This window comes from Pithys albifrons, chromosome 1 (assembly GCF_047495875.1).
Source record: "Pithys albifrons albifrons isolate INPA30051 chromosome 1, PitAlb_v1, whole genome shotgun sequence".
Taxonomy (NCBI): Eukaryota; Metazoa; Chordata; class Aves; order Passeriformes; family Thamnophilidae; genus Pithys; species Pithys albifrons.
The window spans coordinates 62,820,462-62,892,550 of NC_092458.1; the positions used below are offsets into that span (position 1 = coordinate 62,820,462).

Genomic DNA, 72,089 nt, shown 5'->3' on the forward strand with positions numbered 1-72,089 from the left:
CAGGGCTTTGCAATGTGGGTAAACCCTTCAAGCCTGCGCAATGGATTTTTTAGGTGAGGCACAGCGTGCGCAGAACTGGCCCCACCCTTTACTCCTAAGGTTCATCTGCCACGGCCTAGCGAGCTTGGACGGTGACAGCGAATACCTCAGGACATAGGTTTGGTTAGAGTATCCTTCTCTTAGATGGATGGCCTTACAGGGCTAAACAAGCTCCATCTGCCCGGGTTTGGGGTTGGAGTTGTGCTTCTCCTAGGATGGTTGCCAGACGGCTAGCGAGCCCATCCTGCCCGTGGACACACTTTGTCTGACCCTTCAGCTGAGACCTGTCTGGCATGGGAGACCCTACCAGCGGCACAAACCACCTCCAGCATAGCTCTCAACTTCATGAGGGCACGCAAGCTTCTCCCCCGCGACAAGGGGGTGTCCCCGGAGAAGAGTTTAAATAACTAAATTTATCACAAAGACCAAGCCACTCAGCCACTGAAAAACAACAGAAAAAACAACACTTGGTATCACTGGGCCTATACATTAGTTTTCAGTTTGACATACTGGCTAGATGGTGTGAGCCACAAAAATCAGACAAAAAAGAAGTTCCCTTTCATGTTCCCAGGGAAATTCATTTATGGTGAAGTGAAACCAACATGCTGCAGACATCAAGAGCATTACATGTTTACTAATGGATGCAGTACGAGCCGCACTGCTTTCTAACTCTGCACTTTCTATTTTGCATGTTTAATCTTCTGCGTAGCTTTCCACACACCCCGACCCCCTCAAGAAGAAACATAGAAAAAACCCTCCAACAAAACAAAACTGATGAAGGGACTGGAGCATAAGTCCTATGGGGAGAGGCTGAGGCAGCTGGGGTTGTTTAGTCTGGAGAAGAGGAGGCTCAGAGGTGACCTCATCACTGTCTAGAACTACCTGAAGGGAAGTTCTAGCCAGGTGGGGATTAGCCTTCTCTCCCAGGCACTCAGCAATAGGACAAGGGGGCACGGGCTCAAGCTCTGCCAGGGGAAATTTAAGTTGGATATCAGAAAAAAATTCCTTCCAGAGAGAGTAATCAGGCATTGGAATGGTCTGCCCAGAGAGGAAGGAGGTGGATTCACCATCCCTGGCATTTTTTAAACTGAGATTGGACATGGCAGAGTGCCATGATCTTGTAAAGGGACTGGAGTTGGACCAAGGGTTGGACTCGATGATCTCGGAGGTCTTTTCCAACCCAATCGATTCTATGATTCTATGAAAAAGCAGGATAAATTGCACAACTGGAATAATATCTGAATGGTACAAGGCTTCCTCGCAGGCTCGCGGAGGCACGGGCGGGCCGGGCCAGCAGGGCCGGTGTCACCGCCCCGCCGAGCGCTGGGTGGGTGACGCCACGGCCGCGGCCCCGCCCGCCCGCCTGACCCGGGAGGCGGTGGAGCAGGCGGGGCTGCCTCGGTTCGGCTCGGCTCGGCTCGGCGGTGGCGGCGGGGCCCGGGTCGGTGAGCACGGCCGCGGGTCGGGCCTTCCCGGGCCGGCGGGGATCCCTGCGGGGGGCGGGGGCGCAGGCCCCGGCTCGGTTGGGGCGGGGCGGGCGCGGGGCTGGAGAGAGGGAGGGAGGGTCGGAGGGTCGGGGACAGGTTGAAGTAGCCATGATGATAAATAATATATTCAGTGTCCCTTTATAGAAGTGAGAGGTTATTTGTCAGGACACTTTGGTTAACTGCTCCTTGTATTTTTTTTTTAAAGGATTCGTTTTAGACAGCTTTTTTGTTGTCTGAATGTGTAGAAATGTTGGCAGTGGCAGGCACGGAGCTAATGAAAAAGTATTAACTAGCAGTCTTATGTAACACTAAATTTTCCATTTTGATCTCGAAATCTTTGTCCACGGAATGGTAAACAATGTTTTTGTGCCTCGGTGCTCTGATAGATGTCAGTGCTGGGCAGAACAGCTCCAAGATGAAGAGAATTATCTGCCCGACTGGTTTTTCACTTTCCCTTTTAGAGAAGTGCCAAGTAGCCTAAAAGCTCTACGTTGAAAGCATATGATGGAGATACAGACCAAGGAGTCGGGAAGGAAGTTCATTTATTTGGACATAAAACAGTGTGAGACAGCAGTAGTACTGAGAGGAGGAAAGTCAGGCATGCTGTCTGGGTGGTTGTAAGTGCTGGGATAGCAGCCTGAGAAGAAGTGTAGGTCGACATGTCAGAGGATGGGAGTTTACTGAAGTACTTGGTAATTTTGAGAGTAGGAATTACTCTCTTAATCGGACTGTCTTTGTTGTCTGGTCTGTGATACCATCTAGCCCTAGGTGCTTAAAAGCAAGCTAGCTGTAGGCCACCACTTATTGAAAAATTTGAGGGCTTCTTTAAACAATTTAAACGAACTAAAAGCATAAAAAGGTAAACTTAGGAGCTAATACCTGGCTTGTAATAATTTAAATTCTGCATGACATTTGTTCTAATTCAGTTTGTTTTTTAAATTCTTGAATGTTACTAATGCTTTCTGAATTGCTTCTTCCCTGTAGAAATAAGGCTTAAAGAATTCTGCCTACATGGTAGTTCTCCTTAATCAGTAGTGAATAGAAAACAGTTCATAAATAGGAAGAGCTCTTGGATTAAGGATGGTGTGGGGATTTCTGTTTGTTTTGCATTTTCCTCCCCTATACCTCCCACATTTCAAAAGTAGTGAGCTGTAAAGGGTGTCTTACCTCTGTCAGTCAGGGTTTAATCCTCTTAACAAGCCTTAGGCTTCATGATTACCTTCTGGCACTTTTTAATGAAGTGGTTTTGCTGCTCCAGAGGAGGGGTGGTTAGCCAGATAGTTGAGATGGTAGCTTGCTGTATCAAACTCAAGTTTCCCTGTTGCACTGTGTCCTCCCTCGGTCAAGACATTTAAAACCACAGAGTATATCTGGACTGATAAAAGAAAAAGGCCTGTGGAATGAGCTCAAGCACTGGACTATCTGTGATTATCTACAGTGCGCGTTAGCTCTTTTCTTAGCTCAGTTTTGGACCTGATTTCTCCAAAACAAGTTCCTTTAAATCTTATTTAGCACTAAGTAGTACAGATCTGGGCTGGTCCGAGCTGGCCACAGGACCAAAAGTTGGCTTGTTGTGCACTCATATGCACTTTGGCATTCGTTACAGCTTTAAAACAGAGGAAATGAGACTCTGCATTGTACAGAAATGGATTATAGATGAATATTAAAACATGCAGGACACTTAAAATACTATATTAAGATCATACACTGAAAATAATAATGACTGAGGATATTCCTTCTGTATGGTCAGATTGCTACTTCAGTGTTCTGTTTCAAAAAATATTTATTCTTGTCTTGTGAGGGAGCAATTAGGTAAGCTAGTTTTATACCATCCATTACTTTTATTAGTTTTAATAAGTTACTGAGAATGAGTAACTTAAAATCTACTGTGAATTTCTTCCTCCATTTCCCAGTGCTTTGCCACCCAAATGCATAATTTGGTAGTAACTACACTGCGCATATACTGCAAATTTGGGATGTTTCAGAGACAATCAGAGACAAGTTGCAACAATCTCACTTTCCAAGTTGCTGAGCGCCAGCTTTTGTATCTCTGCCCCACACTAGTGCTGTGCAGACACTGATCATGCTGACACCTCCGTTTTCTTACAGACCTTTTCTGTTGTTAATAAAGACTGAGCTTCAGCAAGAACAATGCTGCTGACCATATGACAAGTGTACAGTGAATAGTAAATTAATTATTAAGCTGAAATACAGCAATGACTTCAGGATTTGACCTGATGTCTCTTTTTGCTATTTACTAACAATCACTAGCAAAAGACTTACTTGAAATCTGTAAAGTATGTTTGTTTTAGCCTCGCCCAGAAAAATCAAATCAATAAACATGGGGCAAAGTAGACTATGGTACTGGAGTAAATTGTTTACAAATGAATTGTTTACTTGGAGACTTAAGAAAGGTCTTTATGCAGGATTGAGTATACAGGCACTAAAAATCTCAAAACACTAAATTTTGCTTATAAAGAAGTAAACTGTGATGACAGAATAAACTTGCCTTTCTCAGTTTTCTAAACATTTTCTGTATTTGGAAACCTACAGTTCTCAAATCAGAGGTCTTTGCTGTTAAATTGTTTTTCACCGTTATATGCTTCTTAAAAGGAAAAGTGGGTTTTTCACTAGTAAATACAAGTTTTGACATAATATCCTGTGACCACTAAGGGGTTTTTTACTAGCAAATAATTCAGTTATGCATATCTAAATGGTTTATATGTAGATCATAGAATATATTACATGGTTAAGTATCAACTTTTGTGTAAGGACCCAAGTATATTCACAAACTTGTAAGAGTTCTTTCTGATTACTTTCATTGTACTTGTTTGCTGTTGTGCTAGCAGGTCAGAAGGATGCTTATAAATTTTAAACTTGGTATCAGTGGTGGTTATTAAATATACACTTATGCCAGTGTGTAAATCAAAGATGCTGAGCCTGTTGGCAGTAAGTGACTGCAGTCAAACAGAAGAATCTCCTACAGCCCAAGATTCATCTTTCTGATACATGGTGGGGAGTGGGCAGTGAGCCTGGTGACTTGAGTCACTGCTGATGTGCTGCACGTGGGTTGCCTTCTCAGGCCATCCCTGCCATATTCCTAGCTGTGTTTGTCTCTTGTTGGACTGAAACCACACATCTTGTCTTTTGCGTGAAATTGGGTTCTGTCACATCATAAAACAGATGAGTTCCAGATTATTTGGCACTTCTGTCGTGTGACTGCAGATGCATCAGTCATGTAAGTGCTGCCTGCATTTTGGTTATAAAGGGTATGGGAGGAGAGCCCAGCATTCCATCTTTTCCTCTTTAAAATGTCTTCATGTCCTGCACTTCCTAAGTTTGTCTGGTTTTTGTTGGAGTAGAGGAAGGGTATTTTCCAGATTATATATATATATTTTTTTTTTACTTTGTTGATAGTTAGACTAAAGCACGAAGAGACATTAAATAAATGTAGGTAATATTTCAGGATTTTATCAAAAGTTTGGATTTCAATAATTCTTTTTTTCTTTACTGATTTTCTTTTCATCCATTGTATTTGTAGAGACTAATCCAATCTCTTAGCCTTTGTTGTATTGGCTTAGTAAGCCAAATCTACGTCTCTGTAAGAAAAAGAGATTGATTCATCAGGAAAAATCAGCTACCTTCTGAACACCTCTTCCTGTTCTGATGCAGCTTTCCTGAGTGTGGCTCAGTGTTGTGTGAGTTCTCACCAGTGCTGTGCACAGGGGTGTTAGTGCTTCTCTATATGTAATGGAAGTGTTTTTATTTTTGCACTTGGATTTTACTTACCCCCATGTTTTCTTCAGCTTGATATCATTGTGATTGACAGATGTCTCCTTTCTTTTATCCATCTAACAGCAGAGAATCATGGTTTTGCTTGAAAATATATGCTCTTTAATTTTCATATACTATCCCATTTTTGTTGTCCACAATCATTATTCTCTTCTAGTATAACTGCGTGATTTTTCTGAACTGGCAGTGCCTCTCATGGCTGCCAGAAAAAAACCAAATTGCTGAAATTTTTTTACATTGTATGTTGTAAGCACTGTATCAGTCCAAGAATGATTTGTATTTTCTACATTTGGCCAAGATTGACATTTTGCATGCCATTAAAACAATGATTCTACAGATTTTAGAATTCAAGTAAACCTACTGGAATTTTTCCTGCTCTTCAGTTGTTGAAATACATGAGGCAGTTAGAGGAATACATTCCAAAATAGAGCTAGAACCTGCAACCTTTTGTACATATTGGTGCTTCCAATTTTTGTCACCTTGGTAGCAAGCAGTGTAAAAAACCAATTGTCTTTCCTCACTCTATAAGCACTGTAAAGGAAGTAAGTAATTCCCTGTTTTCATTTTGTAAAGCACAACTTTAACTCTTCAAAGTATTTCCCAGTTCTGTGTGTTGATGTTAGCTGAAGTTGATCAAGATTTGTTTAAATCTGTTCAGTGCTTTCTCTTAAATTATTCAAATAGAAATGTACTTGTTTGTAAGTTCAGCCTTTATTTAAATAGACAAAATGTTAATTGAATTTTTAACACCTTAGAGATGTTTTTGGAAAAGCTAGATTTTTAAAGTTATTTGTTTACTCCTCTGTTTGCTACTGATCTTTAAGATGAAGAATTTAATATGGGGCATGTTGATGTTCTTCTGATGTTTAACTTTTAAGAAATAAATGTCTGTGATGTAACTAGATTTGATGGTTGTAGATACCTTGCTGTCTTGGAATCATGTCAATCTGAATGTTATTAGCAGATAACCATAACATACCAGACACTGTTCCAAGCGACTGGATAGATTTCTGCTAACACATGCAATATAGTCATCATTAAGAACACATTTTATTCTAAGGTAAACATTGTTTGGCTTCATCTGTGATTTTTTTTATTGAATTTTATTCCATTTTGCAGTAATGGAACAACTGCAGGATCCAATTATGCAAGAAAATGCAAATATTAAAGCTATTAATGAAGAGTACAGGAAGGCTTTTATTTTTATCAATAAAGGACTGAATACAGATGAACTGGGTCAGAAGGAAGAGGCAACAAGCTACTACAAACAAGGGCTTGACCACTTGCTCCGAGGAATTAGCATTCCATCAGAGGGTCCTACGTGTGTAGGGTCCCAGTGGGAGTCTGCCAGGCAAATGCAGCAGAAGATGAGGGAGACCCTGCAAAACGTTCGTGCTCGACTGGGCAGTCTGGAGCAAAACACCCCACCTGTACAAGCAAGTCCTGCTACGATGGATGCCTCTGCTGGGGTGCCTAAGTTATACCCATCCATTCCTTCCAAAGAAAAGCCCGAAAGACCCCCTGTCCCTAATTCTCTGTTTGTACCAAGTCAGCCATCTGCAGCAGATGGAAGTGTTGCAGCTGTGAGCCGAGGGCAAATTCCAGCTATGAGTCCATCATCTGGAAAACCTCTCTGTCTGCCAAACGAAGCACCTCCTGCCTATACTCCTCAAGCTACCAATGGCCATTTTACTGTGTCTTATGGCACAGACTCTGGAGAGTTTTCTTCTGTAGGTGAGGACTATTACAACAAGTGTACTCAGCCACCTCCCCTGGAAAACCTGGGAGTGGATGCAGATGAGCTGATTTTGATTCCCCAAGGAGTACAGATATTTTTTGTGACACCTGATGGGCAGGTTAGTGCTCCTTCATATCCTGGATATCTACGCATTGTGAAGTTCTTGGATACAGATAGTGAAGCAGCTCAGAGTCGTCCACCTGCTTTTCTTCAGGTAACAGGAAAATAATTTTCTCCTTTATTTAAAATTTCAAGAGCTGTTGTAAAACTCTTAATAGGCAATCTTCTTAAGTTCTTGTTCTTCTGAGCCTAAATATCTTTGTGATGAGGGATATTATAGGTGTTGCAGAAGTAGTTTTCTGCAAGTATACACTTGTATGACTTTCTGTGCAAAGTACCTCTCTCTTCCCAAGGTTGCCTAGTGCTGAGTCTTCAGACGAATCCCACTCTCTAAAGGAGTTGACTGAACATGTCTTACCATTTCATAAAATTAACTTTGTTACATGTTCTAGAACAAATACTGTGTTTCTGGTCTGGATTCTGACTTCAGATCTCCTTGTTGTTGCTAAAATTGGCTGTTGCAAGTCTCATAGAGAAAAACTGCTTCCTGGTTTTGGGTCTGCTGGTTCAGCTCTGCCTGTGTTAGCAGTCTTCAACAGTAGGCCAGCAACAGCCATATGTTCTGTTTATCCTATCATATAAACCTGTTCTGAGATCTACAGAATGGGACAGGCACTGTAAATCCTGACTTGTTTGGCAGTTCTTTTCATCAACTTCTACATCTGGGCCTCAAGACTAGACCTCAGTTAAGGGGGTACCAGCCTGAATTACAGTCCTGTTAAAATTAATATTTTCTCTATATTAGACTGTCAGAACTAATCAAGAGTTACATTTCAAGAGTAATATGGGTTGTGGATTTTTGGGATTGATTTTCTTTTTTTTTCCAAGATGGCACATTTTTCATCATAGAATCATAAAACAGTTTGGGTTGGAAGCTGCCTTAAAGATTATCTAATTCCAATCCTCCTGCCATCAGCAGGGAACCTTCCAACAGAAAAGTCAAGTTTGTGGTCCTTATCAGTATGTTCTGCTTGTCTTTCTTTTTAAAAGCATCCTTTAATTGCTTTATGTACTGGTCTTTTCCAGGTTTGTGACTGGTTGTATCCTCTAATGTGCAACCAGTCTCCTGTTCTGTGCTGCAATACTGGAGTCTACATGTTCCCTGACACAATGTCCCAGATCCCAGGGTCCTACGTGGGAGTAGTGCTGTCTTCAGAACTGCCAGCAGCTGACAGAGAGCTCTTTGAGGATCTGTTAAAACAGATGTCTGACCTTCGAATCCAGGTTAATTTCTGGGCTGCCTGTTTATACCAACAATGAAAGGTGTAAATCATCAATATATTCTCACATTTACATTTAGTTGTGTAAAAGTGCAAATTTTTGTGTCTTGCTTGGTAAGCTGACCACTGAGAAAGAGATAAAGTAGACAAGGTTAGGCAACTTCGTAGTGAAACTGTAGGCCCTGTGAGATGGGAGGACAGGATTTTTAAATACTAACTTGTAAGCACAGAGCAGAATTGGAGACCATTTTGAATATTTTCTCTTTTTTCCAAAAAAGAACATAAAACCCAAAATAAAATTTTGGGTTCAGGAGGAAGCAGGTTTTCCCCTGTGTGGGCACACACACATGCATGCAAGTTTGGATAATACCTGTTCTTGGAATATGGTGCCCAAATATATTTACAGTTCAAAAATGTCAAGCTGTCTCAAAGGCCTGTGAAAATAGCATGTACCAAAAAATCTGCCTTCAAATGGGATCTCAAAATAGATAAATCTGGTGTCTGATTGCAGTAAGATATTGACAGGTGGGTAAAACAGGAAAAAACCCCTGCAGTCTAACAAAAATGCAGTGTAAGATACAGTGACTGGAAGGACGGTGGAAAATGTTACTGTAAGAGCACTAGAGCCTCATTTCAGGAAGAGTGGTCATTCATAGCTACTTAAAAGCTCATAGCAAGATTATATGTTTTCATGAAAGAGTTTTGTTGAATGACCAAGGGTTCAATGCAGTTTGGAGCATGCCGTGAGGGCGGAGTTCTGTTACAGTATAAATCCTGTAATTTTCCCTGTGTAATAGTAGTTCAAATTTGGTATCTCATTAGTTCCTTTTTGTCCTAAAACTCCGTGTTTTTGTTAATGTTCCCTGATATGATGTCGCAGGTGCCAGGATCCCATGAGAGAGTAGGGTTATCTTCAGAGCTCCCAGCAACTGTGAGAGTGCCTTTTGAAGATAAATTTAAACAGATGTCTGGCCACAAAGTCCAGGTAAATGCCAGGACAGTGATTCCAAAATTTTAAAATAAAAAAAAAAAATTGATTGTCACTGAAATACATCTTAGAACTGCTGATTTGATTGATAGCAGCAGTGTATGCTGTGTTCTGCGGCTGGTTGGGGTTTGGTTTTTTTTTGTTAAGAGCTGATTCAGTTACTACAGGATCAGGCTACCACATTTTTCAAATCAGCTTATTTCAGGAGTTTTAAAAACTGATATAGCACAAATATTTCAAGCCTAGTCTGATGGCCATTTAATGTGTCTGTTTTATAGGGTACTCATGAGGATCTAGTTGGCAACTATATTTAATATAATTATAGTGCTGAGTCACCTGTCTTATTTGAGAATCCATTTCTGCTTCTTAGTATAGTCCTTAGGAGTCTTATTTTTCTGTATAATGGCCCAAACTGTGGTATAACTAAATTACATCTCTGTGCTGGTTTAAAGGTAAACCAGCAGGAGAAATGAACCCAACACAAAAGAGATTATAAGTCAGAGTTACAATTTAATAAAATGTTATAATAAATGCAATGATACAAAGAGAAATTGGTTTTAACCCACAAACCCCACAAGTATAACCCAGCACCCTGGGGCACAAACAGAATGGTGTTCATTAGCCCCTGTGCTGAGCCCCACGTGGTTCCTCTGAGTCCAAAGTCAAAGGAAGTGAGAAACCTGTTGGTGCAGATGATGGTCACAGTCTGGTCGAATGGTGGTTGCAGTCCTTTCGAGGTTCTGCTTCTCCTCTGGATCCAATGAGTGGTCCCTGAAGTCTCCAAAGCCCAAGATTATATACTCTCAGGTTCAGGTGGTAATGCCCAATACTTCCCTCAGGGCGGAGAGTTCCACAATGGGTGATCCAACTCTGTGATTCATGGGGTATTTTTGGAATAGTTGATGGCCCATTAGCAGACATGACCCCTCAGGCTGGGTGTGAAGGTGCTAACGACTCTCAGAGGGGAGTTACCACAGCTCGTATCTCACAGGCTTCTTTAACACCCAGCTTGCAGCCCAAGGGGTCAGGTGTGCCCTGGGCAGCTGCTGCAAATGGTCCATTGTCAACAATTTGTGAGAGATTACACAGAAAGCGTAGAATACACAGCTTTGGTCATACCCACACAGTGATAAACTGGTCCCGCCTGCTGAACTAGGACAATCTGGAACATAGTTTGCATATTTTAAATGTTTTTTTCATTTGTTTGTTTTTTGCCCATAGCTGTTTTTTGAGGTAATTTGGTCACATGCTGAAGACATTTCTTGAACACGAGATTTCACACTGCTGTCAAGCAGTAATTGTGAAATAGTACATGTCAGTAATAAGGTGTTAACCTTCTGGGTAGCAAACTTCTAAGTTTTAATCCACTCTTTTCTGTTAATGTTGGTTTGGGTTTTTTTTTACTGCAGCAGACAGCTGTGTGCAATACCCTGCTTTTATGTTCAATAAATGTTTCAGGGGAATTTCAGAATTCCATGTAATAGCAAACACTGTTTTATATTGTGTATTCTGTTCTGCCTATGGGTTTAATCTATAAATGCTTTCATTTATACTTGTATAAACTGAACAAAACCATTTTCCTTTCTATCTATCATTAACTAGTAGTTAGTGTTTTGGGGTTCATTTACTTTACATTGGAAAAGTTCTAAAAATAGAATCCTAACAACAACCTAGATCTATTACAATTGTTTTGCTTTCTGTAATTAAAGTTTAATTATATGTTTTCTGTGAGCTGTGTAAAGTGGTATTACACTTTTTAGAAACACTAAGTGGCCTATGGTGGTGGTTGCTGTGTTTGAATGATGAACGTCTACTGTGTTTGACATGAAATCACACAGAACCTGTCCACCCGGCTTTAAATAGGGAGCAGTATCATCCACAGCATGGTGTGTTCCTTGGCTGTGCCATTCTACAAATGCATCAACAGCACACAGCATGAATAATCTCTTTTATTGTTTAATTTGGGAGGAAAGAATAAGGAACAAAAGAACCAGAACAGCTGCATTGCTTTAGTGCAGCTGGATTCTCTGACCAAAGACTGTAGTTTCTATGCTGAATAACAAGGGAGTTGACTTCTCTCTGAGAAGACAAAAATGGGCAAGTCTCTTAATCTCTTTTGCTAGTGAACTTGTACTGTAAGTTTTCCCTACTTAGCTATTTGTGTTGACAAGCAAATCTTTTCATTTTAGCTGGATGAAGAAAGTGTAGGAGGAATGCTGACTTGTCTGATTCGCTTTTTTGGATGTGTAGCATTTCTATGCAAAGTAATTGTCTTGAATTTCCCTTGAATTTCTGCACACATGCCCAAGGCATGAACAACATTAGTATTATTTGATAATGGATGTGTATGATCTAAACCAGAAATCCTGCTCATGTGCTGCAAAATCGATTCTCAGATGCTTGCTTTCACTTTCAGCCTTCAGAAGCCTCTAGTGGTGCAGTGAACTTGCCTCAGATGGTACACATCCAACCACAACCTGAAGGAGCAGAAAATCAGAAAGAGTTGCCAGAATGGAGTGAGAAGGTTGCCCATGGCATCTTGTCAGGTACTGTTGTAATGAGAAGACTGTGTTGAATATAAACTTCTGTCAGTGATGTTTAGACAGTATTTTCACCTAAATGCACATGTGTTGGTAGAAGCTGAGTGGTCAGAAGTAGTTGTTCACTAGTTCCATGATGCCTTGATGAGCTTTATAAAAACAGTGCAGAATACAAATCCATTGCCAACAGTCTTGTTCATTGCAGTTGAGTTTGTCTCCTTATTTGACTCTTAGGATATCACCCCCTGTGACTCAGACAACTACGACAGAACAATTTTACCCCTGTATGAGCAGTTACATTACAGTAGGCATCGATTGTGATTTCTGCAGATGAACATGGGATTTTTCCTCTGAGAACCTTTGAAATATAATAATGACCAACAGCTGATTGTAGTAAATGAGCCTGCAAGGAGGGTTAGAGGGTTTGGTTGCATGTTTTCATGAGTGTTAATAGGATTGAGATGTGCAGTCCTATCACTTCTGACCCAGCTGGGGCTTGTATATATATTAATAAACTGAGTATCTCTGTTAAGCTGACATTTGCATGAGGGCTGGCTGTATGAAACTTAAATAAAATTAATTAAAACAGCAGTGGTGTAGGAGCATAAATTACTGTAGGAATTCATGCTGGCCTATTCAGGGAAGAGTATAATTGCAGACTACATAATCAGGACTGTTTCTAAAGTCAGTGTCGCAGAGATAGAGAAGGGATAGCTGTAGGAATCATAGTCTGTAAAATTGTACATTCTAAGAAAAGCAATTTTTGCCTTGTAGGTGCATCTTGGGTGAGCTGGGGCCTAATGAAAGGAGCAGAATATACTGGTAAAGCGATTCACAAAGGAGCTTCTAAACTGCGGGAACACATGCAACCAGAAGAAAAGCCTGTGGAAGTCAACCCAACTGTAGCAAAGGGACTTCATGTAGCAAAACAGGCTACTGGAGGAGCTGTGAAAGTCAGCCAATTCTTAGGTACATATTTCCATCTCAAAATACATGTAATTTTGCCTGAAATAATAAATACTTTGTAAAATTAGAGCTCGTTTCTCTAGCCTAGAGAAGGAGGAACTGCCCTGATGAAATCCAGACATCAGTAGTTTGTGCCTTATCTCCTGCAAGATACATGCTTAAGGACTAGGATTTAATACTTGGCCTTGGGACATCTTTTTCTTTCCTAAAAGAATAGTCTGTATAGTCTTTAAGTCTGACATGCTTTTGAAAGTTTCAGGCAGTTAATTTGAACAGTGTCTCTCTCAAGTTGATGTATTTTAAAAGCTCTGCTGTCACTGTGTGTATTTTTAAACACACACACCTGAAACAAGTCTATTTGACTATATATTCATTTCCAGATAGAAATGGCCTGGTATTCAGAGGTACTTGGCAGCCCTAACAGCATTCAGTAACTTCATTTTGTTATTTATTTGCATAAAATGTTTATATTTACTCCTAGTGACTCATCCAAGTTTAAAAGCAAATTGTGCTGGTTGTTATAAAACTAATTTGAAGAGTTGGAATGATTGTAAGAAAGACTTCTACAGAAGACAAGTCAGGAAAGCAACAGCTTGTTCCCTATCTGCAAGTTGGGGATAACAAAACAGTGGAATCAGTTTCTTGAAATTTGAAGTGTGAGATGTGTATATATTTCTTTTAAAGCACTTTTTAGCCATAAGACCAACCTTACTTGTTAGGATATAGAGCTGTGCGGAGTCTGAAAAAGAAAGTGGGTTTGTAACAGTTGGGTACTTAAATGTGGATTAAAGTCTGTCTTTCAAATAAACACATTTAAATTAAGCAATACTTAAAACTTCAGTGAAGCTTTCTTCCATTTAGAAGTAAAGATTTATAAAGAAAGGTCTTTTGAATTCTTACTAAATAATCTGCATGCTATTGTTTTATGGCAGTTGAGGGTGTGTGTTCTATAGCAAGTTGTGTTGGAAAGGAGCTGGCTCCACACGTGAAGAAGCATGGCAGCAAATTAGTTCCAGAATCTCTTAAGAAAGATAAAGATGGCAAATCCACTTTTGATGGTGCTCTGGTTGTAGCAGCAAGTGGAGTTCAAGGTAATAAAAATTCCTTATACTTGTTTAAATTGCATTATTTTCAGTGCTATGAACTCAAATAAGCTGATTGTTTTTACAGGGTTTGCAACAGTGTGGCAAGGTTTAGAAAGTGCGGCCAAGTGCATTGCTAAAAGTGTTTCAACTGAGACTGTAAAAACTGTCAAATACAAGTAAGTTATGCTTTTATTGATTTTTATCTTCTACAGTACAGTACATTGTCTTTATGTTTGAATAATGAAAAAAAGAGCTTATGAAAACGCAGGGAAACTAACTGAAGTATAATTTGCTATAATTATGTAGCACATTATAAGGTGTTAAGTGCACAGTAATGAGATCTCCTGTAAGCAAAAATAGGAAATGAGTGATTGTGTGGAGTATTTTTTTATCTCTCTTGTAGAATTGTAGAATTATTACAGCTTCAGGCCATGTTACAAATAACATTCAGATTTTTACCTTCATGCTACAGTAGAATGGCATTATGAAAAAGGTTGCTGGTTTAAACCTCTCAGGTCTAATCCTGATTTTATGCAAACTTAGCTAAAGTTAAGAAAAATGAAAGAACTTCATCTATCAGCAGATCTGACTAAAGTGAGGAGGTATAAAAAAGGAAAATTATCTAAGGAAATCTAAGGGATAAATAGCAATAATAGAAGAGCTGTAATTTGCACAATATAGATATTCTTAGAAAAAGAGTGGGGGAAGAGGACGGTAACATTTGGGATTAAGACAATGTTTCTAAGTCAATGGAAAGATGAAAGTTAAGTGCATGTACTGGAAAATTCTGTGGAGAATAAGGAAATATATTGAAATACCTGTGAAAGATAGAAAATGCACCCCAAAAAAAGATGCAGTAGGTTTAAGAGAAAGTGAAGAGTAAACAAAAGCCTGTAGGTTAAATGGAATGGGTGATAATCATAGCAAATTGATATCAAAAAGGATCACCGAAAGTACATACAGGCTTCTAGCAGAAGGTAACAAGGTAGACATCAGCATACAGTATTAAGCAGATTGGCATTCAGGGTTGTGTTGTGATGCATTTCAAATAGGAGGCCAGATAGCAAAGTTCTAGTCAGTGGTGCTTTATTGCTAATATTTGTTTTCAGAAGGAATTTCAGGAGGTATTGTACTGGTACTCTTTTCACATAAATTCAAATTAATACTTTTGTTCTAGATAGAAAATACGGACATCAACAGACAACAGATACAGTGGAAAACAATAAGTAATTAAATGTTGCAGCTAAGTGCAATAGAGTTGAAAACTATATAATTTCTTTAAAATCTATCTTTATAATTGTATTAAAATTCACATAATCTCCCTTTTGGAAGCCGGGTTTTTTGTCAGTGACAATGATTTCTGCCATTCCAAATAACAGTGAATGAGCTGAATTCTCCTTAACACAAAAAATCCCAAAACAAAGCTGAAAGAGCACCATCACAGTGTCTCTGAATCAAAAAATTTGGCAATACCTTTGGAATTATAAAGGGATGCTCATCATTTCCATGTTGATCAGAACTGAGGGAAAGCATGGCTTCAGAAGTAATATTTCAAGTCTCATGCTACTGTCTTTTTACAAACAATTTAAATAAATGCATTGTATACCTCTGCACAACTTTTTTTCTTAAGAAAAAAAGCTAAATATTATGCAATTGAGACAGGCAAACTAAAAAATTACTTAGCAAACATTAAGAAATTGTTAGTTTTACTGTATTGGATAAGCTACAGTCTTACTTTAAATGAGGTTACCTATTTTACTGGATTATGATGTTCCTGAGGAGAAAATAAGTAATCAAATTGACAAATACTGCACTTTGCTGTTAGATTAGTTCTGTGATCTGCAAATCTGATGTTGGTGATTCAAGGCTGTTGCTCTATCAGACAATGAAACCAAAAAAACCCCTACTAACTCTTTTTAATCTGTTTCATTGTTGGTTCCCGCCATATGCTCTGGTTGCTGTACTGATGCTACAAATTTTAGGTTTCTTTGATATTCTGTCCTTCTCTCCAGCCTTATTTCGAGGTCCCAAAAGACTCTCTGGTCATAACAAGCATAATGAAAAAGTAACTGCTGACTGCTGGGATTCTGATGCAGCCAGGAATACTTCCCTTTGGGTTGGTTTATCTGATTTGCAGTGCTCTCTGGGGAAATGTCTGGCTGCCCGAACAGCTGGAGTTACTGCTCTCACTAGATTCTTGTCCTCCTTCAGTATGCTCTCTCTATACAGTTGTATTTATTAAGTAGTTAATTGAGACTGATGATTTCCCCCTTAAGCATAAAGAAGCTGCACCCACATCCCATGGGAGAGACAGAGGTTTTTATATCTTTGTAATTTTCATCAGATCCTCAAGATAGCTCTGTTGAGCCTTTTGAGGTCTTGTATGATGCAGTACTCCAGGTGGGGTCTCGCCAGAGTAGCTGAGTAGAAAGGCAGGATCGCCTTCCTCAACCTGCTGACCACACTGCTTTTGATGCAGCCCAGGGTATGGTTGGCTTTCTCTATAGAGGGTATAGGAATATTACCTAAGAACTTAAGTGAAAAAGGACTTAGGGGTTATTGCACTTCTCTCCCTTTCCCCTTCTTATGGTTCTATAGATAAGTCTTCTACTCTCCAAAACTAGAGAGAAAAGAGGGGAAAAAGACTGACAGGTTTCTTGAGGAAAAAGGGCAGAAAAATATTGGTGTTTATTTAAAGAGTAATCCGTATGATAGAGGAGCAGCCTTTATTGAAATTGCTTTGTAATTTCTAATTTTATTCTTTAGATATTCAAGCTCTGTGATTATTATTTATTCTCGGTAATGCCTAAATTTATGCTTCCAAAAGAATTCCAGTGAAGATTAAATTTCTAAGTATACAAATCCACAAAACTGCTCTTTCTGTAGGTACGGAGAGGACGCTGGCCATGCTACGGACAACGCTATGAATTCTGCAATCAATGTTGGTGTGACAGCATTTAACATTGACAATATTGGTATCAAAGCTGTTGTAAAGAGAACTGCAAAGGAAACCGGCCATGCTGTGCTAGATGAATATAAAGTATTGGATAATGAGAAGAAGGGTAAAAAATGAAAGCAATTAAATATTTCTCAAAGCCTTACTTTAGAGATGAAATTTCCTGTTTAAAAGTAACTATGTTGCTCATCTGCAATTTAACATAAATCACACTGTACTTTTCAAGCAACTGCTACTTAATTTGACATGAAAATGTAAAAAGAGAGCATTTGTAGAAAGAAAAATGAAAGTTGTCAACTCCTTGTTCTATATTGAATGAGGGTTTTAAACAACTGGGTCAGGGCTTTAGGCAACTGGAAGATTGTGAGTTTGCACTTCCCATACTTGCCTCTGTAAGCACTTTTTCAAAATAATACTAATAGATTAATATAGTAATGCTATTGTGAATATTTTTGTAATACTTTATAAAGAAGGTGGTCATACCGAAAAAGTAAGATTACTAATTCTGGAACAAGTAGAAAATTAGTTTTGGTTTTATAGTGATCCTTAAGAGTTAGTTTTACTAACCCAGCCTTGTGTTATTTAATATGCATTACTAAAATAAGCATTGTGTTTTCATTGGTTTATAGAAATTTCTTTTCAGCTACCAAACAGCTAATCTTATCCAAAATTTGTGCTAGGAGAAATGAAAGATGAACCTCAGGTAACTAGGTAGTTAATCCCTTTGAAACTTTGTTTTCTCTCCCATCCAGCATATAAGTAAACCAAAGACATCATGCATTTCTTTTAAAAGAGAGTATTTACTGCTCTAGAAAAATTTATTTTCCAGTTGATTCTATAAGAAATATACAAAGCTTCTTTGAAATTCAGATTTTTATGTAGAGAGGATAAGTATGTTTTTACATAAATTATTTTTCTGTGAAAATATTCTATAGAGGGCACTCGGAACTTCTATGCATTCTGTATTTTTCAGCCAATCCAGAAAGATTCAGATTATATATCACAGCCTCCTAATGGAAGACAGTATTTTTTTGAACAAGTAGTTCTAACAGTCAGCATGCATCTTTATTCCATTAAATTCATAGTTGCAGAAGGGTATGAAGCCTTTAAAAAGAGTACAAAGACAAACCCTGTTAATGAAGAGTGGCATGCACAAGAGTAGATGCTACTGTATGGATTTGTCGTCCTGTTTGTAGCACAGTGTAAAATAACTCAGTATGTCAAGTCCTTGAGATGCTTTGGCACCACTGCTTATTTAACAGTTCACCATTGAACTTTAAAGCTGCTGCACATTCTAATACTGACTGGACCTGCAACAAAGAGAACACCATCAATTTATCTCTATTTCATGCAAATGGAGAAAGTAACTATAAATAGTTGTTAGCAAGTGATATTTGTATCAGATTTGAGAAAAATACAGTAACAACTTATGTCTATTAAAATGGTAATAGGTGCACATTTTGTCGTAGCTACTGTAGGTGTGTGCTTAGGGTGAGAAATGTGAAACCAAGGATCTAACCACTTGAAGTCTAACTTTGATTTATGGAAATAAAGATGAAATTAAACTTGGTTAATCTCTGCTTGACCTTTTTATGATAGGAAGTTACTGTACAGGTCAATGAGTGGAAAGACTGAGACTTCTGAAGTAATAAAAGAACAGTATGGGGGTATGTCTACAACAGAAACTGTAATGATGCCTATCCCATTTTACAGTTAGTGATACATCCATGATCTTCCCTTTTGCATTGTTCCAAAGTTTAGTTAATTCTCACAGCTGAATATGATGCTGCTGAACTTCCCTTGCTTCAACTACTTTGGCCCAGGGTAACAAATCCATGGGCTTCTCCCCACTTCCTCTACCTGATACAAGAATCTTCTCACACTTACTGCCTTATCTCAGCTTTTGATTTTACACACTACTTTTAATGACTTTTAAGTCATTGTAAGCTACTGCTGTCTTTCGCATTTTCATAATTCTGTAGGTATAAATCACTGTTTTTACCTCAAGTCTAAACTAATTGAATAAATTTCTCAAGATTCTAAGAGTGGGTTGGTCAGTTTGTTTAATGCTGGTTTAAAACCGACTCTGAACAGCCTTGTTTCTTAGTGTTCCCTGACAGAATCTGTAATCCTTTAAAAAGAATTGGTAAAAGCACCTTCCAGTGAACTCTCTTCCACTAAAACATGCTGATCAGTTATAGAATGATGTTGGAAGGGACCCTAGAGATATGTAATCCACTCTCCTCCTAGAAACAGGTCCAGCTGGAACACAGTATTCTGCCAATTCTGCCCACTTTTTGATTATCCCCGACGATGGAGACATTATGGCCCCTTTAGGTGACCTTTGCACAGCTTGATTATGGTAAAGGTAAATATTTTCCCCACTAAGCCAAAAATTTTCATAAACATTCAGGTGCATAATGAACACTGGAGGAAAGTCTGGCTTCTAAGTCTTCCTGACACCTTGCTCTTAAATAGCTTCTGACAGCAGTAATATCTCCTTATGCCTTCTCTTCTCCAGACCGAACATAGGCTATATGTGCCAGTCCCTGACCTAAGGCAGCGCTTAGGAGTCCCAGGCTAAGCACTCCAGCATGTGGTCCCACAAGTGCTGAGCAGAGTGGAAGGACCACCTCTCCAGGCTTTTGGCCAAGCCCTTGCTAAGGCAGCCCAGGCTTGGCCTTGTTTGCTGCAAGGCATTGCTGGCTCATGGCCACTTGTTCACCGGAGATGCCTGTGTATTTTCTTACGAAGATGCATTGTAGATACTGCCTCCAGCTTGGACTCATCCATGGGATTTTCCTATCCCAAGTACTAGGCTTTGCATTTGGCTTTTGTTGAATTTCATTAGGATCCTTTCAGCAGCCTGTTCATCCAGGCTGTACACCCTGCCCCCCAGCATACTAACTGGTCCTCTCAATTCATCATTATCAGCAAACTTGCTAAGAGGGTACTCAGTCTTCCAGGCTGTTAATGAGGTATTAAGGGTATTGGCTCAGTATTGATCCCAGAGTCAAGCAGTCATACTGGTGATCACCACACTTCAAGCCTGATGGCCCAGCCAATTTTCCACCAGTCATTTTCCAGTTATCCAATCTACAACTGACCAATTTGGCTGTAAATATATTGTGGAAGACTGTATCAGAGTCCTTGGTAAAGCCAAAATGCACAACATCCACAAGTTTCCCCTTGCCCACGCAGCCAGTCATCATACATACATTAGTTACTGGTGCTACAGAAATAACTACTTCTTTGTAAAAATTAATTTATGTCATAATCCAAATACTTGTCTTCAGCAACTGGTCTACCTTGCTTTTAAGCAGCTCTTATTGCCCTCATGTAATCTGAAGTTACATATTGGAGTATAAAATTCTGTTTTGAAAACACATTTTGTTGTGACCAAGTTTCCTACCTTCTCCTACTAAAAATTTTAATCTCAAAAAAACCATTAAAACCCTTAAAACAATGAAAATACCTTTATAGGTAGCCATATGTCTAATTTTAACAGATTTATTTGGAATAAAGAAATGGAGGAAAATTCTCATGTGTTGCACGTGTCACTATGTTACTGCTATGCTTGTTAAAAATGTTGAAGGTTTGAAGTTTAACACACTTAAACAAGACCTTAGTTCACAAGCAACTTTTGCTTTTCTCACACTGTAGTTCCCAAACCATCAGGCGAAGCATCTAGTTAGACCTGCTGTCCTGTGCCAACCCAACCCGTGTGGTCAGGGCTCATCCTTATGCGTCCAGTGACCTAGTTCCTGAGAGCTTACCTAGTTAAGACACCTCGTAATCTCTGGGTTGAGGCTGAGACCTGAAAGTATCCTGGGCAGGAGGTCAAATAAGTCTCCTGGGGCAGAGAGAGTACACTGTAGCTGAGAAACAGCTCTCAGTTTGCCTGTATCCTCTGTTCTCAGACTTCCTTGTGATTCCAGGGTTCTTTCTGAGCTCTCTGAATGTGCCCTCCTGTGGAGAACAATTCATCAGGCTGGTTAAATTAATCTTGAGGCAGTTGTTCACAAAAACTGGTAACAAGAAAAATGCTGCTAAGATTCAATACGCTGAGTTAGTTACGAATGCTAATGTAGGTCCAAGTCAATACTTAAATTATTGGTTTGGTATGAAATGTGATGTCAATATGAATCTTAAAAAGGTAGCACAGTAAAACATGAAGGCAAATGAGCAGCTAAATTTAAATGCAGTTACAGTGCAGAACTCTTCTAAATTTGTTTCTTGATTACATTATTTCAGAAATCTTGAATTCAATCCACACCTCAAGTGATAATTCACTGATTAGCAGATAGCGTCAGGTATAACTTGAGACTCAAAAATTATCTTCTACTCTTAATATATATTAGACAAGTGAAATTAAAATTACTTTTTCTTCTTAGAATCAAGCTTCCCACTCAGCATCCTACTGTTCTACTCCAAGATATTAGATTTTGCTGGATTAGTGCCTCGCTGTTGCAGTATCGGGTGGTCCCGTGGTGTAATGGTGAGCACTCCCAGACCCTGGATCACAAGGTCATGAATTCGAGTCTCAGTGGAGACCGTACCAGGCAGTTCAATGCCTCCCTGCCATTCCATCCCGTCAGATCTCGGATGCTCAGCAGGGTCAGCCCTGGTTAGTACCGGGTGCTGTGACAGTCCCAAGGACTTCCCTGTCACTGTCCAAGCTCGCTCGGCCGTGGCAGATGGACCTCAGGACTTAAACGGTGGGGCCAGTTCTGCGCACGCTGTGCCTCACCTAAAAAATCCACTGTGCAGGCTGGAAGGGCACACCCACGTGAGGAGAGCCCTGCCCAAATCTGCGTTCGCGAAGTTTGGCCATATATACATACATCAGTGAGGTGTTCTATTGGCCCATTCCTGTGTCACACACTACCACCTTAGAATTACATTTCACATTTCAGGACTAGCCTTTGGATGGCAGTACTGATTTATGCTATGTTAAAATAATGGTGGTACATAACCCATGTTTTAAATTTTGAAAGCGGTGACTCTGTTAGCCAACAAGAAGGCTTTTGCATTTGGCTTGCTGCTCATGCAACAGACTTGAACTGAGAAACTACACCCTTTGTTTTTTCATAGTATACCAGTACGGGAAAATTACAGTCAATCTCATTCCTGAGAAAATGGAGAGTTCCTCTAATGAGCACTAGATCCCATGATGTCGATCTAAGAGTGTACTAACCACTCCCAGTTTCACTCTGTCCCTTGCATCCTCTGGTACCATTTCAGTTCACCAACCAAGAGAAACTGCAAACATTAAACATTTTCCTTGATGTAAGTTTTCAAGGCTTCAGGAGCTGTAGTGGCTCATAGGAGAGTCACAGAATTGTCAACAGCTGGCACTGAAGCAGGCAGGAGAAGGTGGCAGGGAGAACTTGACAGAGGTGATGCCACTCTTGCAGCATTAAGCTGCTAGATAAACTCAGCCCACCCCATAATGCTTTACCTTGAGAATGCCGTGAACTGATCTGAAATTACTTGTTTGAAAAATGAAAGATCAAATATTTTTAAGCATGAATCCACACCAAGGTAAGAGAATTAAAATATTTGCCATTTTATACTGACTAACTCTGTGGACTTGATCAGTGTTAAGGCCCGATTATTCTAAGCGTACATATTTGTCTTACATTAGGGTCCTACAAACAAGTTTGTGCACTCTGTAATTGGGCCAAAACTGTACTGTTTTCCCTGATGCCTAAGGATTTTAGTGTGTATTTTGTAGATTTTTGGAATTATATAGATTGTATGGATCTTCCTGGGTTGCTCACATATAGGTGGTGTTTAGAAGTCACTAAAACATTTCACACATTCCAGAGCTTTGCCAAGGACATGGTGTTTTGAAGAAGCACCTGCAAGACAGCTTGAAGACAAAACAGAAGAGAGAAGGCCCAGGGCCCTTGGAGAGGCTCCAAGGGGTAGTTCTGAGCTTTCTGTGGGTGGGCACCAGGGGAAATGGGAACCATGGCTGGTTATAGATATCATATATGCTAATTACTGGAAGTTAAAAAACTGTAACATCCCTGAACATGCGTGCACATACTTCGGTGTGTACCTAGAAGCTTCTAAATAAAGGCTACTTATCTATCTCCACTAATGTTGTTTTGAGAGTGCTTGCAGGATTTTAGGCATCACCCCAATCAACTTCAGTCGGGTGTTTCACTGGACAGAGGGCAGAAGAAAGATACTGAGGTGCTGGAGTGGGTCCAGAGAAGAGCAACAAGGTTAGTGAAGGGGCTTTAGCACAAGTCCTATAAGAAAAGGCTGAGGGAGCTGGGATTGTTTAGCCTGGAGAAAAGGAGGCTCAGGGGAGACCTTATCACTCTACAACTACCTGAAAGGATGTTGTAGCTGGGTGGGCATTGCTCTCTTCTCTCAGGCAATCAGCAGTAGAACAAGAGGGCACAGGCTTAACCTCTGAGGTTTAGGTTGGATATCAGAAAGAAATTCTTTACAGAGACAGCGGTCAGGAATTGGAATGGCCTGCCCAAAGAAGTGGTGGACTCACCATCCCTGGAGGTTTTTAAGATGAGACTGGACGTGGCACTTAGTGCCATGATCTAGTAATCAAAGCGGGGCTGGATCAAGGGTTGGACTTGATCTCAGAGGTCTCTTCCAACCCAGCTGATTCTATGATTCTATGAAAGGCCCGTCAGTCGCGGCGCCGCGGGCAGCGCCCGCCGGGGCCGGACCAGGTGAAGGCGATACCAGCTCTGGTCGCAGCCGGCGCCGTCCCCCCCCTCTCCGCTTTCCCTGGGCAGCGGGAGAGCCACGGCGGCTGCGGAGTGCCAGGCCGGCCGTCGGCACTGCCGCCCTGCCCGGCCCGCCCCCCCGCCGGCCGCTCGCTCGCTCGCTCGCTCGCAGCCGTCGCCCTGCGCAACGCCGGTGGACGCGGGGCCCGCAATGGGGGAAGGCGGCGAGCGGCGGGCGGCGGAGTCCGAGGGCCTGGCGATGGAGCTGGGGCGAGAGAGGCGAAGGAAGTGAGTGCGGGGGCGAGGCCGGGCACGGCAGCGACCCCGGGGCTGTCCCGCAGCTCCGCCCGTGCGGGGCGCCCGCAGCGCCCTGCGGCACAAAGGCGGCGGCGGGCACTGCGGTGCGGGGCAGGAGGCCGGGGCGGGGGTCTGCGCTGGGGCTGTCCCGGGGGCTGCGGAGGGGACAAGGAGCCCGAAGCAGCAGGGTAAGGAATGTCAGCCGAAAAGGAAAATAGGACCAGGTGTGGTTATCCGCAGCAGTCAGCTGAACACTGCACAGCTCGCTCCCCTCACAGTGGGGTGCGGGAATGATTCCGAAGGGCAAAGGTGAGAAAATCTGTGGGTTGAGACAAAGACAACACCACCAATAGCAAAATTAGAAACAAATCCAAGAAAAGCAAATTATGCAAAAACCCCCAGGAACTTGCCACCAGTGGACCGATGCCTTTCCTAAAGGAAGGCAGCCCCAGCAAGGACCACCACCCCAGTTTTTATTTCTGAAGATGACATTATATGGTATGGGATATCCCTTGGGTTGGTTGGAATCAGCTGTCCTGGCTTTCTCCCTTCCCAACTTCTTGTGCTTTCCCAGCCCACTCGCTGGTGGGGTGAGAAGCAGGAATGGCCTTGACACTGTGTAAACACTGCTCAGAAGTAGCTAAAACATCCCTGTGTTATCAGTGCTGTTTCCATCGCAAATCCAAAACATAGTCCCATACCAAAACTTCAAACTGGTCCTGCAGTTGTGAACTTTATAACAGAGTCAAAATGGTTATAGGCACCTTCTGTGTTCAAATGGGCACAAAAAGGAGCTTGGACATGCTTGCACTGACTTGTAGGTAAAAGTCCTTTCACCAAGTCTCCTGACTTAGTAGTGTGTCAATGCAATGTATAATTTATCCTCTGCACACATCAGTTCTTTTACCTGACACACAATCCTGATATTATTGGTGTTCAGGTAAAAAGTAGAATTGTGTTGGCTATGTTTCATTGCTTGGATTTGTGTATATATATATATATATATATATATATATATATATATATATTTAATGAAAACCTGAATTACTTATGTACATTAAATTCTTGCTAATATCCCTGAGCATCTTCTGCAAGACTGTGCCCAAAGTCCAGGTCAAGTTGTGGTGACTTATTTACTGATGAAAGCAAAATACATATTTAATAAAAACCTTTATTGTTATGGCAAGACAGTAAAAGAGTTGTAGCTCCAGGTGGATTCTACGGCTGTGTCCTGTGTATTTTCTCAAACAGACAATACCATCATTGCTGATTTCACAGGAGTTATTTATTCAACCTAATAGCCAGATTTGTTGGACCAGTGGCATGTATAGTCAGTGAATACAGAAACGTTTTTTGGAGGTGTGATTCATCTGACCTAGTTTGCCTGGCTGTTCTAGCACGAGATGACTCACACCCTAGCAGGTGCCAGTTTCTCTCCCTTGGGTATAAAGCAAGCTGAGGATGAGTGGCTTGCAAATAGATGTCTGCATTCCTTCACAGCCATCTCACCCTTGTCATCTTTTTACTGGCTTATTTGATTATTGTGCCATTTAGGCAGTTTGTTAACAGCCCACCTACCACATTGATTTAACAGTCATGAAGAGGAGATTTTTATTTCACAGAGTAAATTGGAGCATCTGTGTCCGTACGGGTTCTGTCCCTAAAGTACCTCCTAATTCTCAACAGTTTTGGATCTAGTACTGTGAAATCTTTCAAAATATTTTCTGATTCTAATGAAAGTCAGCTTAAATCTGACTCTGAATTGTTGTAATCAAGATTCAGTACACGTTTTGATTGGGAAATGCCATGGCAAGTGTTTCAGAAAGAGAGAGAGAGAGAGGAGGCATATAATACTGCAGTATCCTTCACAAAGAGGTCTTAAATACATATATTTATGAATGTCAACTACTTACTAATATTGATGGAATTGTATGCTAATTCAGCTTGAGAGATTTCATTTTCTGTGGCTTTCCTTGCCAGGAAAGCTGCAGCATTTTCCCAGAACTCTGCTGACTGCAAGTGTCACAAGTCCATAGCTTTCAATACTGTATGCACTCTTCCATGCAGTGCCTCTGCACTGTGCAATATTGTTTCTGCTTTGTTCATAGACTCTGAAGGCATCTCTGCATTTTGTCTTCCACAGGACTCACTAAAGATCTGCCATGTTAGAGAGCTGATGCCATAGAATGGATGAGTTGTGCTGAGCTTCTCCTGTAATGTTTCACTGGTTTCTCTCTCTGCTATAGAAAATTGCTTCAGGCAGCCTTTTGCCTGATACATGTACCAGATACCCAGTTCTGGGTAGCAAAATATGCAGGAAAATGGCTTTCTTCCTAAGTGGCTGTCATTGTCAAGTAAAATAACACCTGTACACTGCCTTAAAAAACATAGCATTTTTTTCTCTTTTGTAGTTTCAATCAGAGCCTGCTTATCTGAACTGTGCTTTTTTCCCTCTTTTTCTTCACAAGAGCTTTCTTGTTACACTTATTATGCAAGGATGTAGCTAAGTTCCCCTGATGACTTAAATGTGAGCTTTCAGGATTTATGGGCTTTCTTCTGTGGTGACTATAAATTGAACATTGACATGGAAAGGATTTATAGGCCCTCAATATGTCTGATTATGTTTAACACATGAGGTTGTAGGTAAAATCACAGTGCAGTTCCTCCAAGTACAGACCAAGTCTCTGAGGAGGCAGTCAGCTATACACAGCTCCATTAAATACACACCAACAGATATGTGGCATGACCACCCATTCCTATCACAATCAGAAATAACTCCAGAAATGCAAAAGACTCTAATACATTAAAAAGCTGAAATATTTACTGAGTTGGTCCAAGTGTTGTATTTTTACATCCTTTGTCTCTCAAGGCAGGGACTGTATTTTACAGCATATACACTGACTAAAATAGAAAGGTTTCACCCTAGATGCATTCTGGGTGCTACTGGAGTATTAAATGTTTAATAATAATTAGATTGTTTTTAAAAATTGGTTTCTGTTGCCAAATGGAAATAAGACTTTCTGTCAGTATAGCAATTACATTCTGACACCTGGCAATTGATCAGTTCTGTACATACAGTCATCAGGACAAAATATAATTGGAATTTGGCTTGCAGTTTTGCTAATGGTGCAGAAAGAATAATAAAATCTAATGGAAGAAATATTCTACATAGTATTGGACTAGAAAAGAAATTAAAACTGAAAACCTTGGATTTAAAGAGGTCATTCTTCCTGTGTTATCCTTCTGCATCCATCTGAGCACTTAGTTAAGATTTCCTTGAAAAGGAAAACAACTTCATTTTGATACAGCTCAGCTCTGGCTACAGCTTTAAATGTTTCTAATTTTCAGTGTTATGTCCTTCCAAAACTCCCATTTTAGAACTCACTGACATCATAATTTCCTCTTTTCCACGCTCTGAGAGGTTGACAGGAATCTGCTTTGCAGAAACCTTATCTATTTGTGTTGGAATGGTAGCAGCAATGTAGTAAGATTTTGTCTTTCTTCTTTCTAGCCATCTGCCTCTTTTATTTGGAGGGGGAGCAAAGAGCCAGCAGCAATCAGATTTCCTTTGGTTTTTCTGCATTTAAGCTTTTTGACTCATGTTTCAAGGCTATCTTTGGCTGGGTTTCACCACATCCTTTTTATCTCCAGCAAGAGGTTACCAGTACTGTCATTACTTTTTTTTCCCCCTCTGATTTAATGTTGGTAGGGACAAAAAGAGCAGTGGAGCAAGTAGGGCTTGGAAGACCCAGCTCTCCCTTGCCATATTCAAGATGTCTGTCTTACTGATCTACAGGGTGTCTCTTTCACTGAAACCTTACTTGAATTACCTTAAATTACTCTCCTTCACATTTCTTTGCTATCTCAGATCCTCAGCCCTCCTTATTCCAAGCATACCTCTTCAGTTTCTTATGATTTGTTGGGTTGCTTCTGTGGCTTCCAGTTGAAATCTGACATTTCAAGCTATGAAAAAGAATTGTAACCAACTCAAAGTAAGCACAAGGAGTGCAAGAGGCAAGACTATTTCTCAGTAATCATCTCTGTTATCAAAGCTTTGATTTCTCATAGGCCAGATAATTATTTCTTGAAGTGCATTTCTCATAAACTTTTCAGCTGTCTGGCTGACCTGTATACAAAGTTAATCAATGGGCAAAAGTATTTTTTCCTACAGCATTAGGGTACTCAAAAAAAAGGTGGCTTTAGTTCCTGTATATTTTTTTAACACTCATCTTACTTTAATTACTGGCTTTCATAAAACACAGGCTGTTATGGTTTCATTATGGGTGGAATTTAGAAAATGACTATTAATCATTGAGCAGTGAGTCAAAATGAAGGATTAATTTGGAACTTCAAATAGCACATCTCTTGGGCATATTCCTTTTTTTAAAAAACATAGTAATTGGGCATATTGTTTTAGATGAAAAACTAAGGCCAGTATCTTCTCTACATTTGTTTAGTTTTGATGATCTGCTAGAAAATGATTGTATTTTAGGAAATGTCGATCTTGAGTTTTTATGGAAGTAACTGTATTCACAAAGTAGAAATGCTTCTAATGTTTTTAAGGCACTGTAGTATCCATAGACAAAAATTTATTTTAAAATGGACAAGATAATGTAATTACATAGGAATGATGTCTAGATTCTTCTGAAAATATATTTGATTCTATTTTGTATAATTTCAATAGTAGGACTAATGCAATAGTCAATTTATTACCTTCTTTAAATACCACAGGCAGATGCTTGATATCTCAATATTTGAACTGAGAAACAATGTAACAGAACTGGAAAAAAGACTTAACAGTGTTGAAGATGAAGGTAAGTGAATTATAACAAAGTCGTGCTAATTGGTTAGGAAACAGAGAAAATTAATTCTTTTGGGAAAGCCCTACAGTACAGAGGTTCAAATTTTTATTAGGAAATTTAAGTTTTCCCTTTCCAAACATGACTGTGGTGTTTCAAATGTGAAATTAAGGAATGCTACTTGTGGCCATGTCAACTTTTTCTTTGTTATTAATGAAACTATGAATAACATGAATTCATAGGGTTGGCTTATAGTCTTGAAACAGTAAGCCCAGTGAAAATTTCCCCTGATTTATATTTTAAAGCTCTTTTGTATGCAAAGATCCTCATTATGAGGGTTACTTACTTTCTCAGTCTCCATTTACTTAAAAGAAACAGGATTTTAAAAATGCTTTTACTTAAAATGACATGAAATAATCTGGGAAATATAATAGTAAATCTGTATTTGTTTTTAAGGTAATGAGTGGAAAACCAGATATGAGACACAAGTAGAATTGAACAAACAGCTGGAAAGGCAAATTAGTATTCTTCGAGATAAGGTGGAGCTTATTCATGGAAATCCAGCAGGTAGAAATTTTTATAACTTTTTCAATAGAATGAGTGATTATACGTTGAAATTATATCAATGGGTTACATTTTCTGCTTATTTGTAGATAAATTGTGCCTTGTTCGCACCTTTGATCAAATGCCTGTGGTGAGTACTGTGACATTTAGTTGGCTTAACAACAAATCACAGTGTGATTGAAAAACTTGTATAGTTGTTTTTTCCTGACAAAAAATAGGAGCAACGTGGCCTAGAAGCCAAAGCAATCAGTCCTGCTTATGTTTGTATTCTTTCAGATATGCAGTTGATTATAAATTTATAAAATATAGAATAAAATTCTTAAGTAGGAGCTACATAAGACCTGAATGTTGGGAAGAATCATGTAGCAAAATTTTTAACTGAGTGAGGGTTTTATGATTGAAACTGCAGTAAGGCATGTGAGATGGAGTAGCTGGAGTAGTTCTATAAATAAATGGGAAAACATTAAACCTTGGTCTCAAAATCATGGAATCATTTAGCGTTTGACCATTCTGACAGTAAAAAAAATGTCCTTAGCTGTAACCAAATGGAATTTCACATTTCAGTTTGTGCCCACTGCCTCTTGCCCTCTCACTGGGCACTGCTGAGAAAAGCCTGGCTCCATCTCCTTCATTCCTTTCCATCACATATTTACACACATTGATAAGGAACCCTGGAACTTCTTCCCTGGGCTGGACAGTGGCAGCTCTCTTATCTATCACATGTTCCAGTCTGTTAGTCATCTTCAATACCCCATGCTGGACTTGCTCTAGGAGGTCTGTCTGTCTTGTACTGAGGACTCTAGAACCGCACCCTGCACTTCAGATATGTCTCACTAGTGCTAAGGAGAAGGGATGGATCACCTCCCTTGATGTGCTGGCAACATTCTTCCTCATGCAGCCCAGGCAGCCACTGGCCACCTTTTCAGAAAGAAGCATTGCTCTCTTCTGATCCTGTTGTTCTTCAGGACCATGAGGTCATTCTCTGTCAAGATACTTCCCAGCCAGTCAGCCCCGGCAAATACTGCTGCCTAGGATTATTTCTCCTTCAGGGGCAGGACTTTACATTTCTCACTTCACATGATTCCTCTCTGCCTATTTTTGTGGCCTGTTGATGCCCCTCAAAACAACACCACAATCCTCTGTTGTATCAGTCAGTACTCCCAGCTTTGTATCAGCTGTGATAATATAGATGAATAGTTGCAGTAACATTTTGCATAATATAGCCACAGGAAAATTCCTCACTTTACAGTAAATTTTTGCATCAATGAAGGAAGAATCTGTTTTCATTTTAAAAATTTTATTCTTTAATACACTCATACTTCATGGCCTGTATTTCACCAAAGCATAAAACATTTTTCTGCAATCTTTAGGGTAAAAGACAATAAAAATAGCAGCAAATACTTTGGCCGTTTTGTCTTCTAAAGTGGAAAATGAAGTGAAGATCGGTTTAGATTCAGAACTGTTTTTTTTTCCTTAGTCTGCCATCTGCTGAAATCGTTGACACCTTTTCTGCTTCTTACCCACTTTTAGAAATAGAGAAGGTAGATCAAGATTTGATAGTGCCTTGTAACATAAGCAGGGATAATGAACGTTATGAAGCAGGACTCTTAGGATTTTTATTCCTGTTGCTTATGCTTACAGAAGTATTACCATCTGACTTTTTTTGTGCTTCAGATTCTAAAGTTTAATGAGAGTTTACTGAGTTTAGAGGAGGCTGCATGCTCTATTAGTGGGAATGAATATCTGTTGTATGCATGGTGTGAATAATTAACTGCTTTTTCTCATCTGATCCATGGCTTTCAGTCAGTAAACACATTTGCCAGTTTTAGTGTTGTGCTAAGACCATGATGTTTTCTAGGTAGACAGGACATATTTTATTTCAAACAGCCCATTGAAAAGAACAAAATCTTATCCCATCTCACTTTCCTGTTTCACTGAATTGATTTGAAAGTACAATGGAATTAGAAGAAAAGACTTGAAGGCAGAACATTGATCTAGAAAATTTACAGTGTCAGGCAATGTTATTCCTGTCAGCCTGTAGAGGACAGACTGACATGCATGCTTACAGTATCAGAAGTGTTTATTTCCATCCAATTGCTAGTACTCTCGTAACCAATCCAATTACACCTTGCCAAGCACTCCAAGAGACATTACCAGTGAGATAATCTCCTTTACCAGAAGCTGGGCTGCACCAATCCAGTACATTTCTAATCCCTGCTAAATACAGCATTGCCTCCTCACCAATGAGTTGTGGCTCCAAGAGGTTTGATTACTGTTCCCATGATGGAAACAATGCAAGCACACAACTGAAAGATTCATCCTGCCAGAAGGAGTCTAAAAGACAGCCTGAAGAGTCCTAGGCTTGCTTTGTGAAGCCCGGGGAAATCTGGAGCCTGCATGCCACGGCATGACTTTCTGTTCTGTAGTTTCAAGTACTTCCTTCAGTCTTCCAGCTTAGAGTTAATACATTCTGCTGTTTGCTATCCAGAAAGGAGAGAGCTTAGGGATTTAGTGAAATGTTTCATTTCCCCCTTGTTTTTATTTTTGGAAGATGGAAAGAGCAGAAGAAAATAAATGTTTTTCATGGGCTTTGCTGGTGTTTTGGTTGGTTTTTTTTTTGTTTTTTTTTTTTTTTTTTTACTAAAGCTATCAGAATAGTCAGTATATATTTACAGATACTCTTGGGTAATGCAGACCTGCTTTTTCTTTTTTAATATATTTTTAGGAGATAAAACATTGGTAAAAATACATAGAAAATTTTGTGTTGTTTAAGCATATAGATTTGTTAAAATCCTTGTATTTTTGAGAGTTGTTCAGTGGGCTTGAGGCGGATATTTAGCTTTTTCACAGATGAGAATAAAGAACAGATCTGGTGAGTGAGTAGAAAAACAAACTTTTTAGCCAGTCATCAATATACATTTTCGTTAAGTGAAAATGTAGCGTATATAAAACATGGTGTGTATGTCTGCAATACTCAAAAGTACACTATGATATTCAGCTTTCAACTTGCAGTTGCATATGAATAGGAAAAGATCTCTATATTAAAATATATTTCCTATGTGTGTTGCATATGAAACATTTCTTCACTGAAAGGCTTGTCAAGCACTGGAACACGCTACTCAGGGAAGTGGTTGAGTCACCATCCCTGCAAGTATTTAAAAGATATGACATCTGGGGACATGGTTTAGTGGTGGACTTGGCAGTGCTGGGTTAATGGTTGGACTTGATGATCTTAAAGTGGATTCTATGATTCTGTAAAGCCCTGCAGAAAGATCACTGAGTGATTCTTTCAACAAGATAATATAATTTCCATAATGTGTCAACAGTAGACAGTAGATTTTGTTTTGAGCAACATATTTAGAACATAAAATATAATTTTCAAATATTTTTAACCTGTGTTGCCAATTAACTTATATAGTTAGACTTACTAGAAGGACCTCTAATAATTCTTAACTTACTAAACAATTTCATCTGTATTTAAAAGAGGAGTTATCTCAAAGATACTGAAGAGATTTATCTCACTCAGCTAGTCATTTAAGGTCCTAATATAGTGAATAGAAGTAGAAAAACATATCTTGAGACATATCTATGAGAATCTGTAAATTCAACCCATTTGCAAAGAGGTAGCATAAAATATTTTCTTGATATCCAGCATTACAGGGAAAAAAAATAGTCATCAGGGACCCTGGCAGTCAGCAAGCTATGAAAACCTGAATGAAAGAGAAGAATACAAATGCAAATTCTGGAGTGATGAACAAGGAGGCACAGAGTATTTTCTGTGCTGATAAATTGCAGCAATTGTTGCAGATGGCTTGCACTATTTTTGCTTTAGAATTAGAATTGTACTGATGAGTGATGTCTTGCTATTTAAAAAATCCCTAAAGCATTAAAATATACAGTTATTCTGAAATCCTTATCCTGACATGAGATAATCCTTTCTCTTTTTTTGTTCAAAAAAATCAAGTAGGTGTCATGTAGCAATAAATGCAGAACCAATACCTTGAACACAGAGATTGTTACAGCCAGGGTTCAGAAAATCATTTTTGTGTACTGAGGACAGATTAAAAATAACCTAAACAGTGACAAGCACAAGGGATTTCCAACAGTGAAAACTGTTTAGTCAGTAATTTCCTTTATGTCCCAATGAATAATACAAATGTCATACAGTACTTCAGAAATAATTACAGAAGGAATGCCTTCTCTCTAAAGTATAACATAGTGTGAATTTTACTTGCTTCTTTTAAACACGCTTCTTTCATTTGTTTGCATTTTTTCATTAAATGAGTTTTGGTAAAATACATGCACTCTGCTCAGCATGATTTCCCATATAAGCAGAGAGAAAACTATTCCTTTCTCTCTCACTATTTCCGCAAGAACAAATCCCTAGATAGCGGCTTTAGTATGCAAATACTGAAAAGCATACTGCAAAATCAGTTCAGAAGAGCACACTCCTGATAGCATTGCCTTAGCAACGCTCTTGTTAAGAGTAGCCAAGAAGGAACCCAGCTTTCTGTGATAAATCACCGTTTTCCAGAATGTCCAGCACTACAGATGAGAAATTCTGTCAAGGGCCAGATACTTGCTTTGCAAAGCTGCCTTTCTGGGAGCACAGTGACTACAGAACTGAGACCCTCACACAACCACCTTTGGGGTTTTGCTCTCAGTTTTAAACTGTAACCAGAACATGGGGCAGTGTCACACTGGAGACATATGTGACTGCAGTATGACAGGAAGACATCTAATTTTGGGTTTGTGAAAACATGCAGTGAAGATTTTGTATTTCAGTAGGTGTTGATAATTACCTATAGGGAACATCAGCACTTTATAATGGCATAGGAAATGTTGGCCATTCTAGCAAGTGACTTAAATCAACATTATTGCTCTTCCTGAATTAAGTTATCAGTAGCTGTATGGGAAGAAAAATTTAGGGTGTCCTAGCTTTTCATGAAGGAATTATTTTGGAGAAAGTTCTGTAATCTGGTCTGACTGCCCTAAACTGTATTCTGCCTCCTCACAGACTTCCCCTTCCTACACCTTTCATTTGACCTCAAATAAATACTTAGAATGCCTCCAACAGACCTTTTTGATTTGAATTTTTTCCTTTCCTTGGCATTAGTTGTTCCTCATGGTGGCCTTGCAGGAGACTGTTAAATCACTTTATGTTATGCCCAGAGGCAGAATACACTTTGTGTTTCAAATAAAACAGTCAGGGAAAAATCTTGGAGTCAAATGACTTTCTTATCTACTGTTCTCAAGAATTCCTTAGCAATTGATGGGGACTTTCGGATATCTTCCAGAAAATATGTATGAGGAAGCAATCTCCAGCCTTTTTCAGGCCCCTCAGGAGAGATATTAAGTCAAACATTTCAGAGTTTCTGTCAATCCTTCTGTCAATCTGATACACAACGATAGAGGTCTGCGTTTTAACTTCCTACTGCCCAAGTCAGCAGATAACCTCTGTGAGCAATGCTGAGGAGACCACTGACACAAGGATCTAGGATATCAACGTCCCACACCTACTACTCTGCGTTAAAGTGGTTCCACTCTGGATTTGGTTTGGAATCTAAAGATTATGCTGACCACAAGGGGGCACTTGGCATTTAGGCAAATACACTAAACGTTTCCTCACCTGTCCCGAAGCTCTTACAGGATCTGGTGTATATACATACATCGAGGGCATATTCAGTGTAGAAATACAAATAATTCTTATGCATATTTTTTGAGTTATATATGACTAGTGATTTTATTGATAACAGTTGATAACAATCTAAAATCAATTTCCATTTCAGTAAAACTAAAGATGTATTATTGCTTTTTGCTCTTAATGAGTTTCAAATTATATGTTAAACGATTCAGCTAAATCAGCCAATGAGTGTCAGCTCCTAGTGTTGGGGGGGAGAGAGTTTGTTTTCTAAGCAAAAATCAATTTAATTTAAAATGTCAAGTAGAATGGATTGCAAAGGCTTCATGTGTTGCTTTTTGTTCTACACAACTGACAGATATATTTCTTCTGTTCCAACTTAAGGACAAAAGTTACAGAGGATTAGAGCTGAAGCAAACTGCCATAAGGATCAATAATCTGCATGAGCTGGGCGCTAATGAAAGCAAGTTTGAGCTGCTTGATGATGTCAAGGATTTGTCACCTTGTCTGTTGTGTAATGATTGCTAAAAATTGTTATCTCTGTTGCCACTGATAGCAGGGCAAGGAAAAATCCAGAATGAGAACATCTTATGTGGATGGCGTTAAAATTCAACTGCAGTACATTTCTGTATAATTTCATTTTCTGACAAGTGTTAAGCCAAATATATAACTTCAGTCGAGTGAAAAAGAAATTGTGTGAAATAAAGAACTGGAGACTTGGTGTTCCCTTTGTGAAACTCTGGGCTTGGTCACTACTGGACACAAGATTACTGTATAATTGCTCTGAGAGTGAATCATGCTAAGCCCTGCAAAATTCTATTACATAAAGAAAGTATTCATTTAAAATCTCAGTGTGTCTTTTAACTTACCAGCTTGTTCAGAGTGGTTTGACATGGACAACTTACTGAAAACTAAGGATCTTAAATTCAGGTTAAATGCCTTAGTCAGCTTAAGTTTCATTTTCAGCAATACACTGTCCAGATACTCAAGGCTTAGTAGAAGAACCTATATTTAATCTACTTTTAAAAAAGCCAAACATTTAAGTATTCAATTAAACTACTTCTAAAAAGCTTTTTCAGAATTTATCTTACTGGTTCCTCATGGAGTTTTTTTGCAATTTTTCTCCTTCTGGGGGAGTGCTGCATACCTGGGAAACTCCTTCTGGTTCTCTTGAACTCTCACTAGTCCTTGCTGTGTTTTGAGGCTTTTCTGTGATGTGAGAACTCTGCTACAAGTCTATGTTACTGTATGCTTAAAGCTCTGTTTTCTGTGAGATTTTGCTTTTGTGTTGTTTTACAGTACTAAGCACTAAGTTGCTCATACAACTATGAGCATTGAGAATTGAATTTGTTTTGGCGAGGTTTCTTTCTGCTTGTTTCCCACAGAATTCAGGAAAGGCAAATCCAGCCCTTAATGATTTGGCTGAGCTTGTATGCTGGGCTTCCTCACCTCTTCATTTGTATTGATGTACAGCAGCTAAAGACTTCAGATATGTAAGGACTCGGCTAGTTCTCCAATTACTGCCTTGGAAGTAGAGGTGCTAGGTAACTTACAACTAGTCCTGGCTAAAGTAGACCTCTGTAACTCCTCTGAAGTTTTACTGTTTATAATTTTTAGTATCTGTTTTTGAAATTGCATTTAATAGTGTTTGGGGACTTGTAGAGGTCTTTTAGTTGAGTAGGAACATCTGCATTGCTAGATTCCCATGAGATCTTCAGTATTGCCATATCAATTAGGTACATGGACACAGGAATAGAAGTCCAAAGGCTGAATAAGGTGACCAAGTTTCCTAGGTATTAGCTGGGAGAAAGGCAGTTAGACTGGGATTCACAACAGATTATCTATGAAGATGGAAAACCAATGGGAAGTTGGCAAGAAACACACATGAACTGTGTCTGAAATCCTGCCTCCTTTCCAGAAATAAGCATGACCTTGCAGCTTTTCTCACTTGTTCCTTCTCCCTTCATGTAAATGTTTGCATTTTTGATTGATTAACAGACTGGCTTCAAAAATTACCTCAGCACTAGTTAAGTATGATGGTGGCAAGGGCATTCTTAGGATATGAGATATGAGAACGCAAGCTCTTAGGATAGCAAAGGACTAAAGTGTAACTCAACTAATTTCTTTCTGGGTTAAATTCTAGGCTGTTAGATAGGTCATATGCTTTATTCCTCATGTAACGTGCGTGGAGCATCCTTGCCAGTCTGTGCCCTGTTAGACAGATGACCTCCAGGAAGGTTTTCTTTGAGACTCCATGAAGGCTTTCAGCAGCAAACTAAGCATCTTGATTAAACTTAGGCTTATGGACAACCACAACAGCAACAGCTCAAATGCCTACCTGTTATTTAATAAAACCAAATGTGAGGAATGTAAGACATTGCATAGACTGTTTTACTAGCATTAGAATGTTAAATTCTGCCTGAAGTGTAATTTCAACTCCAGTCCCATTCTGATTTGGGGCTTCACTTCCCAATCTGTAAATTTGGAGTATTTTATAGCTTTCTTATTTCATAGAATTGTAAGTGTAGGTTTATTACAATTTATGAGGTATCCAGATACTGTAGGGATGGAAACTGTGTACTTTTAGTCACGTTATCAACCTATTTCCATCTGCTTGCTCAGCAGAAGCAGTGCAGTGCACCATTTGTTTGCTTGCCTTTGGATAGCATCCATGCTCCACAACTGAATGAATGCCCAGGCATCTGCAGTGGACCAGCTGCACTAGCAGCAAAAAATAGACAGTGCTTCTGAAAAGACTAATAAATAAAAGATCTAAAAGTAGTTTACTTTGTAAGTGAAAGAACTCAAAGAAATTAGATGAGTACTATCACTGAGGAGATACCAAATTGCTCTGTTGTAAGTAACAGCTGTCTTATATAACACTGATGGACAATCTAGTAAGGAAATAAATAGTGGGCTGTGGATTTAGATAGAACAAATCTGTAGAGCAGCGTGAACTTCTGTATTTACTGTATTTAAGGTTACTGTGGTGATACAAAATATGTAGTAGGTGGAACAAGCTATGTTTTATAAAATATGCTGTCACATGATTATAATCTTTAAAGTGCAGTGAGATCAAGAAGTCAGATGAATTTAGTTTCATAGTTGGACAGTGCTGAGGCCTTCTCTATCTGTCTAGTTTAATTCTGTAGAGACACTGATATTGAAATGAAATAACACATGACCCTAGTGGAATTTAGCCAGATCTTCTCTTTAATCTGCAGCTTACTTTTTCTCCTTGAATTGGCCAACATTGCCTGTATTTGACTATAGGAGGCTTCTGTATTAGGACAAAGATTGCATCTGCATCCAAGGTACTTCTGCTTTATTTAGGAAAAAAACATAAACCCCCCCAATTCTTTTCATGTCTTCAATATGCCTCTTACAACAGAATAAAGTTAGTAACAGTTCAGTCATGTGCAAAATGTTCTTCAAAGATACAGCACTTCTGTATCTCCCTTTTTTTATTTTTGAACAGGGGGAGGGGTTATGCTCTCTTGCAACATGTGTTAGAAGTACTGTGCCTTTTGCTATGCTCCTGCAAATCTTGATTTTAATGGAAATTATTCAAAGGGAAATCTCCGTAAAAACCAGAATTTTTTAAATGAAAAATAAAATTTGGAGCCAAGTAAGTAACATTATATAGAAAATTATGGAAAAAAAAGAAAAGATGCAATGATCTGAAAATGCTAGAAAAGATAAGACTGAGGACTTCAAGCAGGCAGATATATTTTTTTACTATTAGCAAGCATTTGTAGACTCTCTGAGAAACAGACCATATAGAGATACTGGCCTTCTGGATCTGAGATTTTCATGCCAAAAAGGGAAAAAAAAATTTCCATGGCAAAAGACAGTGAAAATACTTGGAGAGACATGTTATCTTCCTTTCCATGTTTAGCAGGAAAATCTGGTAAATAAAGGTATGGAAAAGCATTAAGGTCATGAGAAAAAATAACTGATTATTAAGGCAATGGTCAGGGAAGCAGTACAGAAAGTGAAAGGATTCATCTATTCTGACTAAGGAGGTGCTTGTGCTAGAAATGAAAAGAAAAAAATATTCTGAGACAGATACTTATTTTACACAGACAGATGGAAGAACCTGACTAGTGAGGAATGCAATAGCATTGGTAATGAAAACATGAAGTAATAACAAGTACTAAAGGTACACACTTGCCAGGAAAGAACAAAACAGAGATGACTGTGGTACGTAGCAGATGTGAGAGACTTTGGCAATAATGCTGTTGATTCTTTCTTCATCAGCTGTTTGGATAAATTCATCTTGAGGGTGGGTAGGAAAACAAAGTTTGGTCACAATAATATTGGTAATTAATATTGACATACATATTGAAACATTATGACTCAAATATTAGGACAAAAATTTCCTTTCCTTTATATAGATATCTGCCGCTTGGCTTGTTCTTTTAATTCCTACTACAGGCAGTGCAGGTCTCATTAATGCAGTCAGCTAAATACAAAGATTTGTATCTAGATTTATCTAAGTTGACATCTTCAGTGGAATAGTCGTGTAAACAAAGAGTCTTGCAGATGTTTCAGTGCAGAGTAGCCCACTACTGCTTCAGAAGGATGTGCCTAGTGCAACCCATGTGTCATATCTGCCACACTTGAATGTCTTGGCCTCTCCAGAACACCTCAGATGGCAACTGAGTTGAGCTCTTTAGCTGCTTAGCTGAAAGAATTGCTGCACATCATTGACTGTCTTCACTGTAACTCAGTCCACATATGACAGAAGCTCAGTTCACATATGGACACTCAGATGTAGATATCCTCTTCACCTCTTCATCTAAACAGTCAAATATAGATATAAAAATAACATCTGGATAGATTAATTTGGATACAGTATTATTAGATTATTGCCAGAAATTTTACCCTATGTGATACTTATAAATAAAGACTGAAAACCAAGCACTAACAATAATGATGAGGCACAGATCTCAGTGGGCGTGACAATTAACACATTTTATCAGAGAATACTGGATAAAAGGAGGAAATACTATTTTAGATTTTTAAAATCTACAGAAAGATTTCAGAAAAGCCAGTCAAAAAGCCTATCAGATCAAGCGATCATGAATTCATTCACTTTAAATTAAACATGTATGTATTTAAATTAAACATGTATATTGCCTAAATTTTCAGTAAACATAGAAACAATAAAATGCAGAACAAAGGGAAAAGTAGCTGATGTCGGCAAGTGTTTAGGAGAGGAAATGACAGTAACCACGTCCTAAGGAAAATTCCCAGAGCTGGATGTGCTTAAAATGAGGGAAATGGATAATCCATACCTTAGGATTCTGAAAGGACAGGCTTGCTACATAGCTGATCTGATAGTAAGTGATTTAATAAAGGTGTGTGCATTCTGTGTGCTGGAGAAACACTTTTTTTTTTTCAATTTGAAGATAAAGAGATGAATAGTTGTTGCAAAATGAAACTGAAACATGGATTCATTAAAAGTGGCTCATGGTGGTCAAACCTGTTGACATTCTGTGATGAGACAATAGATTTGTTGACAGAATAGAGTAGTCTTGTTCATTGTGACCTCTGATAAAGATACCATGTCACATGGGAAGTGGCTGATTAATTTGGAGAAAATGAAAATGAGTAGATTTGTTGAAGGAGCAAAGAGCTGGCAAATGAAACATGATAGTGATGATTAGTGAAGGAGTCTGCTGGGAGGGTACAAGCAGAGTTCTTCCAGGACCATATTTAGGATGAATCTTAATATTTAATGCATGACCTTGATACACAAAGTAGAATTAGATTATGATATCTCTCTTGTGAAACCAATTATATGATATAATTGGGATCTGGATGTTGTTTAGAAAAAGAAAGATATTGAAGACTAGATCATTAAAAATGGGAGTAAAATTTTGCAGTACAGACTGAAGGATTTAGGAAATAGTAAAGAAATTCTGTTCTGAATTGAGATCTGGTACAACTGCAGAGGAGTATCTGGGTATTGTAGCTGATCCCTTGTTGATTGTGAGCCATCATTGTGCAGCTGTCGAAAAGGAAAACACAATCCTAAAATTTAAATAGGTAAAGAAGTATCACTGGCATTGTTCAAGGCAGTGAGATGGCTTTTGGAGTACTGCATACTGTAGTCCACTTCTATTCTCCAGCCCTAAGAAGGTTGAGCTCCAGCCTGGTGTACAAAGAGGTTACTAGGATGATTAGATGAAAGGACAGCCTGCTGTGTGAAAGACCATTTTTAAAAGTTCAGTTTACTCATCCTGGTAAACTGAATGTTTAAAAAAGATGCTCATGGCTTCAGTGTACAAGAACAAACAGGTACAAACTGACCTCGAATAATCATAGAATGATTTGGGTTGAAAGGGTCTTTAAATATAATCTAGTTCCAACCCCTCTGCCATTGGCAGAGACACTTTCCACTAGACCAGGTTGCTCCATGTCCCATCCAGCCTTAAGCACTTCCAGGGATGGGCCATCCACAACTTCTCTGGACAACCTGTTCCAGTGCCTCACCACCCTTACAGTAAAGAATTTCTTCCTAATATCTAATCTAAATCTACCCTCTTTCAGTTTAAAGCCATTGCCACTTGTCCTGTCATACATGCCTTGGTAAAACAAAGTACCTCTTCACTCTTCTTGTTGGCTCCCTTCAGGTACTGGAAGGCACTGTAAGGTCTCGGTAGAGCCTTCTCTTGTCCAGACTGAACAACTCCAACTGTCTCAGTCTGTCTTCAGAAGAAGAGGTGCTTGCTCCAGTCCTGTGATCTTTGTGGCCCTCTGGACTTGCTGCAGCAGGTCCACATTGCTCTTAACTCTGGGGGCCCAGAGCTGAATGCTGTACTCCAGGTGGGGTCTCAAGAAAGCAGAACAGAGGTGGCAATCACTTTCCTCAAGGTGCTGGCCACCCTTCTTATGATGCAGCCCAGGATATGGTTGTTTTTCTGGGCTGCAAGCATATTGCCAGGTCATGTCAACCTTTTTATCCACCGTGACCACCAAGTCCTTCTTCTCAGGGCTGTGCTCATTCCATTCTCCACCCAGTCTGCATTTGTGCTTGGGATTGCCCTGACCCAGGTGCAGGTCATTGCACTTGGCCTTGTTGAACTTCATGAAGTTTGCACAGGCCCACCTCTAAAGCCTGTCCAGGTAACTCTGGATGGCAACCCTTCACTTGATGGTGAAGACTGAGGCAAAGAAATTACTGAAAACCTCAGCCTCCTTCATGCCCTGGGTAACCAGGTCTCCTATTTCTTTCTGGTAAGGGCCTACATTTTCCCTAGACTTCGTATTATCACTAATGGAAGTTTTTCTTGTTGCCATTGACATCCCTGGACTGGTTTAATTCTATCAGAGCATTATCTTTCCTAACCTGATCCCTGACTGTTTGGACAATCTCTGCATTCCTCGTAGGCTGCCTATCTAGGTTTCCACCCTTTCTAGGCTTTCTTTTTGTGTTTGACTTTGTCCAGAAGCTCTTTGTTCATCCATGCAGGCCTCCTGGTGTGTTTGCCCTAATTCCTCTTTGTTGGAATGCATTGTTCCTGAGCTTGGAGGAGGAAACTGTATGATGAGGAATTAAAAGTCATCTATGTTAGAGCCTTTTGTAAGAATGTCTCTACTGGATGGAATGGATCAGTTTGTGAAGGGGATAATGAGAAGCAGTTTCCTGTGGTAGAAGTGGAGGAGGACCTGCTTGGGTGTGTGTTCTACTTCTGTTACATAGCAAGCAAAGATTTGGCCAGTGCCACTAATCAAAAATGGACTCTACTGCTGTTACTCTAACTTATCCCAATTGTAGACAAGGCAAATGGCTGCACACTTAAGACAGGTAGTCTTCCCACAGAATAGTACTTTCTACCCAAGTTGGTATGAGTTACCTTTGACATGCCATGCACCTCCTCAGCCAGTCCAGTGGCTCTCTCAGCAAGTGGTTTGAAAATGGATGTGCTGGTAAGATCTGAAATCTTCCTCCTTCTAAAAAGGAACCATCAGAGGAAATTTTGGTCAGATGAAAGGAACGATTCTGACTGGTGATCATAAGGTGACTTTGCTAATCTGTCAGGGAGCAACAGTGTGGAAAACTGTACCTGCATCATTTTAACACAGCGGAAATTTGTAGTGCATAATGAATAATTGTAGCATATGGCTAATTGCTTTTATCTCTGCAGTGTGCCAGCCAGAACCATGAAAACAAAAGGTGCACAAGAACCGAAGAGAATGAGAAACATTGTAATGCTTGAAAAATAAGGACTATGGTGATGACATCTTTATACAGAATGGAAATATTTGTAAAATATTGTTTTATTTATTATAACCACAGAGTTCCTTGAAGGAGGTTCTTAAACAGCAGGAAGAAGAAAAGAAAAGTCTCCAAAATCAGCTAAAGGACTATGAACTTAGACTGGAACAAGAAGCAAAGGTTTGTAATCACTATATGCTTCTAATCTATAAAAGCCATTATGTTGTCTGACAAACTGTGTATGTAACACACAATGGAATAGTTCCACTAAATATGCGACTGGAAAAAGATTCTGCTGTATATTTGAGTTTTTCTGTATCATTCAGCTCTTAAAAATTTTGTTTAATGGTAGTCTATGTCTCCTGTTTTAACTGTAGGCTTACTACAAAGGTAATGATGAGCGGCGCATGTACCTCTCAGAGATCTTACAGGTAAGAAAAATGTGTGCCTTAGTAACTTTTAAAAATTATTATACTTTCTTAATACAGCAACAGCATCTGTTGATGTCATTAGGTCAAAGCATTTTATCATTTCATTCATATACCAAATACATTAAAAAAGCTGCTTTTGAAAAGTGTTAAGAATTGCTACAGTGTATTAATTTTAAATATATTTTTGCTTTTGTATCAACTGGAGTTTCATTGTTCCCTAGCATAGTCAAAAGTGCTCTTAACTGACAAAGCTGATACACACTTGAATAGAACAGAAGCAAACCATTAGCAGTAATGACACCTACCTTAAGTAGAAATTCCTTTTTTTTGATATTTCTCCTTTTGTTCTTTTAAAGACAAACTAGTCAACCAGTTCAAAATTACTCTACAGTATATATTTTCATTAATTTTATAAGACAGGGATAAGACACATTGTTTTGGTGAAATGACAGGGTAAATTTTACTACTGCAAATGATATAATATATAAAATTTGATACTACAAGCTGGAAGAACCTGCAAAGGAATAAATTAAGATTTACAGTACTTCTTATTTTGGAAAAGCTTTTAGTTTCTGAACAATGTAAAAGTAGTAGCTTAGTGTGACATTCAAGAATGGCTATCTCTGAATTCTTGTCATAGGTAACTGCGTGAAAGTCTGTAAATAGCAGTGTTTACACAGTGGGCAACTGTTTCGCTTATATGGGTCATTGCTGGTTAGGGAAATCTGAAAGAATTGCTTAAACTAAATTTCTAGCATCAAACCAAGAAAAAGCCCAGGAAATGTCCATGATAACTGTTAATATCTTTGCATTAGCAGTGAAACTGAGAAATTCTGGAGGAAGAAAGTAGGAAATAAAAGCTAATTTTATTGCCAAAGATGCTATCAAGCAGAGTGCCTGTGTTCAGCTACCTAGAAAAACACTTAAAACATACATAAAGCATCATTTGAAATTAAGTATATGCACTGGCATGTGGCTTAAATGGTGCATCAGGGACTAGGACTTTGCCAGTGACACTCAAGGTAGTTAGTGCATTATATTTTCAGCAATTAATTATTTACTCACATGATTTCAGAATCATGAGAGAGTAAAATATTAATCCTCAGATTAATATTCCTATCTTTAGTTCTCTGAATGTTAAATAACTATTTTAAAGTAATTGTAGAGGAGTCCTCCATAGTCTATGGATGGAAAATCATGTCTAAGGTGCAAACCATCATACCTGTTTTAGGTCAAGATGAAATTAATTTCCTGGGGACTTTTCTGTCCCTCCTTCTGAGCTATAAGCAGAGCTGAAGTGAGTAGTTTAGATTAGACATCTACCTTTTACATTTCTAATCTGAATATGGCAGTAAACCTGACTGCACTGGTGTGCTCTTTCTCCTCACCTTCAATTACTCTCTGTGCAGTTTTGAGCACTTCTGTATGAAAAAGGCATCAAACTATTGGGGTGTGTCCCAGGGAGGGTGAACAGTATGACAGAAGGCCTCAAGGATAAAACTTATGAGAAGCAGCTGAGGTCACTTGGCTTGTTCAGGTTGGATGAGAGAAAGCTGAGGGGTGACCTCATTGCTGAGTGGGGACCACATCGCAAATCTACACCACCGTCAAGGTGGGCAGCAGAGAGGGAGCTGCTGATCTCCACTCTGTGGTGACCAGAGATATGACATGAGGAAATAGAATGAAGCAGCATCAGGGCAAATGCAGCTTGAACATTAGGAAAAGGTCCTTCACTGAGGGAGTGGTCAGTCACTGGATCAGGATCTTTAGGGAAATTGGTTATGGCACCAAGCCTGTCAGACTTTAAGGAGCATCTAGACAATGCTCTTAGTCACATGGTTTAGTTTTAGGTAGTCCTGCAAGGAGCAGTAGTTGGACTTGATGATCCTTATGGGTCCCTTCCCACTTGAGGTTTTCCAAGATTCTGTGGTTGATTGTTGGTTTCAAAAGAATCAGTGGTTTATCTGGTCCCAGCAGGTCCTTCCTATTCTTCTATGACTTTGATGTGACTGTTGCATTTATACTATTTTAAAATCTCAGTAGGTATGCCCTCTTTTAACAGTTCATTTTAACAATAGAGGCAGAAGTAAACGTGTCTTCAGTCCAGACTCTTTCAGCTGCATTAAAATGTCAGTGTTCTGGAGTCTGCACACTTATATTGGTAGAAGCTGAGTTAGAAAGGATTTACCTATAGACTAACTTACCCATACCCATATACTGCAAGATATTGCTATGTTATGACAACAGCATATTCCAGTGACACTCTCTTAGTTACAGAGAATGGGTATAATTTTTTTCAAGCCTTTGTTTTCCCTCTCTAAGTTTGTAATTTTCTATAGCTCACAGTAAAGAAAAGTAAAAATCATAGAATGGAAGCATTTACTGATAGGTGTTAAAAAATCCTGGGTGTTCTAAGTTTTTTTCTACTTTTTTTTGAATCCCTCCTGAAGCTTGCAACAGCAGATGGAGAGATGCTTTTGAGCAGCCATTTCTTTTATAATCTTTTTATTATTGAGTGCTTTTCTGCTTTTTTTACAAAATATATTTATCTTCTGAATGCTTTTGATGTTTATTTTGTCTAGAACCATAAGGATATAGTCAATTTTGAATAACTAGAGGCATGGTTTATGGTATAACTTTGGGGTTTTGTTTTGTTTTGTTTTCAATATGACAAATGTTCATTTGGAATTTGGTCTCCACAAATCTTAAAGGCAGTTTCTGGTGGTAATTTAGAAATCAGTTTGAGAGGCAAGCAAAGAAGAAATATAGCAGTTCCTTAAAAAGGCTGTTTTTTCAGGCTGGGTTTTTGCCACAAACTTTTACAGGCATAGTAGAATCTGACTTGTAATTGGGATTTTTTTCGCAGAAAAGGCCTGCGATTATAGATCGGTGCAGCTGGAAAGCTGTTTCAGCAACAATGGCTCATTTTAGTTGGAATAGGCCTGGAATGAACTGTACCAGTAAAAGCAGTGCTATGGATGATAATCATATATACCAGCACTCTGTCTTATAAATTAAAAAACAGTGAAGGCAATCTTGGCATTGGTCTTGTCGCATGTGTCACAGAATCACATCTGCTCAGATAATAAGATGGTAAATTATACTAGCCGTCATGTTTAATACTGGAGTTCCTCGAGTACAAAAGTTTCTTCCTTCAACAAAGTAAATGTGCAATCCTATTCCATCTTTGTGCTTGCATTCTGAAAAACCTCTATTTTAGTTAGAGCTGACTTTGCAATGACTGGGTCAGGAATACTTGTTAAGTGCATCGTACACATGGAAGCACAGCAAAACCCATTGTTTTATAAAACAGCAAGATGTGCATCCTTTCAGTGACAGATTTTTTTCTCACAAGTGCAAAATGTTCTCACACATGGTATAAGAGGTAATGTTGTAATATAATGTAATGTAATGCAATGTAATAATCCAAACCTTGAGCCTTGTTTGGATAGCCCCAAAATCTAGCTCTAGGCTCTCAAAAAGTCTTCACTGATCTGGTGTCACTGATACTTCCTATATCATCATTATCATATATATGAAAATGTGGAGTTAAAGAAAATATCACCAAATATGCTGATTGAAATTACATATTGTCTGATCATCCATCTTAATGAATAATGGTGTTTTTGCACAGCAAGGGATTTTGGCATGTGTTCAGTTCCACGAATCAAAATGGCATCAGTATAATATGAGCTTAAGGTACTTTAGGTCAGTAAGGCCATTGTGTGTCAAAACTAGTTTGGAAATATTTACTTACTTAACTGTGATTATGGTTAGGATTTACCTTGTTTTGTAAAAATTTGGCTATTGCAGACCTCGTCTACACTTAAAATTGTTGAAAGGCAAAAACCAGATGCTCTGACTGGCAAGGGAGTAAAACAGATACTGAGGTAAATTTCCTTTATGTTCCCTATTTTCTGGTTTATTATTTTTGGCTAAGTACTGTGTTTTAAACACTGAAACTTTCTGTTCATAGTAAATATCCCTGAGTATAATCCCACTGAAAAAATATTACTCAACATAATCTATGATATTACTTTTCAATCAGTTTTATTTAATACTAAATATGTTGCAATGTTGAAAATACATATATTTAAGTGGCCTTTTTAAAATCTTAAAATACCTCTGATCATCTTTCTTTTCAACCTGTGTTGAAATGGATCATTTTTTAATATATCACTGCAGAGCTGGGAGCCAAAAGTATACCCTTTAGTATATTACAAGTAAATCAATTTTAAAAATGCCTTGGTAGGTCCTTTTTAGCCAATGGATTGTAAAACTTTTTGGGGATGATAATGTGAGTGATTTTAAATGTCACCATATAAAGGCTTCATCGTTTAACAGATTTCTGTTTAGTTATATTGGTTAGAAATATAAATTTGAGAAGAAACCACCACCTTCTTTGAGATATACAGAAATAAAATTAATTTCTGATTGTAGTGCTTGTGGATAAGCTTGAAATTGGAGGAGATGTATTTTTTACCTTAACTGAAAATGTTAATAATATAAAGTATGAGGAATATAGAGAATCATATCAAAAGTTTGTTGAGCCTAGTAACTGATTGCCCCCAGTGCCCATAAGCAGATACCTACAAAAGTGTGTAAGGAAGAAGATATAATATTTGGGTTTGACACTCTTCCAAATACTTGGTATCTGAAGACTTCCTAAGCTCATATGGTTTGTATGTATTTAGTATCTCACATTAAATACTCTACCACAAACTCACCCATGTTATTAAAATAAGCATTCAGCGTATATGTTGAGATCATCTGAAAGTGTAATGAGTAAGATATGAGCATGAAATTGTGTTGGAAATGTTCGCCTACCAGCTTAATCCTCTCGTTTCATATAAGCACAGAACCACAGGATTTCATAAATCAGAACAGTGATCTTTTGTGCTCCAGAAGAGGGTATTAGTAGAATATGAATTAATGTAGTACAATATGAATTCAATTCTGTAACTGAAGTTTCTAAATACAGAAAAAGCACTGTGGGGGTCTGAAGTGCTCCATATGCCAGTGTGTCACTTCTGGCCCCAGTGATATTTAACATGATTCATGTGGAGAAGATCAGAAAGCTAGAATCAGGAGAATTCACTGCCTCTGCGCTGAGATTAAATATCATCAGCCAGATACTGAGATTTGCTGAGAGTTAGCACTGACCTGTGATTAGGTCAGGTGTTTTTGGCAATCTATTTCAGTAGACCATTACCTACCCTGAAATTATATGACAACGTGTTTTTGTAATTTTCTTTATATCAAGAAAAGAAAATAAAGTGTAAAAGAAAATAAAGTGTCCTGTAACTGCTGGTTTCAGAAGATGTGTATTATAACAAAACCCCATTTTCGATCCATTTTTCCTAAGCAGTTTTCTTCAACTTTTCAAGTACTTTAGACCTATGAAGAGAATTGTTCATTTTTAAAATTGTTTTTAGTAAAAAAGACCTAGTTTGCAAAGGATTGGCTTTTATGACAAGTGACTTACAACTTTCAGGGCAAACTTTGATCTTTGTTGGCAACATGGTTGTAAGAATGGGGATTTGGCATAGTTTTTATTTTAAGGAAATACTAGAATGTAAGTATGCACCCCTTGATCATCACGAGGTTACCACAGCCATTGTTATATTATTCCATGTTAGTTATGCTTTGATTTACAGCCTGAGGGTTGTTTGTTCAGGCTGACACTAATGAGAAACAATTTCATTATAATAAGAGAAAACCTGCATGATTGAAAGTAAACATGGTCTTGAGAATAATTTGAAAATTTTCTGTCCAGAGTTCCTATTTCACCTCTGTTGTCCTTTCAAAAAATGCCTGCATTGGATTTCAAACTACACTGAGAAACTATGCTTGATATTTGTTTTAGCTGTAGGTACAGGTATGAAAAGCCCAACCTGTATACTAAAGCAATACTGAAAACATTTTTAGTAGTAATTGTGAACACTTATTGTTGATGCATTCAGTTTCCTGGCCATCACAGCACAGGCATATAGTGGGGGTTATTAGCTCAGTTTCTGCACTACATTGCTGCAGCTTCTTAGTTCGTAAGTCCAGCTGATTTTGACTGGAAGAGGTTTCATGCCTAAATAATTCCTTACAGACATTTTCTGTCTGCTTCATCAAGCTGTACAGTGACCTACAGATTAATCAATTGATTTTGAGTAATCAACTGATTTGAATATGAATAATCAATTATTGAGCTCACACGAGGGCTGAAGTTTTAGTCTTCCAAATCTGAGTAGAATTAGCTCCATCTCTGTATGGGCACAGTTCTCCCTTCAAGATGAAGACCACTTGTAATAACTGGAACAAAGGATTGACACATGCTTTGTGTCAATCTCAAGAAGATTAGTGAGCCCCAGGGATGACTTTGTTGGTTTTGTTGGCTATCATGCTGAATATAATGATGTGATGTTATGATATATTTTCAGTCAAAATGCCTTTATTTGAGAAAGACACTGAAACTGTATATTGTCATGGGAGTATGTAACATGCAGTCTGTCCTCTGCAGTGATGAACAGGAAGAGAAACAAAGGTACATTGCATAGGAGCAGAGATCCATGCTGCTTGGTCATGAGAGTTACACTTCCAGTTTGGGGAAGCACCATTTTTCCCGTGGAGATTTTACATTTCCACTGACTTCTCAGAAGATCAAGATGAAGCTCTAGTAGGTTTCATGTAGGTGGTGTATGTATCTATGATGAGTACCACTTCAAAAGTCTGCTGGCAGCCTTTCCTATGGGCATTTCTTATGATAATGGACTCAAGAGCCTGGGTCTCCAGAGTGGAACACCTTCAGAGAACTGTAGCTACATCTACATGAAGTGTTTTTCAGTTTTCTGATGAGGTTTCTTTAACTGATGAAAATGTCTCTTTAGCCAGGTATCATTCTGTTTGTGCCAGTGTTTAGTGTTCCATTCATGTTCTTCAAATGCCATCACTTAGGCAATAGGAAGTAGTCAGGAATCATGAGATGAAGACTGAGGTTGTATGCAGAATAATTAGATGCTCTGGTAACCTGTGAACTGAGAAATATATTTGCTTTTTGCTCTCTCAAGTTTATTAATTCATTACAGTAATCAGATATGCGAATATAAAAAGCATGCACTTTTCTAGCAGTTGTAGCTTACAGGGCATGTGACACTTGCTGACTAACTTCACCCATTTTATTTCAGAGGGAGATACAATGTTCCAGGAAACCTGAAGATGGCTAATCCTCAGAAACGATCAATTAAAAAGACTGTAGGCATGACCCAGCTTCCACAACTGAAGCACTGATTTAATATTAATGCCAAGCATTTCCAATCACTTTTTAAAAAAAAACAACTGAAAGTTTCTAAATTGAATATGAAAGTATTAATGCCTTATTGTAATGCCAGATTGGCGTGTTGTCTTGACAGGCTTAAAGTAAATGTTTCTCTGCCTAATGAAATTGTTCTTCTAGTTGCCATCTTTCTGCTGACAATCTCTGACCCTTTCCATTCTGGTTCACATCAGTGATTCTGGGTGTAAGGGAATTGTAAGACTTGGAGAATATTTATTGTCTTTATACACTGTGTACTAAACTCAGGCTGCACAGCAACCATGGAAAACAAACAAGCCTCTAGCAGTTTTGACCTCTCAACCAACAAGAAAAAGGCAGACTGATGTAACCTGAAGTATTGTCTCAAATATAGCTCTTAAAAGCTGGCTTGCCATAGATCCTGTGTTGACCACCACTTTCTGTATGCATGGTTTAGAAGCATAGCACCATTTCCATCTACTTTAGGAAATAGTAATGGATAGAAATGACAGAAAAATTGAGCACTTTTTATTAAGTATTCTTCAGAGCCTATCTTATCAAGGGTTTGTTTCTTTTAAACACTGTATCCATGTTATTTTTTCCTGATATTGGTATGTTGCTCTTTGAAATTTGAACTCTTTGATGAACCCTTCTATCCACAGTCTGGGTTCCACAAAAATCTCTCATATCCTTCAGTGGCACTGATCCCTGTACTTTCAGGGTCTAAAATAGTGCCATTCCTAAAAAGAATCTGTTCAGTGAAAGTAGAACTACTTTGCCTTTTCATTCTTAAACATGCATGCAATTATTGTTGCATTTTTATTACATACATTTTAGTCATTAAACTTTAGCAAAATGTTTTTAAATTCGCAACAGAGAAAATGTTTTGGCAATGAAGCTTCAAGCCTCTGGGTTACATCTTAAAAGCTCTTGGCAGAGCAAATGTGTTTGCTTGACTGCTCTTTATTATTTTAAAAGCATCCCTAGCTCTTTGCAGTATGGAAGATTTTTGCCTCTTTAAGAGCAGTACTAATAGGTCCTTATTACTGGCAGCATTAAAGTGTTGCTGTACTTAAACTCAAACAAAACAGACCAAGGGTGCCATTCTAAATTGGAGACAGAAAAGACTTGCAGCATGGTGCAGCTTATTCAGTATGAAACCCCCATTTTTGTCTCTTACATTGTGTGAAATTCATTACATATATTTCTCATGTTACCAAGATGCACCTGGTACCATTCTGTCATTAGCAGGGTGGTCTGCCTGGCCAGTTTTTAACTTAGAGCATAGCACAGCTGATTAGTTTAGCATTCTTCTGTTCCTCTTTTTTGCATGGCAAATTTCCAAATGTTGATTGTGCTGGCATTTGTCATTGTGGATAAGGAGAGGGGAAAAATCACCATAATGGTCCTATTGGCATAAAAGACAAGGGACATCTGCAGTACTAAAGAAGAAACAGTTCTTGGATTCATGCAGCAGACATCTATTACTGCTGTCTGTGAATCAAATGTTAGTCAGTGCACTCAAGTCTTGTCCCCATAGCACCTCAGAATAACTGAAAACATTGCACAAATAGGGTAGAAAAGCATTTATTCACAGAAGGGGACTTGGATGCGTCCCTCATGGGTGGTTCTCACTAAGGACTTAAAAAGAGACTTTTTTTTAAGCCTATAAAGAGACATTTATTGGTACAGTTTGGTACAGTAATGATCTGAGGAGAAGAACAGACTGTATCGTATTTAGTCCTTGTTTCAGTTTGCCAGGAGCAATCTCAGGATTTGAAACTCAGTAGTATGATAATTAAGCACTTAAACATGTTTGACCATTCTAATTGCATGTCCAGATATAATGGTTGCTGTGCAAAGTGGTTATGGTTCTGTACTCTTTTAATTACTTGGCATTTCATTTTCTTCCTGCCTTTCTGAAAATAAGGACAAACCTGATGATTAAGTTTGAGAACCCCAGTTTCTTTGCACTAGTAAAAAGATAGTTTTTGGTTTCAGAAGTGCTGTGTTGTCTCTTTGGACCTGAATAAAATTTTTGCACTTCTAGCTATCTCAAGGAAGACAGGATCAGAGGTGAAGGTTTGAGTTGGGCCAAGCTTCTTCCTGCAACATAGAACATAATGGGGATTTCAGATATACTGGTTGTAGTCTGTAAGTGCCTTTAATAGATGAACTGAGAAATTTGATATCCTAACTCAGCACATGCTTCCTTTAGGTGGTTACTCATGCAAGTCCACTGATTTCAAATGAATCATGATTTTGTGGTAACTAAGGCATTTTAAGTATTTACCCATATTGTTTCTGGAAAATATAAATTTAAAAGCTCAAATGCTGTTAAGTTTCTTATTTCCAAAGAACCCTCCATTTTTTTTTCTTTTAAAGTGTCATGATTTAAGAGGGTACTGAGTCATGATTTTTATTTTTAATGAATCAGTATAGCAGCAGTGTATTATTCTTTGACAGAATAAAATTAAAATGTTTATTGGATAGGCCTTGACTGTGTGGCTGATTATTATGAAATTATGCAGCATAACAACAGGCTCCAGAGAACTTGGGTGATGAGCTTCCTCATATTCAGGATATTATTAATAATAAACAAGGCGTTTCATTGCTTAAACACTTTGTTTAATGTGTTCTCCATATAGAAACTGATTAGGTGGTACAGTTCACAGTTTCCCTGATTCCTATGATATTCTGTCTCCACTGGTAAAGAGGAGGTGCATAATTTACTCTTAATACATTTCCAGTAGAGGAAGATGCTGTGGCAGGTCCTTTTACAAATGTGATGCAGACACAGTAGAAGCAAATAAATAAATTAATTAATTAAAAAATGAACATCTGTGTTATTAAGCTTCTGCTGTTGCTGCCAGCCTGGTGTCAAACATAAACTGTACTTTGAACTAACTCTAGTTTGAAGCAGATGTAAAGTGTGTGGACTAAAATCATAGCTTACTGAAACAGTTTTACTTCTTTATATACAGGTGTCACGTTAGTGGGAGACAGCTCTAGAATGAATAATGAGGTGGTAGTACTTTATTTAACCTGGTAGATCAGTTTAACCTTATCTTCCAAAAATGCAAACTTTGGATGTAATTTCTTATAGGACACAGCTTGAAATCCAGTTTTTCTCTACTTCACTAATCCATGCCATAAACTACCAACTAAGAACCACATACAGCCCAAATCAGTGTCTCATATCTACAGGAGCTGCATGCAGGTGAGACCAGGCTTTCCTCACAGTTCTGTGAGCAACCTGATGCAACACTCCACAGAAAGAGCTCTCCAAGACCTCCTTTCTAGGCTGGTAAAGCTCCTATGCTCTGGTTCCCATGTAACTTCCTCACCTCTCCCTTTGTTGACTGGGAGAAGATGAATTCTGCTTCAGGAACACATCTGTAAATTGGGGGGCATAGTATGTTTCTGGTATTGAGTAAGAATTGATACAAAGATAAAAACACCAGCACTGGAAGGAAGCCAGCTGGTAAAGTTTGCCACAGTGAACCTAAGTAAGACTGATCTAAATCAACTGGATTTTCTTTAGTTTTACAATGAAAATGGATAACATTGGTACTATGTTGTGCAGAAACTTAACAAGTATGGCTGCTGCATCTTACTGAAAAGACTTACGAGTAAAGATTCATGTCAGGGTATTTCCCAGTGAACACAACCCAGCAGTGACACCAGTTGTTATGCAAGTCTTGTCAAAGGGAAAAATGTCAGCCCTGAAAAGAGCAGGATCCCATGTGAGGCCTCACTCCCCCACCACTGTACAGCAGGCGCTTCCCCTTGCAGCTGTCTGGTCCCTCCACACAACTAGCAAGTGTCCCATAGGGAATCTGCTAAGGAATGATGTGGTATAATGGAGCAATGTAAGCTGGGGACCAAACCAGAGAAATCATGCACAGCTGAAGGGTTATTTTGGGAGAAGGATGAAGCAACAAGTGTACACACTCTTGACTCAACCTGTGCTGATTAGGAGTAAGATACTGAGACATCTTAAAAAAGGAGAAAAAGAAGGAAAATTAGCGTGGGAATCATCTGTCCCAGATTGCAGCTTAAAAGTCACACATCTCAGTCTGAGCTAATTGCTGTATACTCTCTGAGCAGTCAATGGAAAAAAAAACCCAGACACCTTCAGAGTGCACTTCCACTCATTCTAACAAAGACGCTTAAAATGGATCAAATGACATATCAACTGAATTTCTCTCCAATGACTAGAACAAGAATATAGAATAACAAATTCAGAATAACCTCTCTAGCATGTAGAAAGGTAGCTTTGACTCTGTTTTGAAAATGTCTTTATTTTTCTTGCTCTGGTTATGGACAGTGACACTCAGTAAAGGGTCTGAGTCAAGAAGCAATAATGAACTGCAATTTGACTCTCCTTCAGGTTGATCTTGTCTCTTCCAACAGCCCAGCATTCAACAGAGGATTTGTTCTTCAAGCATCTTATTTACAAGGCCACAGATCTATTCTCATGTTGTATCAGTACTTACAAGGAGAAATTACCTTTTTTTCCCCTTCCTTTTGAAGACATTTGGCAAGCTCCCTGCTTTCTTGAAATCAAACAGCAAGCTGCTGCATTATGCTAAAAACCTCTCCCTAAATCCTATGGATCTCCAATATTCAGGTGGGAAAATACATTCTTTACATCAATTTGCTACAGACCTTAGAAGAAATCTGATGCAATTGTGATAGGAATCAATAACCTGGAAAGCAATACTTTTTTGTGTTACAGTCTCTTAAAAAGCTGAGCTAGGAATTCACTAATGACAAGTCAAATTGTTGGCTGGCCAAATGTGTTCTTGAAGGATTAAAATAGTTTGCAATTCCTGCCAGGCCTGCATTAGCTGACAGCATAACTTCATTAGTATAATATATTTCTGAGGAAAGAATAATTTGTTCAAATACACTTAAAATGTTTGGATGAAATCATCTGCCTTACCTTAGGCTGGCATCAGAAATCACGTCTCAGGCCAAACCTTCAGTTTCATCAACACCTGAACAGCAAAGATGGATATTGCTTCTGTGCTGCTGCAACTGTCCTGGCTCAGAGGGGCATGAGAGCCCCATATCTTTTGCTGGTGGGTGAGGAGTGGAAGACCATATGTGTGTGCTGTATTTTCCATTCCAGACAGCTACAGCAAAGCACCAAGTCTGAAAATATACTGTGTCATGCTGTGCTTGTTGCTGCCTTTCCTAATGTTTCTTAATTTGTGTTAAAGCCTCTCCAGTGGCTGGTGGTTTTGGGTGTACAGTGTGCTAAGACAGACATGCTAAGCTGGACAAGTAATGGGAATTCTTAACAATCCAAATCAACAAAAGTCTTGATGGAGATAGAAAAAGTATCTCTTTCCAACCTAATCAAAGTTAGAAAACAAGAAACTGTATATTAGAAAACCATGCTCAGTTCTTTGTCTCTGCTTTGACACTTCAGTCATCCTGGGCTGGGCCTGACCCTGGTTCTCATGGAGACCCAATCCCCAACTCCACTTGCAGACAGATACCCTGTCCCAGCCTTGGCTGTCCACATCTCCAGGGAGGTTCCCAATGCCTGGGGTGGGGCTGCTCCTAGTGCTCTCCCCCTGCTCTCCCTCCCAGTTTGTGCTGCTCCTGTCTGGGATAGTGAGATGCTCCCTGCCCTGCTGTGCCGTGCCCGCCTGGGGATCCCCTGCAGCCCCCAGCCCTCAATATCAGGGGGTCACTGGCTGTTCCCCATCCTGTCAGATATGCCACTCACTGGTAATGCTGACATAAATAACAATTTGCTGACTGCAGGAGTGATTTACTTTAAACACTTTAGCACCTGCTGTTGCTCATTATGGGATTATTGTGCCCCAGATTGTTACTGGCAGCCCAGGGTTTACAGCTTTAGCGTGTGTGTACGAGTTACCTTACAGCGGTGGGTTCATGCACTTACTCTGTCCTTTCCCTGACCCTGCATGATGTTAAGATCTCACATATAACTGGAAGCCACATGTTTTACATGTGATGATTAGTAAAAAATTCAGCAATTATGCCAACCTGCACACTTTTAGTGGTAGACACCAGCATTTGACAGTATCTCATGGTTCAGAATAGGAGAGCGTTTTCCGTTGTTGGCTTCTTTTGTCACTATGTGGATGTCATTGCGATTAGTGTTTCCTGAAAAGGTTGAGAAGGTTATGGAGGTGGAAGTGTTGTGAACTTATGCTAAAGCCTCTGCAGTGATCTGGCATTTCACACTGTCCCCATGGGTTGGCATTCAGTGAGAGGAGTTATAGCAGTTTTCAGGGCAGATATTCCAAAGACCTTGACAAAAATAGCTGTCTCACACTTCCTAGGAGTCTCCCTTGTCTACTTAATTGCTTTAATTGCTGATTCTTCTGTTCTATGCAGCCTGCAGCACATATTTTCTCACTGTAGTATTTCACAGCTCTACAAACTTAGTCCTTCATCTCATTTTGTTAAATTTGGTCACCTGAAAGCCTGAGCTATAGTAGAGTTCAATTATTATTTTCTGGCCTGGTTATTTCCCAGGACCATCTGTTTCCTAGTGCCAGTGCCAGCTATAGCAGTGCTTGCTATGCCCTTTTTGAACTGTATGTCCTCTCTTCTCTCACCATTAAAATTTTCACTGGAATTTACTTGAACTATACTGCTAAGTATGGATCTATAGACTACTTCTCTGGTCTCAGGAAGTATCATTTAGGAGCAGTGCCCATGGCATTTCCAAATAGGAAAGATGGAACAGTCTGGGTCCAAAAGACAAAAAAAGTGGGAAAAAACCCCATGCTAACACTACAGAGGACAAACAGCACCCTGGTGCTTTCCAAGCCAGTTCTCTGATAATGTGCAACAAAAAACCCCCACATGAACACCAAAAAACCCCCAACCCAAAACAGCCCCCCTAAAATCTAAATAATTGGTTTATACAATGAAAGGCAGAACTGGTACATACAAGTTTTGAGTTAAGTTTTGAGGAAAAGTTCAACATGAATATAAAAACATTATAGTATCAAACCTCTTCGAAACTTCAATTTTAAATAAACATTGGTACAAAGCAGGGGGAGAGGAGGAAGGTTACACCATAATGGCCTTTGAAAGGTTTACTTAAGAAATACCTTTGAGGGACTATTTTAAATCTAAAACTGCTTAGCAGCAAGGAAGATACTTCTGCTACAGAACAAAAGAGATTTGCTGAGGACATGATTTTTTGACTTGTAAAGTTTAACAAGTTTAATGAACTGGTAGAATTCTCACATAAAGAAAAAATTAGATTTTCTAAAGTAAACCTATGTGCTTTTGGCATTTGTTCGAGCTGGAGTGTAAACATAGCTGAGGTACTTGCCCCATATATTTGTGCAAAGACTCTCTAACAGCATCCGGTAGATTTCTGACCCTTAAAAAGTGGGTCTGGATAATACAGAATGTGGTGTTAAGGGTTATGTTAAGAGCTAGATTTTCAAAGGACTTTACAGAGTAGACTCAAAGAGACCCAAAATTTTATAGAGCTTGAAAGTTACACTCCAGAAAGGGAACCTGATGCTGACACACTCTGTACGTCGCATGGGAGAAGTTAAAAATCATAGGATGAGATTTGCAGCACTCAGATGCTGAAGTGGGGAAAGCCTAAGCCAAGCAGCCAACAGTCTCGTCATGAGGATGATGCCCTGGAAGCATGTAGAGCTCTTGTCAAGCCTGGTTTTTCTTATCCAACCCAAGTGGGCAGAGCTTCCATTTCAGTTATTGGCCGCTTCATGATGAAATGCAGCTTAACCAGAAAATTCTGCACTCTGCTCCATTTCAGAACCTTCAAATGTCTTTGAACAGTTGAGCCTTTAGATGTTTCCTTGTTAATGGAGTTTTCTGCGGTGCAGAAATAAATGCATCACTGATGTCATTGCATGTCTGTTGCAAAATACATGTTTTGTCTTTGGTGTTTGATAAACAGAAAATGTTCTGCTGGAAGGATTAAATAAAATAGGTTGTTACTTGCTTTTTGTGTAAAATACCACTTTATATTTTGAAATGTATGTGTACAAGAACACTGAGAGTAATCATAATCAAGTGAAAGGAAAAAGTTTTCTTAATAAGGAATGCTGAAGAGATTTGTGTAACCTTTTCACCCAATCAAATCAACAGGCAAATCAATATTTCTAATATGTGCATCTCTGGGAGAGGTGCTTTTAGCAGCTTGGTTATCTCACTTAGTTGTTGCCCAAGAATCACTATTTTAAATATAACAGGTCAGTCTCCCTCTTCTACTTTTTCACTGACCTTAAGCACAACTGAAGAATCTGAAATTGTGATTTTGACAATTTTAATAAAGCAATGATATCAAAAGTCTTCTGTCTATGAGCTGATTAGTCAGGCTGGTGAGTCTCAGGAAGGGTAAGGTCACGCTTCTTCAATGTGTGCAGAAATACCAGAAGGTTGTCTCTCCAGGTATGACACTGTTATCAAATAAGTGGTTTCTATTTGTATGTTTCTTGTCTTGTGTTTGTAAACTGAGGCTGTGTTGAAAGCATTAAAAATGCTAATATCTAAAGTTACTTTCAGGCACCTGGCTTTTAACTGGGTCATGGAAACACAAACCTGAGAAATGCTGGTACTTTTCAAGAATAACTGTTTGATTTTTCTGATGTAAAAGGTAGGAAACCAAAGTCAATCTAGACAATATGTGCCATATCTAAGATTGCAGCTTCTCTAGAATAAAGATACTATTTGCTATGTGAAAGAAACAGAAACACACTACCAAATTGAGGTGCTTATTGTTCTAAAGTATGTATTTTATTTTCAATTTAAAAATGGAAACAAATCTGTGGGAAGAACTTCATACCAAACATTTTTAATAACTTTTAATGCCTCGTATTTATGAGCCTTGGTTTTGTCTTTGAATTCTCAGGTAGAAGATACTATTTCAGCTGCTGAAAGCAATGTTTTCAGCATGAAAGAATCCAGGTATTGCTTTCTGGGATTAACAATTGCCATCACCATGACTGGTGCAATCTCACTGGGCTGGGAGTGCATGTACAGCATATCTACGCCCTTGGAGGAGATTTACATTCCATGAGAAAACTTGAAGCTAATGTATGACAAGCCACAAAAATATGCAATACCTATAATTTTGTTCACAGGTGGCAGTTGTGTGAATGAAAGAGGATTTTCTTGGGTTTGTAATAGGAGGGTTTTCTTTCTTGTTGTTCTATTGTACCTTTAACTACCAGGTATCTTCTTCAGGCTGCTGGGTGGAAATTGTAAGCAAGCCACACAGCTCTGTGGCCAACATGCCATTCATCTGAGCTGGGCTATTGGTTAAAACTTGGTTGTAATAATGCCAAGGTTGTGGGTTCAATCCCCTATGTGGGCCATTGACTTAAGACTCGATGATCCTTGTGGGTCCCTTCCAACTCAACGTCTGTGATTCAGTGATTCAGATTCTGTGAAAACATTTTTGAAATGCTAAGAATAGATGATTACTTTTAAATTTGCTTTCTAAGGGCCATTAAGTAATTAAATTAGCTCATTTGATTGGGAGGAAAGATTAGTAAACCAGTGTAGTGCTGGATCAGTATGTGCACTGGTGAACACAGGGAAAGTTGACAGTGATGGCCATGACCCGTTCTGTTAAGGATAAAGCACTTCGTCAGGTGAGTACTGAACAGCCCTTACTCTGGCCTGCAGTATCTCCTGAGGTTACCCTGCAGGTCGTGACCCAGACTCAATGTCGGTAATTCAAATGTGAGACAGCATATTGTGCCGGCAAGGCACTTACCTTTAAGGCTTCATTTTACTTAGATGATTCTGAATATGGAATGGTGTTATAATTAGGACACTCGCCTGGGCTGTAGGAGATGATGGTGATATGGTGACTCAATTTCTCACTTGCCTGTGGGTTGACAACTGTTTCCTGTGGGTGTTGTAAGCACTGTAATTCTGTCGTGTTCTAGAGGTGTTTCCAGCTCAACGTGACAGGCATTACTAGTTAAATCCTGCAAATGAGTCTGTGACTTCTAACTCAGAAAGATGAAACAAGAAAATTGAATGAATGGTGGAAATTGTGTGTGCTTATATTTTTATACACCAAAAATGGAACTATTTATACTTATCAACTGGCCACCCAGCAAAATGTAATAACCAGATTTCTACAATGTCTAGTTTCTTGCAGGCTGCTCAGACTGTGGACTGCTTCTGCAGCACAGCAGAGCCCTGATCCTGATTCTTTGTGACAGCCACTTCCACCAGTCTATACCAAGTGAGTGTGAAAAATCGTGGCAAGTTTATAATGTTTTTCAGTCTCCCTCCCTGAAGGCTAAACATCTTCTCTGTAGGCAGAAGGACTCCCCAATGGGGGAAACAGAGCAGTTCACATTTGCAGGCAAAAGGACAGCCACCAGTAGGAATCCATACTGTCTTCTGCAGAATGCCATGGGCATAATTTTGAATTAATATTTTGAGTTATTTTGAATTAATCTGTCATGGAGGAGAGTGCCCTTTAATCTTCCTTTCTTTACTGGCATAAGAACCAGACAAAATCTGCTATTTTCTTCTAGCTGAGAATGGTACAGAACATCTATTATGACTGAATCATTGCCAAACACCCTTGGGTTAGAGAGATGAACATGAATGAAACTGTCAACTGTGCTGGGATTATTTTTGGTTCCCTGTTCATCTCTGTCTCCTTTGCTCTGCCTTTGTACATAGCTTTTGAAGGAAAAGGATAGGATATTGGTTCAAATTTTGGATTTTCTCTAGACAGATGTAGTGATTGAAACCTCTCCTGATTGCTCAAACTGAGACAAATGCACACAAAAAATAAATACAGAAAACATATTGTTATAAGTAATTGAGAGCAAATGGAATGTGGTAGTAATAGTAAGATGTGAAGTGACTTCCTTTTGTAAGTGGTTCTTCACTTGAATAACTTTTAAAATAAGAGTTGTCTTATAACTTAGCTGTAGCTGATTTCAGTTTAAATTCTGTAGCCTTCTCAATCTAAGCACAGAGATCCACCCACAAGAAACAGCTTGCAGACCCAAACCTTTTGCTGGAAGAGTTGGCTGACTTATGTCAGTTAGCCTGCCACTATATACTCTCCCTACTCTCTTCTTAAAAAAACAGTAGCTAGTTGAAAATTTGTTTTCATGGGGCTGGGGAGGTGATAGGAATAATAAAATTAATTCATAAGCCTGGCTGTGCATCATGAAATACGTCTCTTGATTCTTACATATATTAGCCATTCACATAGGGTGTATGGCTGCAGAGTTCACAGTAATGCCATTCAAAGGGATTTTCGCATTTAAAGGTCAGGTAGCACCACATTCATTGAGAGAATGCAATCCCCACGCACCCCCTGCTAGAATAAACCTGAAAGTGAGCCTCAGAAAGAAAAATTAAGGGAATGATGGTGTGATAGCTTGCCATTTTGCTTGCAAGCTGTTTTGAAGATCAGTAGGTAAGGTTTTTCTTCCATTCACTATGGAATACAGTTCTAAAAGGGACAAATAAATGTAAGCCTCTGGCATAAGAATGGCTACAGCACCTCTCTGCTGGAGATCAAATAGCCAAGGTGCTCTGAAAAGCAGAGGAAACAACAAAAGAATTACATGACAGCTCTGCTTTCTGTCTTCTGCTTCCTTCTTTAAAGAGCTGGCAACTGAACTAACCCTGTCTATGGTCCATGCTTTCCTCCATCTCTTTGCTTCTCTTTTTTTCTTTGATTTTATTTTTCATCAGACAAAAAAATGATGGTTCTAGTAGAATGTAGTTATAAGGAAAGAGAACGAACTGAGTGGGTAAGGGGCCTCTTATTCAGCCTAAAACTCACTGAGTCATGCTGGCAGAAGCCAGTGGATATGTGCACAATGCTGTTATTTGCACAACCTAAGGGAAATTAAACATTTTTTAAAAAACTCTTGTTCTTACAGCTCATTTATAATAGTCATACTCAGAGCAAAAACCTTCAGGAAAAAATGTAAATATTTTTATAAATTTGTTCTGTTTCATAAGAACTGAAAGGTGAAACCAGCTTTTCCCCCATTCCAGAACAAAAATAGATTAAAAGCACAAGAGGAGATTAAACTCTCAAATTTCTTGAGGTCCTTTTGCAATCAACACAGAAGTGTGGGTTTTCAGCAGGATGCTCTCTGTGTCTGTCAGTCACTGTTTGTTGTCTGCTTTTCCACACCATCCAACTCACCTGAGAATCTGCCTCTGATGTGTGTTGTTAAAATGAGTCTTTAAGCCAGATTTTTAAAAGACTGACATTTAGCTATATGGGAAAAAACGCCACATGACTGTAATGATGGCACACAATATTTGTCACCCATCCTTCCAGTTTTGGAAGGATGAAAGCAGAAGCCTGTCTTTTTTCAAGGCATTTTCAAACTTCCAATAATGAGTTAGCAGGAAATTATTGTCAGAAACAAAACACCATGACTGCCACTGCAGAGTTCCCTACAGAACTACCCTGCACATCAGCCTGGCTGGTTTGAAACTACCATGTGTTGGAGGGAAAAAAGGCAGCACAAGTTAAATCACTTCCAATACGCAAGATTTCTAGAAAAAAACCCAACAGAGTGAAAGGTCTCCCACTGGTAGATTATGATTTGTCACTGCAATATGGAGCGTGGAAAATGAAGGTTAACGTATTTTCAAACGGTAATTATTTGGCTGTTCTTTTCCCAAAGTTTCTAAATGCTAGTTTTACAATCTCAATATTTAATAATGAAAAGAGTAAAGCACAAACACTACATATGAATGTTTGTGAAAGTCCTAGAAGAGTAAGCAATATATTTAAGTTGGCTTAACTGGAAAAATTGAACTGGATCATGCTGAATAGGGAAAAAAAGCAGCAAAATACATGGAAGCAAATGAGAAGAGGAGCAACAAGTAATTCTTCTAGATAGTAAATGTTTACTTTTTTTAAACAATGGTCTCACTTTACTTTCTAATGAATCTTCTTAATTTGAAGCCTTATGCCTGTATGAATCAAAGAAAATACTAGCAATAACTTGTTAATCCAGATGTTGTAATGTACAACTTCTATGAACATTCATTTTCAAGAGGTGCAGCAGTTTTGTCTCTGAGGTCCTCCACCGTGGTACAAAGCAAGTGCACATGAAGTGAAATGGGAAATTCCTTGCGAAGAGCTTGAGCTGCTTTCTCCCTGCCAAGACAAAGAAGCCAAGATGGTGAGCATTGTTAGTGCATGAAGCAACTACTGCAACACAGCTTGCTTTCAAGGGGATTATAAAGTCTTCAGATTATTTTAACTAGAAAACAAATGAAGTTATTACTGTGATCAGCTGTTTGATCTTCTGCAGTAAATAAAGGATGGCAAATGATGCTATAGTAATTCTTCAGGTAATATCTGGTTATATAAGGTATATCCAAAATAGAATTTCTCAGATACTTGGAATTCATTCTAGGATATTTTACAGTATTTTACGCCCTGCCAAAAATATTTCCCTGTGCTTAACTGAATTTTCCCCTTGCTATCTTTACACTGCAAGAACACTTCAAAGCAAAGGAAGGACTCATTAGAGGCATCTGATACCTGGACGTCCATCACCAGCATCCTGTGTCATGTCGCAGAGGTATTCCTGACAGATGTGGGTCCTTCAGGATCTGTATATCAATCATTCTTCTTCACTGCTGAGTGTCAGTACACCAGGTCTATGCAACATGCACAAGAAGACTGGCTGAGAGAGTTAGGGTTGTTCAGCCTGGAGAAGAGAAGGCTCTGGGGACATCTTATAGCAGCTTTTCAGTGCATTAAGGGAGCTACAAGAGAGTTGGAGAGGGACTTCTCACATGGGCATGTAGCAATAGGACAAGAGGTAATGCTTTCAAACTGACAGAGGGTAGATTTAGATTTAGGTATTAGGAAGAAATTCTTTACTGTGAGGGTGTTGAAGCACTGGAAAAGGTTGCCCAGAGAAGCTGTGGATGCCCCACCCCTGGAGGTCTTCAAGGCCAGATTGGATGCAGCTTGATCAGCCTGATCTAGGGGAAGGTGTCCCTGCACATGGCAGAGGATTGGAACTAGGTGATCTTTAAGGTCCCTTTCAACCAAAATCATTCTATGATTCTATGATCTTGGAAAGTGTATAACCTGTACCTTGTCAGGAATAGTTTTTCTTGATCTTGTAATAGCCTGGGTCATTGGTCTTCGGAGTGCTGTTTGTGTGGCTATATGTCATGATAAAGGCACCAAGTATATGTAGGTCTGTCACAGATGCTGCCTGAGGCTAAATTCCATAGCACCCTGGTGTGAGTTACCTGGAAGTATTCCCACAAGCAGCTCTGACAGTTCTATATTTATATTATGCAGTGCATTGCTCTCCAGAAACCAAGGGCATACTTCTGTCTCAGGGTTACGTATCACCTTCTCTAATGAGCTGGAAAACACACTGGAATACAGTGCTCAGAAATTTAGTAGAAATGACCATACAACAGCCACTGAGGGGAAGTTTTCACTCACCACAGCTGACAAAGGCACTATGTGGCAACAGGAGAGGCAATGCAAGACTGCAGCAAGTCATTAGCAATACCCTAGTCAAAGAAACTGTTTGCACTGCTACTTGATGAGTCTCAAACCAGATTTGACTTAAGTGACCTTTAGATTTCCATTCAAAAACAAGCAGGAATAATCAAATTTAAAGATGGTTTGAGCACTGGTCTGGGCTTTCAGTTTTCCTGAGGATCATGCTAAAGACCTTGGCTGGGCTGGTTCATAGACAGTGTACAAGTGTAATTTTACACATGTCCATCTTCCCTTTTCCATCAGCTCAGCCATCCAGGCTGCAGCCAAGTTCCATGGGAATACAAAAAGAGGAGTAAAGCAGTTGCAGTTAAAAAGATTGTAAGTTATCCTTTCTCTGATGGTGGGCTAGTACAGTTTGCACTGATCCAGGTTTTCTTGTCAGAGTCCCACTTTTCTTAATTACTTTCTTAACTTCAGCCCTCTGCCCTGCCTTTCAGAGGCAGCTTGGAAAGCATGCAAAAGTACGATGCACAACCTTCTCATTTCTCTATATTTGCAAGCTGAGCTTTGCTAACACAGGTTTTTGTGAAAGAAAGTACTCTGTGAGTGCAGGAGGATACAATTGTCAGGGATATGATAAAATCTGAGTTATCAGGATTATTTTTTTTCTTTTAGGTTGTAAACAGAGATGCACCATACTCATCATTGTGGCTAGGGGGGAATCAGTGCTTGATTCAGAATATGGCAAGCCACAGGAATGGCCTCATACAACTCAAGGGTTCTTAGGAGAAAGTGGGAGGATGTTCTTGTATAGGTTAGGCCATTTCCACCAGAGCTTGTGCCTTGCTTTGATATGCATGGGATGGACCGCAGCCATAGTCTCTAGTGTAGTGTATAGTTTGCTCTGGATTATTTAAAAACAGGAAATCAGTACAAATAAAATAACAAAAGCTAACAAAAACACTCAGTATCTGTCCTGAGGATTGATCTAGGCACAAAAATGTAAGCATTAGTTAAGAGGCTGCAATATCACTTAATTCTGCTTCTTGTGCTGCCAACAGTTCTTGTCATTTGAAAATGCCACAGCAGTGTCTCTCAAAGACCTTCCTCATCCCTTTGTTTCCTTCAAGGAATTTATCTCTCACTAGCCTTTAAAGGGTCTTAGATCTTTCCTCAGTTAGTGTTTTGAAGCACTGTAGAATAGTTTGAAATATACATCTGCATATGTGTTTATCAGGGTAAAACAAATTTTGCAATTTGTAAGATTAAATTCTGAACGCATTATCATATAAATGTGTTATGTTACATGTCTGGTTATCTGGGCAGGGTAAAGCATAATTTTATTTTTTTACTCTATTTATAAATGGCTTTACCAATATAAATATCAGCTGAGAGCCAGATTTAAAAATGTATTGAATTTTTATTGAGTAATGCTTACTGTGTGCCTGAGTTAATCTACTCAGCTACCTTTTTCTTTCAGTTGAAGTTTATCAAAGTTAAGAAGCTTATAACTTGCCTCTTGACATCTTTTAATATACTGAAGGAGAATCAAGTGTGTGGGTTTCCATCACCTTGATTACCCTTGCCATCAGCAGGAGAAATTGTGCTGCAAGTAATAATAGCAAAAATAAGATAATTTCCTTTTTTTATTTTATTGTTTATTTTTTATTTCAGGCAGAGCACTTCCAGTTTGCAGAGGAGTAAAATTCATGCCAATAAGATTAAAGGCTGTTTAGACTACCATCATTTGTGGTCTCTGGAGAACTTGAACTCAATATATTTTGTCAATAATAACCTGCATAATTGTGAAATACTAGTAACTTGTTTTCCTGAAATGGTTGTTGCTGCCCATGCCTACAGGCTGTAAATAAAGCTAAATATCACAAAGGACAACAGATAATCAGGCTCATAAGTAAGAATGTCTGCTTTCAGTATGAAAATGTCTGATCTAAGAAGCTTAAAGCTTGAAAAAATAATTGAGATTATTCATTCAGCCCTCTATTTCCTCCTAAAATGAAACCTTTACACAACTGCTCTGTCAAAGAAAAGTGGTGGGTCTGAATATAAACTAAAGAATTGTATCTGAGTTACTGACCTTCTATTAGTTGAAAATATTTACCTCGCATAGGGCACCAAGGGTTATTTATTAGAATCACTAGATTCATTCAGATGTTACTCAGTAGTAAGTGGAATGCAGTCTTGCAGGTTTGCAATGCTTCCATGAGCCATTATCACAGAAAGATAAAACCTTTTAGGTTGAATAAGATCACTGTTAACCCAACACTGCCAAGTCCACCACTGAACCATGTCCCTCAGTGCAACATCTACATGTCTTTTAAATGCCTGCACCATTCTGTTCCAATGTTTGTTTGACAAGCCCTTCAGTAGACAATTTTTTTGATCTGGAGGAAAATCTCTTTTCATCACTTTTATTTTTAACTTTGTTTTTTAAACCTATATAAAATTTAATAATTCAGGATTGAGTATAATTTGATTTAGGGATTTGTAAAAACCTCAGAAACCTCAAAAACTAAGAAAAAAACCCCAAATTCAAACTTGAACCTCTGGAACAGAAAAACCCCAGGCACCAGCACAGGCTGGGAGCCATCAGCTGAAAAGCAGGTTTGTAGAGAAAGATGACCAAAAGCCAGGAGTTGACTTCTGCATCAAGGAAGGCCATCAGCCTTCATATCCAGGAAAGTGGTTCTTCCCATGAATTTGGCACTTGTGACACCATATCTAGAGTATTTTGTCCAGTTTTGGGTTCTCCATTACAAGAAGAACATGTACATCCTAGACTGAGAGAAAAAGAGGAATCCTGCCATATAGAATTAATCTTACTTTCACTGTCCTTACCATCAGTGTGGAATTCAGGTGCCCAGATATTTTGGTATGAGGTTTTCCTAGTTCTCTTTCAGGAGGGCTTCCTAGCTGTTATGGTTTGAGCTTTCTAAAGCAAACCTAGCAATTTACCCAGTTTCATAGAATCATAGGCTATCCTAAGTTCCCTTCTAAGCAGCCCATAGGGATCATCAAAGTCCAACTACAGTCCTGCACAGGATAGCCTCAAGAACCACACCTGATGTGTGATTCTCATGTGCCTAAGAGTGTTGTCCAAATGCTTCTTGAACTCTGGCAGGCTTGGTTCATCTTGGAGCGCCTGTCTTACTAGAAATTATATTCTCCATCAATGTGCCAGCTGATACGGGAGTTCAGAATTTCTTGCCTCTGTCACTGTTCTGTGTCCTTGACTTTGGCCCATGACTGTTTGCTGTTAGAGTCCTTCACGTCTAACAGCTACTGTCCTGTTTCTTCAATTAAATTATCTTCTGGATGTAGCTTTTCAACTTCTATAAATTCAGATAGTACCATTTGTTTACAAACCCATGTGATTACAGTGAAGGCAGATTATCTAGGCTTTTTTCTTCCCTGTTCCTTTCAATGCTGGACTTTTGCACACCAGTTATGTGTGTGATGACTGATATTTCCATAAGCTAATCAGAACACTTAGAGGATTTTTTCCCTTTACAGAAGCTTAAGTGACACAATCACATCGGGGTGTTTTATTCTAGGAAAGTAGTTTACTGCTCATATTCTGAAATATTATAATAATTACTTTCTTTTTGAAAATAATCAAGATGAATTCTTGCTGTTGTTGGGAGAAGTCAGTTGTTAATTATTGACATTTTCTCCTTTATTCAGTTATTCTTTCTATATAATTAAAAATTCTTTCCCATCCAAAAAGAAGTCTGCCTTCCAGCTGAGTCTGAGTCCCCTAGAGAGAAAGTTTTTTTGTTATTGCTCTTTTTTAGTCATCTCCTGCTGGTATCCTGTCGTCCAGTCAAAACAAAATGAATTTACAAGGGGATTTCAGCAGCTAAAAAGTCTCTGAAGTTTTGCCGTAAAATAATATAGACAATGTACTGAAAACAATTGACCTCACAATGCTGGAACATAAAATCATAGTAACAACCACTAATCAGTTTGACACACCTCATCCAATATGGATGTTGAACAATTTCATGTAGTTCTTGTGCATTGTTAAAATGGGAATTGGATGTAATAAAGACACAAAATTAACTTATACAAGTGTATTGAGTGAAGCAAATAATTACATAGAAGTTTTAAATGATTGATAAATATTTGGTCAGATTTCATCTTACTGTGGTGAAAGCCTTGGCTCTTTTGTCTGAGAATATTGTGACATGCCTAAGAGCAATCAGGTATCTAAAATGACTTAGTATCCAAATGATGAATTGAAAAAAAAAAAAAAAGACCCAAACCACTTCCTATTTAGTTTGACTCACTAGATTGCGTATGGACTGTCAGCGCTTATATGAAACTGGCAGATTCCACCAAAATGGAATCTGAGATGGTCTATGAATATAAAAAGTATTGTCACTACTGAATCCTTTGAAAATCATCACATATGTCAGAAGAGTACAGAAGACAATCTAGATTGTGGCTGAATCACAGGATGAAAGGCTAATCTTAACTTTATCTGCATTTTAAAATCAGTTTAATTAAATTCATGAACACAGTTGAATGGACACGCTTTTCCTTTCGTATATAAATAAGACACTATGGTGACACCAGTCAGAAAAGTAATGTGGAAGTCACAGATATACAGCATTCTTTGCATCTATCATCTTCCAGCACATGTGGATCCAATGCCATTGAGCAAACCTATTCCTTGTGACATTTTGATGAGGCTTTTTAGATCTTTTATTCCTGCAATAGTGAAGACCATAGTCAGCAATATTAAGACTTATTTTCATGTCTTCTACATGGATTCCCTGTCTGAAAACAGAAATAGTAGGCTGTTTTCAAAGGGCTGCTTCTGAATGGGCTGCCAATCTCAGACAGCAGAAAGGACCTACCCTCTATGGTTTTATGTATTATTGTGAGACATTTTAATCAAATGAAAGCTTTGTTGCCCAGTTTATTCTGTATTGTCTTCCTGTCTTTCTGTCTTCTTCATGTCTTTCAAAGCTTTTACATACTTTTCATGGGTTTTAAAAAGATTTTTGTGAAGAAAATGATACCTACAGTCACTGTTGTGCTGAAAAATTTATCAAAAATTTAAGGTTTTTGTGGTTTATGGCGAATTCAGATAATTAACTTTTTACACTAAACATTGAATTCAAGTTGTTTCATACAACCAAAACATTTGGAATACACAAATGCTTTCCAAATATTAATTAGTTATCCAATTATTTTTCTACCTCTGTTACACTACAAATTTGAAAGTACATGTCACAGAACGAAAGACCCCCATGTATAGGGTACAACAGGTCAAATTCAGACAGATCAAGCTCAGCGAGATTGTTGTGTATGTCTCAGTAAGCTTTCACTAATACTTAAAATAAATCATAACAATGTTATGCTGCTCATTGTTTACATATCTTTCTTTACAAAGGTGAAATTGTTCTTCTCTCTGAGTTACTGAGCAACAAATACAAGCTCTTGTTAAGAAGCACTACAATGAAGGAAGGAAAGAAATGTAGGGGTTCTGCTAATCTAAATTACAGCCTTATCTGTTATCCAAAATTGGTCACAGTTTCATGACAAGTAGTATCTTGAGCCACCTAATTTAGTCCACTTTTTTTGCAATTCTGAATTAACCTGAAATACAGATGTTTTGCTGATGTCACATCTGGTGACAAGGTTGGAGGTTGAATACTATCATATACAACTTAACTGCTTATCACCCTGTTTTCTTCCTGATCCATTCTTGATTTTGTGACTGCAACAGCTCCTGAATGTGCTGAATAACTCAGTAAAGAAATCTTGAGATGATTTTTTTCCTGTAGTGAAGATCTGATATGAATAACTAATTGTTTAAATTGTTTTTAAGTTATTCAAAAACAGCTTCATTTGTCTGAGATTTAATCTATGGAAAGCACAATTTTGAAACAGAAGTTCACAAGATGCTGTGTAATACATAACAATCTTTGCCATGAAACTGATTTCTTTCAATGTTGTTTTCTATAAATATATCTTGATCTAATGGAACTTATTTTAGAGCTCTACTGAAACAAATCAATTATGTCTTGAAACTTTTCCCAATATCATCTAACATACTAAATCCATAAATTTTAGTTTCTAAAATAGATAATTTTATGTAATACTCTACTGGTTTCTGAAGATTTCTAAAGTAACTATAGCAGAACTTCCCTTTATTAAGAAAAAATATTTTTACTCTCTGATGGGGTCTACTTCCGCTAAAAAAAATCAACTTGATAATGAGACCTTCCATTAGGAAATAAATTTTCAATAACCTTGAAATATCTGAATTAAATTTGCTCTTCATTCATAAAACCTATTTTGTAAAATATGAACTTTTAATAAGATCACAGTTCTAATATGCCAGGAATTATTAATATTTAAATGTTCCTGAGCCTGAAGATTTTTTTTTAATTTAATTTTTTTACATAGTGGTGAAATAGAGTATCACAAAACACAGTGTTTCTGCACCTGTGGTATGCAATTAAAGGCATCTTAGTAGTTTTTTCTGTAACCTACCCAGTAGATTAAAATGAGCTGTAATCTGCTGTAGTCTGCTGCTCATTTTCTCACAGATGACAACTGATATTTTCAGTCAATTTTGTCTGTTCATTGAGTATGTGGAGGAGAGCAAGAAATTCTTATGCCAGCAACTCAATATACAGACACCTGCTAAACACTGAGGCACCTCAGTGTGAGTTGACTCATCTCCTTTCTCTTCGACGTGCAGTGCT

At 38.6% G+C, this 72,089-nt stretch overlaps 2 protein-coding genes across 7 annotated transcripts; both read left to right on the plus strand.

The window, feature by feature from the left end:
• The first annotated feature begins 1,397 nt into the window (after window positions 1-1,397).
• SPART (spartin) lies at window positions 1,398-18,500 on the plus strand. 5 transcript variants are annotated; one of them, XM_071552666.1, is made up of 10 exons: window positions 3,316-4,764; window positions 6,438-7,270; window positions 8,203-8,400; window positions 9,277-9,381; window positions 11,801-11,930; window positions 12,699-12,893; window positions 13,823-13,981; window positions 14,061-14,151; window positions 15,153-15,201; window positions 16,862-16,951. In XM_071552666.1, exons 1-9 carry the CDS (start codon window positions 4,752-4,754, stop codon window positions 15,154-15,156), a joined length of 1,728 nt encoding a protein of 575 aa, XP_071408767.1. In that variant the 5' UTR covers window positions 3,316-4,751; the 3' UTR covers window positions 15,157-15,201; window positions 16,862-16,951. The 5 variants fall into 5 exon arrangements, with proteins under 5 accessions (XP_071408739.1, XP_071408748.1, XP_071408767.1 ...); XM_071552638.1 differs by lacking the exons at window positions 3,316-4,764; window positions 15,153-15,201 and adding an exon at window positions 1,398-1,480 and having other exon boundaries at window positions 16,862-18,500; XM_071552647.1 differs by lacking the exons at window positions 3,316-4,764; window positions 15,153-15,201 and adding an exon at window positions 1,419-1,484 and having other exon boundaries at window positions 16,862-18,500.
• Window positions 18,501-23,830: 5,330 nt separating this feature from the next.
• CCDC169 (coiled-coil domain containing 169) lies at window positions 23,831-53,366 on the plus strand. Of its 2 annotated transcripts, none has more exons than XM_071571136.1 (8): window positions 23,831-23,923; window positions 28,664-28,746; window positions 29,188-29,298; window positions 29,385-29,425; window positions 43,245-43,343; window positions 43,541-43,594; window positions 47,408-47,484; window positions 50,770-53,366. In XM_071571136.1, the coding sequence occupies exons 1-8, from the start codon at window positions 23,847-23,849 to the stop codon at window positions 50,870-50,872; spliced, it is 645 nt and encodes a 214-aa protein (XP_071427237.1). In that variant the 5' UTR covers window positions 23,831-23,846; the 3' UTR covers window positions 50,873-53,366. The 2 variants fall into 2 exon arrangements, with proteins under 2 accessions (XP_071427237.1, XP_071427245.1); XM_071571144.1 differs by lacking the exon at window positions 50,770-53,366 and adding an exon at window positions 50,106-50,150.
• Window positions 53,367-72,089: the final 18,723 nt, after the last annotated feature.

Bases quoted from the DNA above. Each gene is read 5' to 3' on its own strand.
- SPART (XM_071552629.1), top strand. The intron at 11,931-12,698 runs GTACTGTTGTAA...TTTGCCTTGTAG, and splicing joins TGCCCATGGCATCTTGTCAG to GTGCATCTTGGGTGAGCTGG. The intron at 14,152-16,861 runs GTAAGTTATGCT...CTCTTTCTGTAG, and splicing joins GTAAAAACTGTCAAATACAA to GTACGGAGAGGACGCTGGCC.
- CCDC169 (XM_071571136.1), top strand. From the start codon at position 23,847: ATGGGGGAAGGCGGCGAGCGGCGGGCGGCGGAGTCCGAGGGCCTGGCG. The intron at 28,747-29,187 runs GTAAGTGAATTA...TTTGTTTTTAAG, and splicing joins TAACAGTGTTGAAGATGAAG to GTAATGAGTGGAAAACCAGA. The intron at 29,299-29,384 runs GTAGAAATTTTT...GCTTATTTGTAG, and splicing joins TATTCATGGAAATCCAGCAG to ATAAATTGTGCCTTGTTCGC.